Below are 72,089 nucleotides of genomic sequence, written 5' to 3' on the forward strand. Positions count from 1 at the left end.
TACAGACGGACAGAAAAGCATTTATAAGCACAAAAAGTAGAAATGCAGTAGTGCTCTTTTTCGTACTCTTACGCGCCTGTGTGAATCATCCCTGAAACGTCCAACTCCCTATTACTAAAAGTGGTAAGAGGTCAGCTTACCTGCAGGCAATTATAAATGACTTCGCTATCATCGGATGAGGTACATCTTGGGAGAAGAACAAAACAGTTCCTGACAAACAGGAAACTAATCAGATCAGAAACATGGGTGACCTAAACAGTACACGGTTCCCATTTAGAACTTTGTGACACTCACAATCAGAAATTGTGACCATGTGACATCTTTTTCCAACAAAAAGAAAGAACTCTATTCCTCAGCTAATTCCAAAAAGAGGGAAGAATTACTGTTTAAGACAGGAAATACAAAGTCGGCTGCTCTGGTCAAATGAGATTGTTCACAGGGTACGCAGTCGATCATCAGAAACTCAGGAGAATTTTATCCAAACATTAGAATCTCATTAAGAGAGATCCAGTTATTGGTCAAATTGCACCTAGAAACGCCCTACTGACCTTTAGACGGGCAAAATCTATGTGCAATGAATTAGTAGTCAATACCCCTGATCATAGGCAAAGCTTACAACTGTAGAAGTGAGTTTGTGGTATAGATGCTGCAGTGCTCAGGCCTGAAAATTTACGAAGGAAGCACAATCCATATGGCGCATGTTAGAACATTACAGCATCTAAGAACGATTGCCAATGAGGACAGGACCTACCCAGTTACCCACCAAATCCATGAGATACATGGGGGTAATGTAAATGATTTGGTCTATTTTGTTATAGACTCGATCCCAAAGAATGTCAGAGGGGGGAACAGGGAGCTCCAACTAAGGAGATTACATTCTGATTACAGAATAGACCTAAATAGTAAAATTCCGAACAGTTCAAATTCGGATGAAGATCTATTTGCTCATCTGCAGTACATTCTTTACTGTTATCCTCAGTTCTGTAACAGTAGCCATGGATAGATTGTCATATGTGGGACAATAAAATGTTGTCATGTAGAAGCACCTTTGAAATTTCTTTATTGGGTGGGCGGAATTTGCGTAATCACGTTACGCAAATCTCTGCGAAACGGTAAAAAATCTCTGCAAACATGCAGAAATTCCACGAACACGTGGAATTGCTTGTTTGCGATGCTTTTTTACTGTTCGCAATCGCTGTTTGCGTGCTCCAGGAGAAATATCTCGTGAACACGCATTTTGAGAACGCAAACAAGCAGAACATTTTGCGAAGTCGCGGAACGCAGAATTTTGGGCAATTTTGCGTTCTCCGCAGAACGCAAAATTACCCAAATTCTGCAAATTCCGCGAGCGGAACAGAATTTTCTGCACAGGCCTATTGACTTCCAAGCTGATTAAGTGTGTATAATATTGAAGGTGGTCTTTAAAAACAATGTGCTGGGCCTTAAAGAATGGAAACAGAATGTGTTCAGGAATACGAGATTTAGGTACTAAATTGTTTAATGGTGATTGAAATACATAGTGGATGCTCACTGGGGGTATACATTTAATAGAGCAAGAGGTACAGATGAATATCAAGTTGTATTACCTCTGTTGAGATAGAGAACATAACCACTTGAGATTAGTTATGTTTTTATGAAGCAACTTTAAAACCTTTTAGAAAAAGTTTTGGAAACAAAACATAAGAAATGTGATATGTATTCTCTATGCAAGTTTCAGAAATTACCCACTTGGGATTTGCACTGTTTCCAACACAATACTTTCCATTGGCTGGAATTAAAAGCACTAAACCTCCATGATCACCAGTGATTGTAATGAATTTTAGAATGAAATGTAAAATGATACGCTAAGCAAGAAGTCAAGTACATTCATAGTTTTGCACAAAAAATTGTTCTTGAAGACATCTGTGGCAGAGATGTCTAATAAAGGAAAAATGTGTACAATGAAATTTATTTTAATTTAAATGAAATTTATTTCAATTAAGTTGATAAAACTTCACATGTACATACTTTGCACGAAGCACTTTCCTTTCAGTATGAGAGCAAGAAAATCAGAAGTGTTTCTATTATGTCCATTATGTGCATGCTAACCATGACAGTATAACATTTTAGTGTAATAGCTTCTACATTATGTGAGTAAGGTGGTGTTAACTACTGAAACACGTTAGAGCCTTCTGTTTAAAAAAAATGTATTGATTACCATAAAGTATTAGCAAGTTGTTGTAAAACATTTCACTGTGTTAGTTTTCGTTTTCGTACTGCTAGCACATGCTAGTAGGACCATTGTGGTATGTGCACGCAGGCACAACCAGTGTTATATTATTGATACAAAAACAGTTTGCATGGTGCAATTGTAATAGCGGGGCATTAATTTGAGTAGGTTATCAACATAACTTCTAACAGTTTCCAATTAGCCCGCCCACCCCCTCAAACGTTCCGGCCCGCCAGGTCAGTTTGTCTGTCATGGTAACTGCTCATGCATATATCACTCTCCTATGCATTTAGTGTTGTGCGGGTTTATGTGTCTTCTTTGCGCTCTGTAATTACGCTGCCTAGTGTAGTACACCATTTCAGCTACTATGGGGTTGGGGTAACGCTGCGCAGGAAGAGGTACAGCGCTATAAAGCCCTCCAGAGTGGTATCCCATTCCATTTTTAGTTTACTTTAACCTTTGTTTTTTTCAGTGATTTTGTAGTTTATTTTCAACCTAGAGTAATATTTAATTACCATACATTAATCCAACCCCGCTGCACATGGTCTCTAGATGTATATGGCGTGGGAATGCTACAGGACCTTGTCTGCAGCCAGGCCCTGCAGCCCTACCCCTGCATGGAGCCAACTCCACACTGGCCAGGACGTTCGGTTGTGTATGGCTGGGAGTTTGCCACTGAGCCTGGCCTACAGCCAATCCCCCGCATGCAGCCAACCTCACCCTGCGCACGGTTGGCTACAAGGCCTGGCCTGTGGCCAACACCCCAACGGCAGGCAACCCCACACGGCCTTTTTTTAAAGAGGAGGGGCCACGTGACTGCCCTCTCTGAGCCTCCGTAGGCCTTGGGAACACCAACACCCAGGGCCTTATTTTTTTTAAAGGGGAGATGGCCCTCGGGACCACACCCTCAGGGCCTTGTTTTTAATAAGGGGGAAGGAGGCTGCATGGGCCCCCTCCTAGAGCTTATTAGGCCATGGGAACCTCCTTCCCCAGGGTCACTATTAAAATGAAAGGAGAGGGGGACCATGAGGCCCCATTCCCAAGCTTTGTTATGTCCTGGTGACCCCATCCCCCAGAGTCACTATAAAAATTAAAGGGGATGGGGGCCCTGACCGTGCCTTATAAAGCCCTGGGGACACCATTCCCCAGGGTCAGTTTTAAAAATAAAATTGACAAACTTGGCTGGGATCCATGGGATGGGGTCGGCGGGCTAAAAGTGGCTTGGGGATGGGGGGCTGCATGTCACCCTCCCCATTTTAACGTGCCGGCGGGCCCTGTGGAATGGGGTCCCTGGGGAAGAACAAGGCTCTGGTAGGGTGACCGTGTGCCCCCTCACCTTTACAAATGAGGCCAGGCCCGGTGGATTTTGTCCCAGGTGCCAAAAATGGCCAGAGGAGGAGAATGCTGGATGCCCCCCTCCTGCAGAAAATTGCGCAAGAGGGGGTCCTGGGCCAAAATGGCCCTGGGAAAGAATGCCACGTGCGCCCCCTCCCCAAAAATATGAATATGTCTTCCACCCATGGACCTTTCCCACCAGGGGGCGTACTTAATAAAACCAAGCGCAGGAGACTGTGATTGTTTTTTTTAAAATGTATTTTGCTGCGGGTTTACTTATTTTTTTTAATGGGCTTTGGCCCCACTACCAGGCCTAGGGAGTCATGGAATTCCTACCCTTCCCCCTTGTGCATTTTTGTTTTTCTTAGAACTTAATTCCAGAGTCCTAAGATGGCTGCCACTATTTCACGGTTGAGGTGGTGCCAATCAGATCTCAGTTTGAATTCTGTCAGGTTCCGTGGAGCCATCTCGTCCCTAGATCTACAAAGTTTATGAGCATTAATTGCTCAAAAACTTCATAACAGATTTACAATTACAATTGATAACTTTATTTCGGTCAAAGACCGTAAAAGTGCACATAAAATACACACAAGCATAAAATATTAAAACAATGAACAATCATCAAATGTTAAGAAGAAAATTAAAAAATGAGTTATCAAGGGCTGGAAAATAGACGGTGTCATATTTTCTGTAGTTAGGTTAAAAAAGTTTGTCTTTTACGCCACATACTAAATAAGTAACGGGATACGGCAAACACAATAGGGGGATGGGTATCATAGGTTCGTATCCTGCAAGCCTGATTGAAGTTCAGAAGTTTGAGGTTCTTGCAAATTGGAGTCAGCCAACAGTTTCTAATTGTGGAATAGGCAGGACAAAAAAACAGTACATGTGGTACATTTTCGATTTTAGAATCACATGCAGGGCAAGCTTCATTGTTGGATTTTATCCATTTACATGTAAATGACCTAATGGGTAAAGTGCCATGCCTTAGCTGAAGATACAACTTTCTAGCAAGCAGAGGTTCAATTACATCCAGGAATTCCTCAATTTTAGATTCCAATTTAACTAAGAGGAACTCTGTTGTTAGCCTGCCCATGGTTGCAGAGCTCTGTAGTGTTAGAAAATTCTGCCTCCGAATCTGAGCATGGAGTTCCCTTTTTGATATCCCAGGGCAATAGGTCTCGGGTATTTCCCAAAGTTCCGGAAGGTCTATCCGGGTACTAACAGCCCTTATGTGCTGCAGCCATGGGATCTTTTTACATTTAAGGGAAGTCCAAACTTTAGATAATTCTGCTCTGTAATCTGCCAGTTCTGGGACTGACCAGAACCTCTTCCAATACATAATTGGCCTTGCGCTTGTAATCTCCTCTATAGGCTCCATCCCAAGGTCTAGTCTAAGTGGGATCAATGGAGTACTTGCCGGTAGTCCAACTAGATTCCGCATGAAGCTTTGTTCCACCCTTTTGAGGTTCAATATCTGTTTATGCCCCCAAAGTTCGGCACCATAAATTGCAGCAGTTCTGGCCTGATGACAATATATTTCCAAAGCCAGAGACACCGGCTTAAAGACTGACCCCCTAAATACTTTACTTATACCCCCCGCTATCAGCGATAATTTGAGTTACGACTTGGCAATCTGCGTGTTCCACTCAAGGCTCTCTGTCATTTACACCAAAGCACAAAGAGCACTATTTCTGAACCTCACGCAAGCTTTCTACCAAATTTGGTGTAAATCCGTTCAGCAGATTAGGCTATAGCTGTGTCTAAAGTTCCGATGGGAAAATAAATAGGAAAATGCATTTTGAGAGCCACTTTTTTCCTCTGCTCCCACTTAACAGATCACTTCAAATCTTTCCATGCACAAAGTGGGCAAAAAGGAACACTTTCTTGCAAAAGTTCATGGAGATTTGTCAAACCGTGCAAAAGTTATTAGCAACACAAAAAATAAAATTTCCTATGGAAACACGATTGCATTGTATTGTATTGTATGTAATATTTATAGAGCGCAACAAACACCCCACGGGTACCCTGGCGCTAAAAAGATATGTGAAGTACAGACCAGCAGGAGCAAGAAAGATGACTAAAGATGAAATGCAGCCTGAGATGAGCATTGCTGAAGCCCAACGGGATTAGTTTCTAGGGAACAGCCAAGTTTTAATCTTTTTCCTGAACAGGGACAGAGTACTACAATGTCTGATTTCAAGCGGAAGCTCATTCCAGAGTTTTGCAACAGCAAACTAAAGGATCTTCCTCCCAATCTGGCCCTGTGAAACCTGGGCACCCTGGCCAGGTAAGCAGAAGAGGAGCGAAGACACCGGGTAGGTGTATACCAGGCCAGTTTCCCCTGCAGTGGCCTAGGACCGAATCCATGCAGCGGCCTGAATCCAATACAGAGAGATTTAAAATGTATTCTTTGCTGCACGGGGAGCCAATGTAGATCGGCTAGGCACAATGAGGCAGACGAGCCCCTTGGTCTAGACAGGGCTAGTTTCGCTGCTGAGTTCTGAACACGCTGCAGTCTCTGGATTAAATATTTGGGACATTCCAGCAATAAGGTGCTACAGTACTTAAGTCTACTCAAAATAACACCTTGAATAATCAAGGCTCTAGCCATAGCTGGAAGCAATGGAAGAATCTTCCTTAAAGCTCTCATAAGGCCGAAACAACACCCCAGCGTCTTGTTCACTTTAGTCTCCAATGACGAGTTGGTATTGAACAGGACACCCAAGTTACGCACCATCATAGATGGCTCTAGAGGAGTGGAAGTATCAAGAGGCCAGAAGTTGCAAGGAAGAGGCCGGGGAACCTTCCCAACTGCGCAGTGTAAAATTTCATTCTTACCCGAATTAAACTGAAGGGAGTTGTCACGTAGCCACTGCGCAGTATTATGCATACATGCATGAAAATCCTCGAGAGCATTAGGTTGGATTCCATCTAGAGATAAGATGATCTGAGTATCGTCAGCATAGTTTACCACCTTCACATTATGGGCCCGAATGATATTAATCAGGGGGCTCAAATAAATGTTGAATAGAATTGGGCTAATAGCTGACCCTTGTGGAACCCCACGACAAATGTTTGTGAAGGCTGACTGAAATGGAGAAAGAGCCACTGCCTGACACCTGCCAGATAAATAGGATTGAAACCAAACCATGGCAGAGCCCCCTACGCCTGCATGCTCTAGACGCGTCAGCAGAATGTCATGACTGACCGTGTCGAACGGGGCAGACAGGTCAAGCAGCACAAGTATTGCTGATTGTCCCCTGTCTGCCGTCTGACGCAGATCGTCCATCCCGGTCACCAAGGCCGATTCAGTTCCATGTGGTGGACGAAAGCAAAATTGTACATCTGCCAGGCAGCCAGAACGTTCTAGAAAGGCCGATAGAGACTTGCTGACCATGCGTTCCAGAATCTTCACTGGATATGGGAGGAGAGAGATTTATTACCTGGGCAGGTAGGGTCAAGAGTGGCCTTCTTCAAAGGTGTTGTAACTATCGCCCGTTTCCAATCCGATGGTACTACTCCACTAGAATGTGATTGATTGCAGATCTTACGGAGCCTGGGGAAGAGTTCTGAAGCAAATTCCTTCCAGATTTTGTGTGGAAGGGGGTCCATTGGGGAACCTGAGGAAACACCCATGGCGAGCCTACCAAATTCCTCTTCCGAAAGGGGCTCAAAATGATCAAGAGGACTCAGTTTATCGGCCACATCATCAATCAGTGGATCTGGGTGGGGCGCTACGCCCATACTAGAAAATGTTGGTTGCTGCCTTAGAGGTCATAAATTCTACCCCCCAGACATGTCGTTTTTTAGCCCAGTGATAATAATAGTAATCTTATCCTGAAAAAAGGTTGCTAAATTGTCACAGAGATCTTGAGAAGGCAGGATCCGATTATGTAAGCACTGAGCATTAACAAGATCCTCAACTAATTTGAAAACACATTTAGACTTGTTCGCTGAGTTCAAAATGACTCCTGCGAAATGTTCCTGTTTGGCGGCAAACATTTCTTTTTTTAGAGGGATATAGCCACTTTCCAGGCTAACTTATCCTCGTCTGCATAGTGCTTTCTCCATTTTCTTTCTGCCTGTTTACATTTTAATTTCAAGTCCTTAAGTTTGTTGTTGAACCACCTAGCGGAGTGTCTACCTCTATTTGTAAATTTTTTTAGACGGCCAGTTTGATTGACAATTGCATTAATGTGTCTGCAGAGGAGCATATAGTTCTCCTCCACTGATTTGTGTGCATCAAAATCCTCTTTAAGAGGAAACGTTAATGACTGTGTCGCTTTACCCAGAAGCCTCTTCCAATCCCTACCAAGGAAATTCCCAACATCCCTCAGGGCAGTAGCTCCACGGCTAGGGATGGTAATCAGAAATTTGATCAAATAGTGATCGGTCCAGTCTACGGGGAGAATCTGCATATGATGAATAGCCCTTTCCTCAGAGAAAACTAGATCGAGCATATGTCCCCCTATATGTGTAGGTCTAGTCACTCCCTGAAAAAGGCCCAAATGTTCGCAAGATTGAATAAGAGTATGGTAACCCGTATCTAGGGTACCATTTTGCCAGAGATTGAAATCTCCTGCAATAAACATTCTCGAGTGGGTAACAGCCATATTATTAAAAACATCTATCAGCACCTGTAATTGGGATAGATTGACTGCACAATCATAAGTATACCTACCCAGTAGCGAACGCCACTGGGTAATTAAAATTTATAAACTAATACCCTTTCAGGCTTAGAAAGCTGGATAAATTATGCAAAACGAAGCAGAGATCTCCCAGTAGTTCACAAGTTTAGGTGCAGAGCAGTTCCTGTATAGAGCTCCCTACAAAACCAGCTCACCTCAAATGCCGGTTTTTCTAACAAACTTTTTAAGCATTTAAGCATAGAATTAGCACAATACCATCCACACCTAGGTAGAAAGGGAAGGTCTTTGGGCATAGGATTTGCACAGTGCCATAACAGAGTGCCATCATTGCCGAGCTGTAAATTGACAAAAGCCTTTTACCACTCCAGGTACAGTATTCCAGCTTTGGATTGGTAAAATACCATCCAGGTCAACCTTGAATACATAAAAGCAACCCCTGACAAGTGTTTCACTATCATTAGAGCTCTTTATAGAGGTTTATCATTGTCAAGGCGCAAGCGAGCACCCAGTATAAGTCAAAACAATACCCTTTTAGGCTTTGAGTGCTGCATAAATTATGCAAAAAAAGATGCAAAGAACTCTGAGTAGTTACCAAGTTTAGGTGGAGAGCACCTCCTTTATAATGCACCCTACAACACCAGCGACACTCTGAATTTGCTCACCTCGAATGTCTTTTTTTCCAGCAAAGTCTTTAAGCATAGGACTATCACAAGGCCATCCACATCGTGCTAGAAAGGGACCAAGTCTTGCCGTATCTCAGCAAAGTCTTTGAGCATAGGATTTCTCATGTTCCTGGCAGCCAATCAGAGCCCTCAGTCCCAGGGGATTCGAACTAAAGCGGGAGCGAGATAGCCCAAGAAAAAATAAAGCCCCCTTGGCCAAGCGGAATGCTCTATTTTTAAATTGGCTCTCCCACAAGAGTCTCTCGAGAGACTCTCATGGACGCAACCGTCTAGATATACAAATATTTTTGTTCCCCAATTTTTCAAAAACTACTGAACGGATTTCCACCAAATCACAAAAAGCACATTCTGCAGACCAAGATCTATCCACATTTGGTGTAAGCAGTTTTTGTGGTTGTGCTTCTTAAAGAAGTCCATGTATGGAAATTGCATGGGGATTTTGCGTTTTGGGATCCCTCTTTCTTCCCGTCTCCACTTGATAGATCACCCTGAAACTTTGCAGGCACATATTAGGCTAAAAGAGCACTTTTTTGGATAGTTTTGTGAAGATTCATCATACAGTGCCAAAGCTACTAGGAATACAAAAGACATTTCCTATAAAAACGCTGATCTGACTATAACTACCAAGAGATCGCCACTATATATATATATATATATATATATATATATATATATATATATATATATATATATATATATATATATATATATATATATATATCCTTGCACAAAGTGTCCAAAACACAAAGCACACTCCTCGCCGGGAAAAAAATGTTGCAAAGCATGTCAAAGGTCAGCATAATATTTCCTTTAATGTTCCATTTGCCCAACGCGTTTCAGAAGGTTCCATGATGAAATATTGATTACAAAAACACCGACCTACTAAAATATCGTCACAAAAATATCGTCTACAAAAATATTGTCACCATATACTTTACCAAGGATTTACACAAATATCGATAATTTTTTATCGACTACATTAATATCGTTTACTATAATATCTACTACATAAATCTCGACAACTACATTATCGACAAACCTTTAAATAACATTACCTTCTACTATAATATCGATAACACAAATATCGAGTAACGTTGTGCTACTTTTATTATACAAAAAATATCGCCATATTCTCTATAACCTTAAATACACAAAACATACACATATATATTTTTTTAATTATTTCAATTATAAAAAAGCGTATCTAACATATATCTATGCACTACATTATTTACATATTTATATATATTTTTTAATTATACATTAGTAATATAAACTTTACCAAACAATATAATACACTCTTTTTCAATTTCTGTACATAACATGTAACACATTTTAACATTTTAAAATTTCTTAACTATTATAATAAAATACCTAGAAAACATTTTATAATATAAAATCGAACTAAATCTGTATTTCTACAGGCTCATTAACAAAATAACGGTTTTCTAATTTAAACTAAGGATTTCATCCAATGATTTTAAAATACATGTAATTGAACCAATCAAAATGCACAATTAATTAAGTCAGTACTATAAAAACAATTACAATTCTTTCTAAAACTACCATTTTTGGCCCAAACTTGGAGAAAAACGGTTACTTTGCTGAAGTGAAGAGAATACACACTTACAACAACGACTACAACACAGTTTACTACAACTCAAGTAAGTGAACTCCTATTTTATGTATCATACAAACCTCTCTAAAAGTAGATGAACTACCAGAACTAAAGAAATGCTCTCTAAATTGTGTTAAATATCACTAAAACATCCTGTCAACAACAGCCACAAGAAAACAAAAAATGACAATATGAACTGCAAATGTTTTAAATAACTAAAAATTTAGCAAACAGAAGCTTTTAAAAACGTGATATGTTATTAGCTACAAATATATCCTATTATTATAAATAACAAATATAAACTTTTTTTTCAGATTATATAAACATCATCTACATATCTACAACTCCACAAACAACATATTCTACTACATTAAATAAGTGTACCCACTATTTCTATTAATAACCAGAAAGTAGAATCAAACAAGTATAAAATTATATCATTAATGTGTACTATTATCTACCACAACTACAGAACATTAAACAGTGAAATTCTACATATAAGAACAGAAAACATCTGATTAGCAGGAAAACATCATTGTATGTATATTTAGAATCTCTCCTTTTGGCCTACACATTTAAATAAATGTTTATCACTTTTACTAAAAACACATATATATGTCTTCACAGATCTACCTTAGACATAGCAGAAGGAGCTACTTTTATTACTTCTCAAAAGGGGAAAATAATGCTGAGCTACATGGGTTATACCTACACCCAAGAAAGAGTCAAAGAGAATAAAGCCCATTGGAAATCTTCTAAATATTACTCAACTGCATGCTATGGTAGAGCAACTACTGTTGATAACAATGTTGTAAATGTACGTGAGCATAACCACCCACCCAATGTAACAGAAGTGGAAGTAAGATAAGCACTAGAGACATTGAGAGAAGCTATTACAGGCTCACAAGAAACAAGCACAACTATTTTGAAAAATGTTTTAAGCAAAGTGCCAGAACATGTTACAGGACAGTTACCTTCCATCCCCAACTTGAAAAGATTAATAGCTCAAACAAAACGAGCTTCTGATCCAACTCCAACAGCACCTGAAACTTTTCAAGACATTAGAATATATCCTGAATATACTATTACACACAAAGAAGATAAATTCTTAATGTATGATAACCAAAGTCATGATAAAAGAATTTTACTTTTTGCAACAAATAGCAATTTGCAAAAACTAAAATCATGTGAAACATGGATGATGGACGGAACTTTTAAAGTTTGTCCCAAACCTTTCTATCAACTTTACACCATCCATGGTGAATACCAGGAAACTAACATCCCTTTAATTTATACACTGCTGCCAAATAAAACAAATGCAACCTACGTAGAAATTTTAACAACTATCAAAGATTTTACAGATAATTACTATCCACAAAGAATAATTATAGACTTTGAAATAGCCATGATTCAAGCTATACTTAAAATATATCCCCACACTTCAATACAAGGGTGTTATTATCACTACAACCAAAGTATATGGAGGCATTTACAAAAATCTACTTTAAGCATTGAATATTCAGCAAACAGTAGCTTTGCTTACCAGATTAAAAAGTTAATTGCACTGGCATATGTGCCAACAACAGAAGTTGCTAATTATTACAATTTACTACTGGACAGCCCTTTCTACCGCAACAATGAGAAAAAATTAACGCCCTTCTTAGACTATTTTGAAGACACCTGGGTGGGAAGATTACATCATTCTGGTCACCGCAGACAACCTAAATTCCAAATTCCTTGGTGGAATGTGTATGCTAGTACTATAGCACAGAAAACCAAAACCAACAACGCAGTAGAAGGATGGCATAACTTTTGTTCCAACAATAACCACAAATAAAATGGAAACTGAGGGTGCATTCTTCAGATTCATGAGGACATTAAAATTGCGACATTATTATGAAAATGTTATTGAACCTACAGAGAGCACAGGTGAAGATACCAGCAGAACATTTAAACCCAAAAGTGTGTTCCAAGCACCAGTATCACATAAGATGCTCGATACTTTTGAAATAATGGTTAGGAAAGACCTACAGGAATTGGATTACAAAAAGAAACCACATAACAATTTGACTAAGCAAGAGCAAAATATAATCAATAACCTGGCAAATAATCCAACACTGACAATACAGCCAGCAGATAAGGGCGGAGCCCTGGTACTCATGGACACGGAATTTTATGACCGAAAGGTAGAGGAACATGTGGCAGACATAAATACATATTTGAAATTACCAACAGATCCAACGGGAACTTTGCAACAGATGTTGAGTGATATACTGAAATCTGCAATGGATAACGAATGGATTGACGAACAAACCACAGCATATCTAACCCAGAGGAATGCAAGACGTCCTAGCCTTTACATGATCCCAAAGATACACAAACACCCGACAAACCCCCCATTCAGACCAATAGTGTCAGGATGTGGATCAATCTTTGACCCCTTAGGTAAATATATCGATCATTACCTACAACAGTTTGTCCAACAATGGGGATCCTACATACGGGACACGACAGACTTTATCAATAAACTGAAATGGACAGAAGAGGGCTTCCAAGAAAACTGGATTATGTGCACCATTGACGTGGTGGCACTTTACACTTCCATACCACACCACGCAGGACTGGAATCCATTGAGTGGGCTCTGCTCAAAATGGAGAATATACCAACGAACCCAAAAAATTTTTTGATCCAGCTGTTAAAATTTTGTCTGCATAACAGCTATTTCACATGGAAGAATGAGTACTTTGCCCAACTGAATGGGACTTCCATGGGCTTTGCAGGGGCCCCTGCATATGCTAATACCTTTATGGCTCAATACGAAGCAACTAACCTCATGTCCCTGAGAGAGTGGTCACATGTTAAAATGTACAGTAGGTTTATTGATGATGTGTTTTTAATTTGGGATGATACACGAGACAAACTTGAGGAGCTGATAATCGCTTTGAATTCAGTTGATAACAGGATCCAATTCACTCATAAGATCAGCAACAGTGTCATTGACTACCTTGATGTTAGGATCACAAAAACGCAGCAAGGTTTTGAAACATCATTGTACACGAAACCGACAGATCGCAACAGTGCGCTTCATTACAAAAGTTTTCACCCTAAGCACCTCATCAATAACTTACCAGCATCTCAATTCATAAGGATTAAACGCATATGTTCAGAACCACAAGTATGCCAACTCAATCTGGAAAAACAAACGCAGAAGTACAAAGACAGAGGTTACCCTCCAAACATACTGGAACAACATTTGAATAAAGTACAATTAATGAACAGAGACGACCTATTGAAACCAAGGGAGAGAAAAACACAAAAGAGGATGGTATTTGTGACCAAATACACAACCCTATCTACAAAAATCAAAGCAATAATTAACAAGCGTTGGGAGTTATTATCAGTGGAACCAGACTTTCACAGGATTTTTTGAGAACTGCCAGTACATGCACATACCAGAGGACCAAACCTGAGAACAAGGTTAAAACATAAACAACCATCGATAAGTCCTACACCATACAAAGGAACAACAAGATGTTTGAACTGTACCAACTGCAACAATGTAATCACAGGCAATACGTGTACTCACCCAACCACAGGGAAATTGATACAGCTGAAACACAACAGTGACTGTAATTCCAACAATGTGGTATATGCAATCAAGTGCCCTTGTGGTAAAATGTACGTTGGTAAAACGGAACGTAAAGTGAAAGTACGCATAACGGAGCACAAAAGTAGAATCCGCAACCAGAACTTGACATCACCATTAGTACTTCACTGGAGAGATGAAAAACACACGATATCTCAGCTGAGATTTTTCATTATCGAAAAAGTACAGACAAAGGAAGGAATTGACAATCACCAGAGATTGTTGCAACGTGAACTTTTTTGGATAAAATACTTAAAAACTTTAGCACCAACAGGGCTTAATGACAAATACGACCTTTCATGCTATCTGTAGAGACACAAACAGCTTCAGAAACATGAGTTGACTCAATAAACAACAACTACCCAATCAGGATAAAATCCGTTCATTACGCTATGATCACCATATAATTGACACCTCAACACTTGAGGGAATTGGTTAAGCTTTTTGTAGCAAACCAGAACATTTGACTAAAGCATTTATGTGAGCTTTAAATGTGTCAACATGAGTTACGTAATAGCTGAAACACCGCTTAATTCACCATACTGGAGGGAACTGGTTATGCATATTGTCAGGGGATCTGATCATGAATTGATGTATGATGTATGCGTTAACTTGTGCAATGGTTTATTACTTTGACATAGGATATTCTCACGACATGTGCACATCAGTAGGTCACTCGCCAAAGGTTAGGCAGTAACAACATAGGCTCCCCTAGCGGGTAAAATATCGATAGGAGTTGTACTACTTTTTAGTTATTAGTGTATGATCCATACACTACATAATTCACCAACCCCCGACATATTTAGTACATCACCTTTTAATATTTATTTAACACTTTAACATGAAAAGCGTGCCAGTTACATAGAACCCTTCGGGATTATTTTTCATGCAATTGCATCAACCACGATTTAAATTTCATTATTGGTTGTATTACTGTAAGTTATTACCCCCTCACGTCTTCTGACTGTTGTCAGATAATGTGAATATAATTCATGGTTATGACCTCAAGAATTATCATATTTAACAACTGGTAACACAGCGCGAATAAAGCATACAACTCTGGCAGCCAGTTCGGTACTATACGTTTTTCAAACATGGCGCCCAAACATTCTACTTGAATGGATATAGTATTAAGATCTAGTCCATTCTCTATGTTTCCTAACTCCGTAACGAGACGGAGCTCGCGGAGTTTTTAATGGCGTTTTTTTCGGCACTCAGTGTAAGGAGACCGGTAGATAGAGGAACTCCAGATACGGCGGAAATCTTTGGCTATACAGGTAGGAACGGACCCGTTTTTACGGAGTGTATTCTCATTACCACTTAGATGCTCGCAATCGTGGTATTAATTGCGTTTTTTTCACCGAACAGATAAACAGTCCGGGTGAAGATAAGGTAACGGTTTTGCAAACCCTATTCGTTTAAAGCAAGTGATACACAGGACAGGAAATCCTTTAGTCCTAATTTATGTCATTTTATCCTTGCAGTGATTATAAATCATCTTTCACAGGTATGTCCTCACCAGTTACCTTAAAACTCACTTAAATACCCACATGCTGTCTAAATTTCATAACCAACATAGGTTATTCATTATTACTTGCAGAGACTGAACACTGAGTCCAGCAAGTGAGGCGATTCCATATTACCACCTGTCATGTCACACACCAGGTACAATACCATAACAAAGCCTAGCAACTTATCCCCCGTGAAGTACATTGAATTATGATTCTCATACATTTTCATATGTTTTATTTCCAGACACGCCCCTGATGAAGGCACCGCAGAGGCGCCGAAATGCATAGGGCTCTTTTGTTAAAAAATAATTTTTGTACACTGTTCATTGTATAAATATGAAGCCAAAGTATTGAATATGTAATCATGACATAATGTTTACAAAATTGATGAATTGAATCATATGTTTGTATTATGAGAAATGCAAATAATACATGAATAATAGAAACTAACCAAAAAACTCAAAAATAAGAATAAAAACAAGCACAAAGTTAAAAAGTGTGTCAAGCATATTTAAAGCGCGGAGCGCCAAGTGAACAGTGCCCGATTTGACGGGTCTAAAAACCCATCATAACCACTAGTTACCCACAGGATTGACTACCCTGATAAATCGGAGCACCAGTGGACACATTGTTAAAAGTGAGAAACAACGGAGTGCTCCTTACGCCCTCCATTTCCTTTGATAATGCCTTCCAAGCCACAATAGGTAGAACACAACCAACACTCCATAAACTAATCCAAAGCATCAAAAAAGAGCAAACCTACCAAGAACTAAGAATAGAGCAATCTCTATCAAAAATCGGCCCTAAACTAAGTAAACAAACATTAAATATGTACGAATACCTACAACAAAAAACAAGAATGTACCCAAGTATCCAAGGTCTAGAATATTTAGACCTAATTGCAAAATCTATCCTTTAACAAAAGACAGATCAAAACGCATCAAACAATAAATGAAACAGGGGTTTTTTCTTTTCAATATTTCAATTATGTCATGTAAAAATTAATGTAATGAATTATTACAAGACATAATGGAACTAACTAATAATTTTTTTACAATTAGGCAAAATCCACCCCAAATAAATGTAAATTTTAACTTACGGTTCTGCAGCTGTAGAATGTGTTGCAAGTAGATAGTTTCAACACAAACAGAACCAAAAGCAATCCACAGGAAAAAAAATATCCCCACAAAATGGAAAAAATACAACTGTGTAATCAGGGTCCAACGTAGCAATCCTCTGGATAACGGAAACATAGAAAATCCGAAAATAAATCACTATAAAAAACGCACCAAAATCCCGAAAAAGCAGGAAATTTATTTAAACATTTCCCTGTATGTTTCAAAAATCGAGAGGAAATCCATCTGCTCACCAAAACGAACACCTGTAAATAAAGTAAAAACAAAACCCACCCGCAATATATAGGAAACCCAGAAAGCCTAAAAATAACATATAAAAAACAGTAAGAGACATAAACTAAAACTTTAATACTATACATTAACATTACTTCCATATTAACTATCAAACAAAGTACGTTATCACTAACGTCCCAAAATAACACGTACTTTTCACATAAACTGTAAAATACAACACATATCAACACGTACACACGAAAACTATCTCAATTATTTCTTATAATATACTTAAAAGTAATTAAAATCAAACTTACTTTCACCAACATGAAGCAGCTCCCAACCGCGAGGTTCCGTTTTCTGAAATGACCCAAACAACGATGTAGATAGAGTAAAAAGTGAAGTACAGAAAACAAAATGGCAGCATAATAAAAACAAAAATAGGACTTAATCCCCATTATAGAAAAAAAATATGTGTTCTAAATTGCAATTTTTATCTATGATTTGTAATAATGCTTTAATATTTTTAATAAACATATGATGTATGTGAAATATACAATAATGTATTAAATATAATAATATATTAAATAATTATTGTATATTAAAAATATGTTTATGATTGTAAAAAAATATTTTTATGTATATAAAAATTAGCACTATTTTGGTTTATAATTTTGCAAATGACAATTATATGTAAAATAATTAACATATTAAATGTTAATAAAAATATTTAACATTTTATATGCTAATTCATATAATATTGCAATGTATATATAACAGAAATTTGAATTAAAAATTTTAAGAAAAAATGGCAAATTGTGTATAAAATTATGTACATCTTTCCATCTACAAATGAAAGTATTAATACATTTTTTTGTTGCACAAAACTATATTACTATTGTACCTAAAAATGTTGTTACTTGTAATCTAACTGTTAAAATGTTTAAAATATTTATATGTGTTTCTTTATAAAAAGAATAATTGGAAAAAAATATAAAAAAAATTGCGCCAAAAAATAAAATTAATTATTAATATATATTTTATTTAAATGAACAATTTGTAATACTGTAACTACAAGTAAAACATAAGTCATACAAAATGTTTAACAGTAATTAACAATAACTTAGGGCCCCATTAGGATGGCGGGCGGGCTTTGCCCGCCCGCCATCCTATTGGAAATCGGGACCCAAGGGCGGGGGTCCCGCACGCAGCATTAGGATGTGCCCACCACTGTGGCGGGCACATCCTGTATTTTTAGTATTGTGGCGGGCGGAGCTCTGTGCTCCGCCCGCCACAATACTAAAAATGCTGTGCAGCATTTACATAATCAAAGCGGCAGGCACCGCGCGGGGCCTACCGCTTTGATTATGTAAATGCAGGGGGGTACCACAGGTACCCCCGTGTGCCACCCCCCTTTGGCCTTCACTCTGGGGGCCCACAGGGGGCCCCCAGAGTGAACACCGCATGCCTTTCCATGGCGGCAATGCCGCCACGGAAAGGCATTGTAAAATGCCCATTGTAATAATGCGGGCGGTGTCTGACAGACACCGCCTGCATGTTACTCGTTTTCCATATTAGAATGGCGGGCGGTGTTTTGCTCCGCCGTGGTCCCCCCCGCCATTCTAATATGGCAGGGGGGAATACAGGGAAGGATGGAGGGCGGATTTCCCCCGCCAGGCTGGCGGTGGCTACCGCCAGCCTGGCGGGGGCAATCCGCCCGCCATCCTAATGGGGCCCTTAGTATTCTAACTCCAAATTAGTGGTGGACAGTGAACCATAATAAATTACTATTCTAACTCCAAATCTAACATAACTCAGGGAAAGTGCTGGACAGTAAACCATAATAATTTACTATTCTAACTCCTAATGTTACATAAGTCAGGGAAAGTGCTGGACAGTAAACCATAATAATTTACTATTCTAACTCCAATCCAACATAAGTCAGGGAACGTGCTGGACAGTAAACCATAATAATTTACTATTCTAACTCCTAATGTTACATAAGTCAGGGAAAGTGCTGGACAGTAAACCATAATAATTTACTATTCTAACTCCAATCCAACATAACTCAGGGAAAGTGCTGGCCAATAAACCATAATTATTTACTATTCTAACTCCAAATCTAACATAATTCAGGGAAAGTGCTGGACAGTAAACCATAATAATTTCCTATTCTAACTCCTATCCAACATAATTCAGGGAAAGTGCTGAACAGTAAACCATAATAATTTACTATTCTAACTCCAATCCAACATAAGCCAGGGAAAATGCTGGACAGTAAACCATAATAATGTACTATTCTAACTCCAATCCAACATAAGTCAGGGAAAGTGCTGGACAGTAAACCATAATAATTGACTATTCTAACTCCAATCCAACATAAGTCAGGGAAAGTGCTGGACAGTAAACCATAACAATTTACTATTCTAACTCCAATCCAACATAAGTCAGGGAAAGTGCTGGACAGTAAACCATAATAATTTACTATTCTAACTCCAATCCAACATAACTCAGTGAAAGTGCTGGCCAATAACCCATAATTATTTACTATTCTAACTCCAATCCAACATAATTCAGGGAAAGTGCTGGACAGTAAACCATAATAATGTACTATTCTAACTCCAATCCAACATAAGTCAGGGAAAGTGCTGGACAGTAAACCATAATAATTTACTATTCTAACTCCAATCCAACATAATTCAGTGAACGTGCTGGACAGTAAACTATAATAATTTACTATTCTAACTCCAATCCAACATAAGTCAGGGAAAGTGCAGGACAGTAAACCATAATAATTTACTATTCTAACTCCAATCCAACATAACTCAGGGAAAGTGCTGGCCAATAAACCATAATTTTTTACTATTCTAACTCCAAATCTAGCATAATTCAGGGAAAGTGCTGGACAGTAAACCATAATAATTTACTATTCTAACTCCAATCCAACATTAGTCTTAGAAAGTGCTGGACAGTAAACCATAATAATTTACTATTCTAACTCCAATCCAACATAAGTCGGGGAAGCGTGGCTCAGAGGTTGGAGGCGGCAGACCCGGAAGCTGAGATCGGCCCATGGCCAGGGTTCAATTCCCCGCCTCGGTGGGTCTCGGGCCCAAAAATTCCACAGACTCGATAATTCTCGCTCCGGTGCCTTCTCGACTCACGGGTTCACACTCTGCGACTCTGGGCAATAGCTTGCTTAATCTCCACAACGGCCCCTCGCGGCGGGATGCCTGGCTTTCACCTTGTGGATACCAGGCCGGGGTATCTCACAGGGGAATACCAGGGCAGGTTCCCTAAGCAAGCGCCTTGAGGCCCCTGGGTTAAAGTGCGCTATATAAATCGAAACACATTTACATTTACATAAGTCCAGGAAAGTGCTGGACAGTAAACCATAAAAAATTACTATTCTAACTCCAATCCAACATAACTCTGGGAAAGTGCTGGACAGTAAACGATAATAATTTACTATTCTAACTCCAAATCCAGCATAACTCAGAGAAAGTGCAGAACAGTACACCATAACTATTTACTATTCTAACTCCAAATTTAACATAACTCATGGAAAGTGTTGAACAGTAAACCATAAAACATAAAAAAATATTTCATAACAATTATTGTTTGTATTAATATTTTTTAAATTTGATTGAAATATAATTTAGTTTTTAATTTATTTGTAAATTTTTTAGCTTCACATTTCGTAATTATGATACATTTACACACACTTTTTTATATTACTTTTTTATATTACTACCCACTCCTATCTACTATACAGACCCTCCAGGATATCGCGATTTCGCGATTTGCCGCGAAATCGGCACTTTTTAAAAAATGCCGCGATTTTTACAAAAATGCCCGCGAAATCGGCATTTTTGTAGAAATCGCGGCATTTTTCGCTATATCCTGGGGGATCTGCTTTATGTGGCAGATACTCAGCAGCATTGAAGCGTCACAGCGGGATGGCAAACCTCACACCTCCAGCCCTTGATGACCTGTTAAGAGGTGCTTCGAAGGTGACTGAGAGGGAGGGGCTGCAGGTTCAGGAGCTGCGACATCTATTCACATGCAAACAGCCCTGAATGTGTCATGTCTCTGCTATTTAGAGGGGGGCTCACACATTCCATTTCTACCCAGGGCCCCAAACATCCGAGACTCGGCCAGATTACACCCCTGATTACACCGAGGCAGCACATGGTTCTCTTCACGGAGCGTAATTACTGTCACTAAATTGTTAGCAAACCTCGGTTCTTCAAACATGCAGTCTATAATTTAAGAAAATACAGAAATGGCACAATCGCACCCACACTGATTAACAGAGTATGGAGGACAATCAGTTCTCTTAGAGTATCTCCTGTAAGTACTGTACATCACAGTGGGGGGTGGCATTTTGGACAGAGAGCCTGTCTTCTCGTTGTCGTGTGCAGGAGGGGGCGAGGAGCCCAAGATGATACTAGAATACTGCATGCCAACCCCTGTGCCCACCCTGGTGGATCCTGTTCCCTCTCCTGTGATGGCTCCTGCCCTCCCCTCAGTGATGGCTCCTGTCCCCCCATGTGGTGGCTCCAGTCCACCCCCCGCCTGTGATGGCTCCTGTCCCCCCATGTTGTGGCTCCAGTCCACCTACACCTGTGATGGCTCTTGTCCCCCCCTGTGGTGGATCCTGTCTCCGCCTTGGGTGGCTTCTGTCCCAGTCCTGGAACGGCCCCTGCAGCGAGGGGGAAGTTCTTGATGGGCTTCTTCTCAAAAGGGCTCAGCTCAAAATTAATATGGAAAGGTCGGCGAGTAAGTAAGTGAAGGGATGGGTGAATGGCTGGATGAATTAGTGAAAGGGTGAATGGATGAATGAAAGATTGAATAAATGGATAATGAGAGAGGATGGATGGATTGATGAGAGGGGAAGGAGGGAGAGAAAATGTAAATAGCTGGATTTATGGGTGGAAGGGTAGCTGGATGATGGATGAGGGGAAAGATGGATGAGGGGAAGGATGATGGATGAGGAGATGGATGGATGGAGGGGAAGGATGGATGGATGAGGGGAAGGATGGATGGATGGATGGATGGATGGAGGGGAAGGATGGATTGATGAGGAGAAGGATGGATGGATGGGTGAGGGGGAGGATGAATGATGGATGAAGGGAAGGATGGATGAGGGGAAGGATGGATGGATGAGGGGAAGGATGGATGAGAGGGGATGGATGGATGGATGGATGGTTGATGAGGGGGTGGGTGAAAGGATGGATGATGAGGGGAAGGGTGGATGGATGGATGATGAGGGAATGGATGGATGATGAGGGGGCGGGTGAAAGGATGGATGGATGATGAGGGGAAGGATGGATGGATGAAGAGTGGGTGGGTAGATGGATGGATGATGAGGGAAAAGGATGGATGGATGGATGGATGATGAGGGAAAAGGATGGATGGGTGATGAGGGGAAGGATGGATGATCAGGGGAAGGACAGATGGATGGATGGATGGATGGATGGATGGATGATGGGTGGGTGAAAGGATGGATGGAAGGAAGGATGGCTAAGTGAAAGGGTCGATGGAGAGAGAAAGGGAGGATGGATGGATGACTAAAATAGTGGATGGGTGGAAGGATTAGTAAGTGAAAGGATGGCTGGATTGGTAAAAGGGTAAATGGCTGAATGGATGAGTGAATGGATGGATGGGATGAAGAGTGGATGGATAAGTGTACAGATGGATAGGGTGAAAGGGTGGATGGATAATGGAGATGAGTGAAAGGATGGATGAGGGGATGGATGAAGGAATGGATGAGTGAAATGATAGATGGAAGGATACATGATGGATAGGTTTGCAAACGGTTGAATATGTTTGGAAATGGCTGGGCTTACTTATATGCGCGATCTCTGATGTGTCTGTAAAACGTACCTATTGTCCTGAAGTTTTGTCCTGAATTTTGAGCTCCTGTCCTGAATTTGTGTCCTGAATTTTGACCCTTTGTCCTGAATTTTTACACTCACCGTCCTGAATTTGCACCAATGCCAGTTGGTCACCCTATTCGCTGGCTTGGAGACGGAGCGCCGTGCAGAGATGTCTGTCCCTCAAGATAAACAGACAGAACCACTCAGCCGAGAGAGCTGAGGCGCACATGGGACGGGGTATCTGCAGAGGCGCGCTGGACAAGGGATGAAGTCAGAGGGTTGAGCTCACCTATTGCAGACCATTTCCCCCTGGGAGTGAGCCATGGGAAAAATCCTAGAGGCGAGAAATTTAACACGGGCGTCAAGTGGCCCCATGTCATGGGTGTCAACTTCAACCAGTCCCCGCTTTTAAATCGGAGACGATTTGCAGGCTGACATTTTGCAACGAAACTACAAGTACCAACATGCAGTTCGCTACTGTTTAACAAGTGACCACTTGGCGGTTTTGACTGCTCTTTCTCTAGTGGTTAGGTCTGTCGAACAGGCATCCAGTGGGATATCAGGTTGTGTTCAAAATACACTGTACTATTTAACGTGCTTACTAATAAAAGGGGCGATAGGTATAGCCATCATTAGTGCAGCAGGTACAGTGGCACCAAGCTCTAAGGCTATTGCAAGACACAAACTGACCTGCAATGGTACGCCTCTTCTGGCGCAAGGCTTTGCAACGTGACGCATCTGGGAGATGCGTCACGTAGTAAATACCCCGCACAATGGTGCATCTTTTGCGCCGCCGCTGCGTCACAAAAGTGACGCAATGGCGGCGTAAAAGCAGCGCAAGGGGCTTGTGAATCTGCCCCAAAGTGTCTACATTGTAAAGAAACCAAATATACATAGCTTCATGTTGTTAAATAACTAAAAAAACGAAGATATCTGTGTTTGTTGTAGGAAAAATGGCTACATAAAATGCCGCAAAATTGCCGCTAAATTTCCATATTTGTGCCGCTAAATTTCCATTTTTGTGCCGCTAAATTTGCTAATCAATGCCGCTATATCCTGGGGGGTCTGACTATAATTACAAAATTTTTATAAAAAATAATTTTAAATGTTTTATTTTATTTTGTTAAATTAATTTCTATTTCCAATTTTTTTTTCCACAAACACACATTACTATTATTTAGTACACAATCTTAGCATGTATAAAAAACAACACAGTAATAAAATATCACACACTTTACTTCAGATAAAGGTATTAAAATTTCTTCCAAATTTCGATTTTAGATTTTCAAATTTCAATTTTAATTGTGAAATATTTTTTTAACTTTAAACACTAGAAATAAAGATTTACACACTTAATTTTACATTTAAAATATTATAAAATAATTATAAAATTTACTTTTCGAATTTCGAATTTCTAAAATTATTTTTTTACATTTTAATAATTTTTAATTTACACATTTTAATATACTACCCACCCTTATCCCCTATATAACCAACAACCCGCTACTAAAACGTTTACATTATTTAAAAACATATATATTTTTTTTTTATTGTGAAAATTTTTTTAATTTCGCAATTCTAATTCAATTAATATTTTGCGAAATTATTTATTTTTCGCTTATAATTTTTACACATTTTTAAATTACTACCCACCCTTATCCCCTATAAAACCAATAACCCGCTCCTAAAATACGTACTATTATTTATTATTTTTTTTTACTTGTTTACTATAATAATTGCATTAGATATTTATTTACTATTATTTTAACTTAAAACATACATATTTCAACTTTTATATTACACATTATATTATTGTTGCGATATTATATACAACAATATTTCTCTCTACTATATTCTATACAACGATATTTTTACTTGCCGATATTTATGTCATTCTACAAAATCGATATTTACAACAACGATATTTTCGTTGACGATATTTTATTATCTTGATATTCTTACCACGATATTTATGCTAGTCGATATTCTCCCGTCGATATTCCTGCTTTATACCGTTTCAGAAAGCTTGTTTCCTTGTTCACGGGCAGCAGCAAAGTAAACTTTCACAAGACTGTGCACTGTTTTAGATAACCTTTCAATCCTGGTCAGTTGAGCGTCATTACTTCAGGCAGTGCATGCTGGTAATCATAGTTTAAATAACATTATTCACTCGAACTGTGCTGCTCAAATGTCCTGCAATAATATTTTCCCTTGATAAGGTGGATAATAAGATGCGCCTTGTCATGCCAATAAGTGATCCCAGCGTCCTGCAGGCTCCATTCACAGAGCCACAGACCCGCCTTTGATAACATGCAGTGGTGACGAAGCCGCACTCCATAGTAGGTAAGTATAACCACTTTATTTCATGAAAACATGCAGCTTCTCACCCGTCATTAGTCTCTGGCCCAACGCGTTTCAAAGCCTCTTCGCTTCTTCGTCAGGGGCCGTGTCAGAGATCATAATTATTGCTGCTGCATCTTCCCTTGTGTGCCTTGTGAAATCATTGGCTTCCGGTGCGCCCTTTAAGTAGATGTCAATTAAAGACTGCACACTGAGACATGTAGTCCGTAGCATACTTTTTACCCTCCAGTGGGTTGAGTCTCTGACAAATAATTTGAGAGGCTTTGAAACGCGTTGGGCCAGATACTAATGAGGGGATGACAAGCTGCATGTTTTCATGAAATAAAGTGGTGATACCGACTGCGGAGTGCGGCTTCGTCTGTGGGCAAAGTTTGGTAGAAATACAATCACGGCTGTTCCAGGCCGTGGAAGCAACGCACCACCCGCACACCAGCCAAAGGGTCTGCAAGAGTGGAAAAATTCACTTCTGTATGGGTGCAGCAGGAGAACTAATTAAGCATGCAAAGTCCCATCCGGTAGCCTAATGGAGGAATGTAAATATGTCTCGAATTAATTGTCAGAGACCCAACCCACTGGAGGGTAAAAAGTATGCTACAGACTACATGTCCCAGTGTGCAGTGTTCAATGGACCTCCACTTAAAGGGTGCACCGGAAGCCAATGATTTCACAAGGAACACGAGGAAAGTGGCAGCAGCAATAATTATGATCTCTGACACGGCCCCTGACGAAGAAGCAAAGAGGCTTTGAAACGCGTTGGGCCAGAGACTAATGAGGGGATGAGAAGCTGCAGGTTTTCATGAAATAAAGTGGTTATACTTACCTACTGTGGAGTGCGGCTTCGTCTCTGGGCAAAGTTTGGTAGAAATATATATATATATATATATATATATATATATATATATATATATATATATATTGTTTGTTGTCTGGAGAGGCCCACTATCTGACTTAAATGTATTTCTAGCTAAAATACAGAAAAACAGTTCAAATCTAAAATGTACTAGTACTGTGAGCACGGAGTCTGTAAACTTTTTAGACCTTACAGTCTACATAAAAGATAACAAACTACAGACTAAATTGTACAGGAAGGAAACATCTGGAAACACTGTGCTTCATGCCAGTAGTTTCCACCCTACTAATTTGGTGAACAGTATCCCCTATGGGGAAGGTCTGAGGGTATTGAGAAATTGCAGTGACCCTAATGACAGAGATTGTGCATTAATCGACCTTCAATCACGTTTCAAACAGAGGGGGTATAGTGATAACTGTTTAAATACATCTTTCATGAAAGTCAGACAAAAAACTAGAGAAGAGGTCCTCTTCAAAAACAGGGGTAAGATGAAGAATCAAGCTGAAAATGAGTGCAGGTTAGTCACCAGTTATAATAAACTGCATGGATCGGTGAGGAAAATCTTGTCACGTCATTGGCACATTATTAAGAATGATCCAATTTTAGGTCCCTCACTAACCAACAGACCCCTTATAACATTTCGTAAGGCAAAATCATTTAAGCAAATGCTAGTGAAAACCACGTTGACAAAAGCTAAGAAAAAGAGTAAAAAGAACAATTGGTTGTCTAGGAAAGATGGCTTTCTGAAATGTAATAAGTGTAAAGCTTGTGAGCATGGGAAAAATGTGAGTACATACCAACCAGGCCTCTCCAATAGAACCAAGAAGATAAAAGGACAATATGACTGCAAGACAGATTATGCATTTTATGTTTTGAAATGTGACTGCAACCTGCAGTATGTAGGAAGCACGATTAAGCCTGTTCATCAACAGGTGTTACTACATCTGAGGGCGATAAAGAATGCAGATAGATCCTATCCGGTCGCCCAGCATTTCGAAAAATTTCATGATAGAAATGCTAGCAGTCTGTCCTATTTTGTAATTGATTCTATACCCATGAATGAAAGAGGGGGGGACAGGATTAAGAAGCTTTGCAAGCTTGAATCGTGGTACATAGTGGAATTAAATTCGAAAAACCCATACGGATTGAATATTGAAGAGGATCTATACACGCACCTATGAATTTTTGACCAAAATGAAGTAGTGACTATTTTTGTATTTCTGCTTCCAGGGTAGTGCCATTCATTTCTTTTATTTTAAAAGTTTTTGTTATATCACTTGTTAAAATTTTGCTTTTTCACTTTAATGAATGAACTGATCTGATTTGCCCACTGGGGCTAGATTTGTAAATCTATTGGACTCTGTTGGTTGATGCTAATCCGTCATGTAATTTGGGGTTTCGATTCCAGTGTGATTTAACTGAGCTTAAGCTAACATCTTGTTATATGGTCTATAGTTTGTCTGGAAGAGGTTAAGCTGCCCACTTGGGCTGAATTGTGTGCAATAATTTATGTTTACCACTCTCTTCATTTGAGTATGACGCCGCAATAATGGGCGTGATTATTTGCGTTCTACTGCGCAAATACTCTTATGACAATAATAACTCTACCATGCTTTACGTACAAATAATTGTGTGATCATGTTTGGAATTTAACTCCGTAATGAATTTAATTAATTTGACGGAAATGTGCACCACAGAAACCTGTATCAGTCTGTCGTTCAGTTCTATGATTTTATGTGTCACGTGATGTATCACATGACACGGTGTGCACCTGTTACAACGCATTTTTTACAACGCACTACTGTTACAACGCATCCATTACAACGCGGATACTGTTACAACTCATGTTTTTACAACGCATTTTTTTACAACGCAGGTACCTTTACAACGCATACCATTACAACGTAAGTATTGGTAAGTATATAGTTATTTTTTAAATGTTATATGTTTGGGGTAAAGGGGTATTTTTAGGGGTTAGGGTCAGTTTTGGGTTTTAGGGTAAAGGGGTATTTTTAGGGTTCAGGGTCAGTTTTCAGTTTTTGGGTAAAGGGGTATTTTTAGGGTTCAGGGTCAGTTTTCAGTTTTTGGGTAAAGGGGTATTTTTAGGGTTCAGGGTCAGTTTTCAGTTTTTGGGTAAAGGGGTATTTTTAGGGTTCAGGGTCAGTTTTCAGTTTTTGGGTAAAGGGGTATTTTTAGGGTTCAGGGTCAGTTTTTAGTTTTTGGGTAAAGGGGTATTTTTAGGGTTTAGGGTCAGTTTTCAGTTTTTGGGTAAAGGGGTATTTTTAGGGTTCAGGGTCAGTTTTTAGTTTTTGGGTAAAGGGGTATTTTTAGGGTTCAGGGTCAGTTTTCAGTTTTTGGGTAAAGGGGTATTTTTAGGGTTCAGGGTGAGTTTTCAGTTTTTGGGGTACAGGGTAAAAATAAATTAAATTAATTTTAAATTAAATTACTTAATAGTAAATAAATTAAATTAAATTACATTGCATTATTTTTGGGGTTGAGGGTCAGTTTTGAGTTTTTGGGGTACAGGGGTACAGGGTAAAAATAAAGTTATATATTTTTTTATTTTCAATAATTAATTTAAATTATATTTAATAAAATTACTTTAATTTATTTTTGGGGTTTAGGGTCAGTTTTCAGTTTCTGGGGTACAGGGGTACATGGTAAAAATAAAGTAATATTAATTTAAATTTAAAATAATTAACGGAAATTAAATTATTTAAAATTACATTAAATTATATTTTTAAAATTAAGTTACTATTACATTATTACTATTAACATATACTTACCAATACTTACGTTGTAATGGTCTGCGTTGTAAAGGTACCTGCATTGTAAAAAAATGCGTTGTAAATACATGCGTTGTTACAGTATCCGCGTTGTAAAAACCGCGTTGTAACGGTATGCGGAGTAAAAGTCCGCGTTGTAACATCATATATCCACATGACACTGATGCACTTTAAATGTTGTTTGTCAAATGTAAACTTTATTCGTGACCAAGCCTGCTGGGTCAGGCGAAACGCGTTGAAAGCGGCGAAGATAGAAAATAAAAAGAAGGTTTTACCACATTGTTGTCGTCTCCTCTCCAGACTTAGGGGGTCATTACGATCGCGGACGGACTTGAGTCCGTCCGCGACCCCAGAGCATGAGGGAACGTCCGCATGGGCTGCGGCGTTCCCTCTATGCAGATTAGGATGTGACCGCCTGGGTGGCGGTCACATCCTCTATTTTAACATTGCGGCGGGTGGAGCTTCAAGCTGCACCTGCAGCAATGTTAAAAAAGCATGCACAGCATTTGCGTGCACAAAGCGGCAGGCACCGCGCGGTGCCTGCTGCATTGTGCACGCAAATGCAGGGGGTACCTATGGTACCCCCCATGTGCACCCCCCACCCCCCACTACACCTAGGGGGCCCGCAACCTGCCCCCGCAGTGCAGTTACACATGCTTTTCCACGGCGGAAAAGCCGCCGCGGAAAAGCATGTTCCCAAGCACATCCTAATCTGGCTGACGGTGTCTGAGAGACACCGTCACCATTTTAGTGCTTTTCCGCCGCGGTTGTAAGCCAGCCGCGGCGGAAAAGCTGCGGACCTAAACCATGACCCACCAGCCATCCTAATGTGGCGGTGGGTCCTGGTGGGTCCGCAGAGGATTTTCCGCATCCTCCGGGCCGGCGGTGGCTTCCACCGGCCCGGAGGATGCGGAAAATCCTCCATCGTAATGACCCCCTAAGTGTTGAGGTTGAGCCCGTAATATATATACGTATGATTTATACGGCTGACCCGGCCGGGGGCGCACCGCCGCAGATGCATAGCGGTTCTGCTGCTTATTGAACCTAAAGCGGATCAGACCTATCTGGCGCAAACTTGAACGGGGAGAATACAAGAGGCACACCCGCAACTACAGAATCTATTTGCTGAATCGCAGCCCTCAGCCCACTGGGGTATCATTGTAAAGACTACCGGTCCCATAATGCATCATGGATTTGTTTACTCACCTGAGTGCAAGTGTTACAATAACAGAGGGACTAACACCAGTGTCTTTTTGTTGGCTGCCATTCAGAAGCAGAGAAGCCTTTGAAGAAGGGAGGATCCCGAAACGCGTCAGGCTCTGCTGACGCTGGTTATGCCTTTCTCTCATCCAAAGTGGAACACGCTAATCAGGGAGTGAGCCCCGCCCTTTGGGTAACTTGTGGACCTTTATTTATACGCTGACCCTGCCGGGGGCGGACCGCCGCAGATGCATAGTGGTTCTGCTGCTTATTGAACCTAAAGCGGATCAGACCTATCTGGCGCAAACTTGAACGGGGAGAATACGAGAGGCACACCCGCAACTACAGAATCTATTTGCTGAATCGCAGCCCTCAGCCCAATGGGGTATCATTGTAAAGACTACCGGTCCCATAATGCATCATGGATTTGTTTACTCACCTGAGTGCAAGTGTTACAATAAAAGAGCGACTAACACCGGTGTCTTTTTGTTGGCTGCCATTCAGAAGCAGAGAAGCCTTTGAAGAAGGGAGGATCCCGAAACGCGTCAGGCTCTGCTGACGCTGGTTATGCCTTTCTCTCATCCAAAGTGGAACACGCTGATCAGGGAGTGAGCCCCGCCCTTTGGGTAACTTGTGGACCTTGATTTATACGGCTGACCCGGCCGGGGGCGCACCGCCGCAGATGCATAGCGGTTCTGCTGCTTATTGAACCTAAAGCGGATCAGACCTATCTGGCGCAAACTTGAACGGGGAGAATACGAGAGGCACACCCGCAACTACAGAATCTATTTGCTGAAACGCAGCCCTCAGCCCACTGGGGTATCATTGTAAAGACTACCGGTCCCATAATGCATCATGGATTTGTTTACTCACCTGAGTGCAAGTGTTACAATAAAAGAGGGACTAATACCGGTGTCTTTTTGTTGGCTGCCATTCAGAAGCAGAGAAGCCTTTGAAGAAGGGAGGATCCCGAAACGCGTCAGGCTCTGCTGACGCTGGTTATGCCTTTCTCTCATCCAAAGTGGAACACGCTGATCAGGGAGTGAGCCCCGCCCTTTGGGTAACTTGTGGACCTCGATTTATACGGCTGACCCGGCCGGGGGCGCACCGCCGCAGATGCATAGCGGTTCTGCTGCTTATTGAACCTAAAGCGGATCAGACCTATCTGGCGCAAACTTGAACGGGGAGAATACGAGAGGCACACCCGCAACTACAGAATCTATTTGCTGAATCGCAGCCCTCAGCCCACTGGGGTATCATTGTAAACACTACCGGTCCCATAATGCATCATGGATTTGTTTACTCACCTGAGTGCAAGTGTTACAATAAAAGACGGACTAACACTGGTGTCTTTTTGTTGGCTGCCATTCAGAAGCAGAGAAGCCTTTGAAGAAGGGAGGATCCCGAAACGCGTCAGGCTCTGCTGACGCTGGTTATGCCTTTCTCTCATCCAAAGTGGAACACGCTGATCAGGGAGTGAGCCCCGCCCTTTGGGTAACTTGTGGACCTTGATATATATATATATATATATATATATATATATATATATATATTTCCTCTCCGATCCCATGTCACCCACAGGAAGCCAAATGAAGTCGCACTCTCACTTTTCGATTTTCAGTAGCTGTAGATTGATTTATTATTCCAATAAGAATCCAAATAAGGGTACAGGCAAACAACCTATGCGTTTACCTTGATCACGGTTGGTGTGTTCACAACAAACAGCATTTTTTGTAATTAACAAATCATTACATCATTTCCTGTTACTTTGCATTTAGTCCAACAGTGCATTATGGGACATAGAGTCTCTATATTTACAATTTTAAAATTCGTAAGGAGTATATTGTGGTTCACAAAGAGATTTTGTTCTTTACCGGTTATATATATTAGTTCCTTGTCTTTTATTTGTGCGGACTGTTAAGGTTCAAGTAAGCATCTTCTAAGGATTTTGGTCTGTTTAATGACTTTTTTTTGTGTTGCTTTGTAACTTTATTGTTCAGAACACATTGCTTCTAGAATTAATTTCATTCGGGTCTTCCCGGTCCACTGTATTCATTATGGTTCGTACCTTGGTTTCCTTGAATCTTCTTGTGAATAATATAACTTGATTCCATTCAGTTGTCCATTAATTATTTTATTCTCTTTTATACCACTTCTCATCGTGGAGCTCTTGTCAGAGCAGCAGGGGGGCTCTTGTCAGAGCAGCAGCTCACCTGGAGGAACATCACGCCATCTCGCCACCTTGACACGCAGCCTCACGCCCCTGGGTCCAGGAACGCTGTCGGTCTCGCCGCCATCACCATCTCGGCGGCTGGAGACTACAGCTCCCAGCGGGCTTTGCGTGCACTTCCGGGACTTCCGGTCCCCGCTGACAGCGCGCCCGGAGGCGCTTCAAAAGCGGGCCAGCCCCTCGACGGAGCGGGGGCTCTTGTCAGAGCAGCAGCTCACCTGGAGGAACATCACGCCATCTCGCCACCTTGACACGCAGCCTCACGCCCCTGGGTCCAGGAACGCTGTCGGTCTCGCCGCCATCACCATCTCGGCGGCTGGAGACTACAGCTCCCAGCGGGCTTTGCGTGCACTTCCGGGACTTCCGGTCCCCGCTGACAGCGCGCCCGGAGGCGCTTCAAAAGCGGGCCAGCCCCTCCGCGTCGCGGACGCGCGCGGACGCCGGGCGGAGCCCGGGCAGAGGGCGGGCCGTCTAAGGCCGTCCAAGGACGACCAGGGACGGGACGGGCCACGTCCCTTTCACCATGGGTAAGCGCAAACTAAACACATCGGCAGCAGGCGAGGCAAATGCTAAGGTGCCGAAATACACAACCAGTATCCTCACTTTTTTGACCTCCAAAGTGGACGAATTAACCACCCAGATAGCAGTTTCTGAACGTGCATTGGCGCTGGAAACTACATCTGGGAGTAGTAGCACTACAATCTCTTCTCCCATTAGGTGTGTACCACTGGAACCGAGGGTCATAATTGAAGCGTGCCGGACTAATCTGGCACAGACTCCCACAGTCCTGCCTTCCCCAGAACTGCCTATTTCTGTAAAACCTGTCGGTAATGAGGTTGGGAGTGTGGATGAAACTGTGGCCAACACTCAACCTGGGGGACAGCAGGCCTCCTTTGTTACTAAGGAGGGTCTTATGGAAATATTGGAAAAACTTTTTACTGAGAGGCTAGAATCAGCCCTAATCCAAATTGCAACAGATATTACAGAGACATTGAGGGATTGTGTTAACAATTTGTTGATTAAATGTGAACGTATTAATAATTCTTTGAGTAATCAGCCGCCTGTCTCAGTACCCATAGTACCCATAGGAATTGATCCACCAAGTAACCCAGTAATTAACATACCAACAGAAAGCCTTGTACCAGTCAAAGGTAAAGTTGTAAATGGTAGATACACACCCTTACCACAAGCTGCACCAAACCAGGTTCAACCGAATACATCTGTAGTGGCTAGGCCATCATGCCCCTTGGGAGACCAGGAGTTTAGGGTGCCCCCAGTACACCTACCTCCTGATGTAACACCCTTTGTGGCTGTCCTGGTTAACGTACCTAAATTAGGTCCGGGGGAGGTAGAACATTATGCAACGCTGCGTAAGCACACAGAAAAGTGGTGCAATACAAATTGCACGGGTGAAAGCAACATCTCAGCTAATATATTGATGTGTAGAAGGGTCAATTGGGTTGGTAAAACCAAGAAATGTGTGGCGGGTGACTGTGTCATAGTAAATTTTAAATCGTGTGATGTCACTAGCCGACTCTTCTGGGATGCGTCCCCTTTAGATCCTTTTGGTAAAGGTGTGCGTGCTATGCCACTGGGTTTTTTCTACCCTCCCACACCCAGGCCAACCGGGGCTGGGCGCGGTAGGCCCCAGCTAAACAACAATCCAGGGCACCAGGGCAACCAAAATTTCCAGCAGCAAGGAAATGAATGGGTGACTAAAAGGGCTAGGGGTAGTGGTGTCGCCACACCGGTAATGAATAAACCTTCAGACAACCTACCTCTTTCAAATAGATTCGCGGTTCTTGACAACCAGGTTGTCATGGACTGACTAGATCCTGTGTTAACTAACCATTCAGCTACTACACAGGATGCCCTTATAGACATCCCAACCCCCTGTAATTCAGCTATTAACTTTACCCCGTGTAATGTGGTTGCAAATGTGGGGGAGGCAACAACAGAGGGAGGTAATAGAAACATTAAGATTTTGAGCTGGAATATTGCTGGCTTACGTGCAAAACAAAATGACCCAATCTGGCTAGGCAAGTTGAAAGAATACGATATTGTAGCCATGCAGGAAACATGGGCCAGGGACAACTCTTTTTGGCTGGATGGTTATTCTTCCTTTTTTGTAAAAGCACAGTGTTCTGTGGCGGGAAGGGACATTGGCGGCCTGATGTTCTTAGTATCCCTCAATATAGCCGGGAGTGTGAGAGAAATTCATAGCTCCTCATACCACTTTCAACTGGTAGAAATATGTCAATTAGATAAAAATAAAACACTCCTTATAAATTGCTATAATTCTCCGCAGGGTGACCCTCAAAACTCTGTTTTAGATTGTTTAAATTTATTTGTTGAGGATTACACGTCAAAACAAACCACTTTTGTTCAAATTATTTTAATGGGTGATTTTAATGTTCACTTATGTGAATCACATTGCCAGATTAAAGATCCCGATGGGCCTGATCTTACGACCCCTCCCCATTTTGAGCATAGCCCGAAGGGTTCCTCTATGGAACATTTGTTATCAGCTAATGATCTTTATGAACCTAGTTTTGCTGACCACAATGAACGGGTGGTAACCTACAATGCAAGGGGTAGTGAATCCATCATTGACTACATCTTTATGTCCCCAGGGCTTCTTCACTATGTCCTTTTTTATAACGCCATTGAAAGTGGCTTTAGCGACCACAATCCGGTGTGTCTAACACTGGATGGATCACTTGGATTGTTGAAGGAGGTCTTGTTATCCACTTCTGTGAAACACATTAAGAGTAAAGATAGTGGGCGGCGTTTAAAATGGTGCAAAGTTTGCCCTGAAGATTTTTTGAATCTCATTGAACATGAAATGGCGATGGAATTTCAGATTTGCAGGGACCCAGCTAGGGAGGACAAAGATATTATTGCCGCTTTTGAGGCTATTTGTTTGAAGGTGGAGAAAGAATTAACCCTTAGCCCCAAAAGGGGACCCGCTCCAGTCTCCGGCTGGTTCGACCATTCTTGCTCAAAAGCCCACTCTGCACTGATAGCTGCACTAAAACATTCCCCAAGAAACAGGCAAGTGATAGCTCAACTGAGGAAAAAATACGCAGAGGCGGTTAAAATACGGAAAAAAGCTGTCAAAGAAGAAGCCTGGGATGCTTTAATGGATTCCACCACCTTAAAACACAGCTCTAAATTTTGGTCCATTGTAAATAACCCCATATTTGCTAAAACAGGCAACACAGACCTTGAGGCCAATATACCGGAGTCAGATTGGCTTAACCATTTTTCCGGTATTTATGGGAGCAATTTACTTTATGAAAGCTTCTGTTTACCGTGTAACACTGATCTGCAACCTGCGGTTGTTTTTACTGAAAATGATGTCAAGGTCGCTATAATTGGGTCCGCCAAGAACAAAGCACCAGGACCCGATGGGGTCCCATTGGACTTATATAAATCAGACCTAGAGCTATGGGTAACTGTATTAACGAATGTTTTTAATAATGTGCTTAAGGGGGGCTTTCCAAATACTTGGGCATGCTCAATTATTGTACCAATTTTTAAAAAAGGAGTAAGAAATGACCCAAAATGTTATCGCCCCATATCCCTGTTGGATTCCTCCATGAAGATTCTGGGAAAAGTCTTATTGGAGAAAATTAATAAATGGTCCACAGAGAATAACATCTTGTCCAATGCCCAGTATGGTTTCCGGTCAGGCAGAGGGACAGAGGACCAATGTCTGAACTTGAACATGATAATTGCTAAATATACGAAGGCTAAAAAAGGGACTATTTTTGTTGCATACATGGACCTGTCTACAGCGTTCGATTTAGTGAACAGAGCTAAGTTGTGGGGCATGCTGTTACAGATGGGATTGGACCCCCCTCTGGTTCACTTTTTGGCTGAACTCCATAAAGACCTTAAGGCTTCCATTAGAATGGATCAAGAGGGGCATCGTACAGCGTGGTTTAAATCAGGCAGGGGTGTGCGACAAGGTTGCATCCTTGCTCCTATGCTGTTCACATTGTACATAAATTCTCTGGAAAATACTCTTTTGGCTTCATCTGTGGACACTCCACGTGCAGGAGACACTCACATCCCAGTGCTCCTGTACGCGGATGATGCTGCTTTAATAGCTAGGACACATTTGGGCCTCCAGAGACTTCTTAATGCATTTAGTGACTTTATGTCCTCTCTTGACCTTGTAGTTAACAACGCAAAATCCCATGTTATGGTCTTTGGGGCAGCAAAGAATAACACCAAATCCTTTTACTGCAAAGGGGAAGTGATCAGCAATGTTAAAGTGTTCACTTACCTCGGAGTAATCTTTGATACCAAGGGTAGCTGGACCCCTCAGGTAGTAGCAAAGACCAAAGCTGTAAGGAGTTCTGTAAATGCAATCTTAAGTTTTGCAAGGAGATTGGGGGGGAAACCAAGTGGTGCACTTTTGGCCTTGTATAGGGCAAAATCATTGGCTATAGCGAGATACGGAGCTGGATTATGGGGTTATGTAAAAACTGAAACCATTCAAACAGAGGTTAATAAGTTTTTATGTTCTGTGCTAGGACTCCCCTTATCAACAGCCACTTTCGCTGTCCATCAGGAGCTTGGAGTTTGTTATATCACAGATATCCTCTCCATGGCTCCTATTCTATTATGGATAAGAGTTTGGATCAACAACAACTTAAGTCTTAACCACAAAATTTTGTTGGACTGTCTAAAATTGGATAAACATAAAGATATTGCTTGGCTGGCTTACATTAATAAGTGCTCGAAAGATCTTGGACGTCCGGAGATTTTCTCCTCCCCGCTTGGTTTAAAAAAAGCTGACCTAGCTTGGGTCAAAGAGAATTTTTGCAGACTCAAGTCTCTGGAGAGAGAACAACTCCAGTTATTAAAACCTACGGTCAGAGCACATTATATGACTCTTACATGTATTGCCATCCAACCGTACCTTACTTTAGTTAATATCCCATTTCATAGATGGCTCCTGGTTAAGTTTAGGTTCAACCAGATATACTTGGTACTCAGTGATAGACAGGGTTGGTGCAAACTTGAGGATGCACCAGTATGTGAATGTGATAATTTTTCCATACAAGACAACATACACCTTGTGTTGTTTTGCCCATTTTATCAAGTTCCAAGGAGAAAGTATTTGTTACCTTTACTAAAGGAGAAAGCGTTCATGCAAGCAAAACCCGCTTTTTTGTTCTTACAAATGCTTGATTCTCCCTTAGTAATGTTTAGTGTGGCAAATTATCTTGTGGCTGCAGTTCGAATTAGGAGGAGGAAAGCACAAGCCCAACAACGGGGACTGGGATGATTTAAAATATATCTGGCTCTTTTGCACATAAGTTTTTATGACCTTTTTAAAATTGAATTGTACAATTTGGAATTTTTATAAAATGTGTTTTTAACTACATTGTGTTATATGAAATTGCAAAATGTGTAATTGGAATGATTTTATATTGGAATGATTTTATATTGTTGTAGTATGCTTTTATGATTTTTAACAAAATCGAATAAAGTGGTTTTTGACTTGACTCATCGTGGAGCCAACTCCTGTTTCTTTTTCCACTTCTCTTTCCTTTTTTAAGACATCACGGTCTTCAGGGTGCTTCAAAGGTGTATGTATAATTCCTCAGATAAATTCAATCCATACGGGGACATGGTTCTGAAATTGAGGATATGTCTGGACTCTTTTTGCCTTAAAGTTTGTTCCCTTTTACCCCCACGCTCACTCTGGGGGACAGTTTCTATTCCACTGAATTTTAAACATTTCCAATCACCCTTGTGGTGAATTTCTACATGTTTTGCAATGGCATTATTTTTGTCCTTATTTACCGTCGCTCTCACGTGTTCAAGGACTCTCTTCTTGAGCTCACAAATTGTGCTCCCCACATATTTGAGTTTACATGGGCATTCTATTATGTACACAGTGTACTGACTTTTACAAGTGATAAATTGCTGTATCCGCCATACCTTACCATCTGCCATAGTTAGTTCCCTTATAGGATTGGCAATTTGGCACACTTTACAACTATGGCATTTTGTGAAGCCTTTTGTTTTCAGCCAAGTTTCTTTTCTTTGGTTGGTTCTTAAATGGCTGTGGATTAAACTATCTTTGAGATTGGTGGATCTGCGGTACGTAATGGTCGGATGGTTTCCCATTAATTTGTCAATTGTGTGGTCCATTTTTAGGATTTTCCAATTTTTTCTTAGAATCTGTGAGATCTCTTTTGCTTCTTGGGTATAGTCTAAGATTAAGCGGATAGGTTCATCCGCTTTTGGTATTTCAATTGGTCCTTTTGATGTTAGGCAATCAGTTCTGGTTTTTTCATTAGCTCTTAACCAACATTTATTTACAATTTTGCTGTTGTACTTCTTCCTTAAGAATCTGTTTTTCATTTGCACACTGTGGTGTAGCCACTCCTCTTCTTCGCTGCAAATTTGCCTGAGTCGGAGAAACTCTCCATATGGAATACTGGCAACCAAAGCTGGTTGGTGAAAACTTGTTGCTTCCAGGGTAGAGTTTGTGGCTGTTATCTTTCTGTGCAGGGTGGTTTCAATTTTATTATTCTTTACATATATCTCGGTGTCAAGGAATGTCACCTTTTCACTACTGATATTGTAAGTGAATTTCAGGTTCTCCACACTTGAGTTTAGTACTGCAAAGTATTCCTGAAATTCCGTCACACTGCCATCCCAGATAATCAGTAAATCGTCGATGAACCGTGTCCATTTTATTATTTTTTTCACTGGTTCACTGTGGGTTGGATTCCATGCCACTTCACTCTCCCAACAGGCCATTACAAGACACGCGTAGCTGGGGCTAAAAGAATACCCCATTGCCGCTCCATTGCATTGGCGGAAGAATTCATTTCCAAATATGAAGCAGTTTTGCATAAGACATAGTGTGATCATTTCCAATAACATGCCATTATGCCTGCTATAATGCAAGTTTCTTTCTTTTAGGAAGTGTAAGATTGCTCTCTCTCCCAGACTCTTGTCTATGTTCGTGTACAGTTCAATTACATCCATTGTAACTAGCTTGAAATTTGCCTGCCATGTGATCTCCTGCATGATTCTAAGTGCATCACTGGTATCCTTTATATATGAGTTTAACTGTGTAACATAAGGAAGTAAGAAGAAATCAATGTAATATCTAATGGTTCAAGTATAGAATTATTTGCTGACAGAATTGGACGTCCTGGAGGTGTTTTGGAGTTTTTATGAAGTTTTGGTAGGAAGTAAATAGTTGCAAGGACCGGATGGTCTACTGTCAGGTATTTGTCTTCCTCAATATCTATCAGATTCTTTTGTGTCCATTCCTTGATTTTTTTTGTCAATTTCCCTTTTGATATTCATTGTTGAGTCTCTCTGTAATTTTTGGTAAAAGTTGTTGTCTTCCAATTGTCTGTGTGCTTCCATGATGTAAGCATTGCGGTCCCAGATGACAATATTACCGCCCTTGTCAGCGATTTTTATGACAATTTCTTTTTCATTCATTAGACTGGTAAGTGCGTCTCGCTCACTATTTGTCAAGTTGTCTTTGTATTTGACTCCCCGAAGATTGTATAAGTCTTGCACTACGGCCTCTTGAAAGACATCAATTTTATTCCCGGGAGGGAATTGGGGGTAGAATTTAGATTGTGGGTGTTTATTGCTAAGTCCTGCTCCTATTTGGGAGCATGCAGCGTCTAAAGATATTTCCTTTTCTTCCTCTGCATTTAGATTTAATAACAACAGATAATCATCAGATTCCTTTGCCAGTAAGGAAGAAGTTGGTTCCTTTATAGATGATTTTAATTCGGGTTTGTCTTTGTTCTCCATGAAGAATTTTTTCAATTTAATTTTGCGCACATATAGGTAGAGGTCAATTCTGGTTTGGGCTAGGTCCATTCTCTTTTTAGGACAATAATTTATGCCTTTTCTGAGGAGTGATGTTTCTGCCTCAGATATCTCTCGCTTTGATAAATTGACAATTTGTAGTTCATCTATTTCCGGGCTTTTCTCTGTTTCATGCTCCTTGTTTGAGCCCCCTCTCTCTCTGGGGAACCATCTTCGTCTCTTTCCTCTCCTTGTTGGTTTTGTTGGCGCCACTTTCTTCCTCTGCCTCTTCCTCACTGTTGAAACTGTGACGTTCTGCTTTGTTCCCACTGGCGCTGTTGCAGAACTAGTCGCATATCCTCTAAAAAATTCAGCCTTATGTTTTCAGCTGTGTTTTCTTGTTCATGATATTTATATATACAAAGTTTGGAACAAGATGACTCTATCATAATAAAGCCATCTGACAAGGGCGGCTACGTCGTTATACAAACTTGTAACAACTACTGCAAGGAGGCTCTCCAACAATTACAATACAAGACCAACTATGCCCTCACCACAGAGGATGAATACAAAACCAGTATCCAGGAATATGCAGATCTAATTAACAAGTGGCATGAAAGAGGAACTCTATCCAGGGAAGAACTACTATTTTTACAGAATAGACAGCCAAAAATACCAACATGTTACCACCTACCTAAAGTACACAAAGATGCTGCTAGACCACCAGGGAGACCGATTGTCAATAGAAGAGTTAACTGAGAACATGTCAAAATGAATTGACTACTTTCTTGCACCTCTGGTTGCACAGCTAAGCTCCTATACAAAAGACACCAGGGACTTTCTCAAACAGATACAAGACATAGGTTGGGAAAATGATTTTATAACAATAACACTTGATATCTGCAAACTGTGTACAAGCATAAGATACCAAGATGGCCTAGCAGCAGTGAAGACCATTCTGGGGCACCGTCCAGCCACATATTTAGAACACAGCGAAATGTTACTTTAATTTATTTCATTTTGCTTAAATAATAATATTTCATCTTCCAAGGCCAACGGTACCGAGATATAAAGGGGACGGCGATGGGCACCTGCTTTGCCCCCAGCTACGCGAACTTGTTCGTAGGCTGGTGAGAGAAGCATGTGGCCTGGGACGATGATAAGGGTAAATGGGTGGATCAGGTGGTCTGTTGGCGGAGATATATCAACGACCTCTTCGTTATTTGGTAGGGGTCCGAGGCATCAGCAGAAGAGTATATCTCTGTCCTCAATCTAAACTACTTAAATTTAAAATTCACCCACGAAATGAGCAACTGTGAGGTGAACTTCCTGGACCTCAAAGTCTTTACAGAATCTGGAATCATTCAAACAGCCCTATTTAGAAAGACCACAGCTGGCAACTCTGTCCTACATGGATGTAGTAGCCACCCAGCAAGCCTAGCAAGTAGCATCCCCTATGGGGAATTGCTACGAATAAAAAGGAACAGCTCAAGGAAGGAAGATTATGATCAGGCAGCTAGCAATAGCATTAGACGGTTTAAAACAAGAGGCTACTCACAAAAAAAATTGCAATTGGCAAAGAAGAAAGTAGAATCATTTGACAGACAGACACTACTGAGGGACACACATACTAACACATCAGAGGACAAGATAGGAAGTCTGAGACTAATTACCAACTACTCATCATCAGCCAGTAAAATAAGAGCTATACTGTGCAGAAATTGGAGAATCCTAAAATCAGATAATGTTATAGGAAAAGAGCTCTCAGACCATCCTAAAATCACTTTTAGAAAATCTAGGTCCTTAAAGGACCATTTGGTACAGAGCCATCTTACTAACTCACCTCTGACGTCAGGACTGCAGGGCCTACATGGCTCATTCCCATGTGGGAAATGCAAAGCATGCAGTACCAGCAAAAGAATCCTGACCTACCAAGTCCCCGACAAAAGATCATGTACCAAGATTACTAAATTCATGACCTGTACTACAACACATGTAATGTACTGTCTGGAATGCCCATGTGGATATCGCTACATAGGGAGCACAGTGAACGCAGTTAAGATGTGCATATTGGAACATCTAAGATCAATAGCAAATAGGGATGACAACTACCCCATAGCCTGCCATTTCGCTGGCCACCATAGCAGCAATAGAACTCTCCTGCAGTTTTCCAATGATATCAGGGGAGGAGATAGGTAGAAGAGGTTACGGCGTTTGGAGTCCAGATATATTATCGAACTCCAAACAAATGCGCCCAAGGGCTTGAATGCTGGGGAAGAGCTAATAACTCATCTGTAGTATGTATATTTGTATATAATTCTGAGCAGCTTTACTTATGTCTGGGTTAATGAATGGGAGGACTTGGAATTTAACACGTTTATGATTTAGACAACATATTAGTTAGGAGTAACATACTGTAAATTATGTAAATAGATACGAATATCAATATAAGAATGCAATTAATTGGACACAGAAGGTATTGACTAAGAGAAGGTTTTCTCACTGTGTAAACCAATGCCAGCCCATCCAGGGCTTAATAACCACAAATTACATTTGTTCCTCTGTAAATATTTTGAGCTCAATGTAAAAATTGGAATCATGTAGATTGCAAAGTTAATTCGTGATTGGATTATCCAAAATTACAGCTTTAGTGAAGTATGCATTGTATTGCTTACTCGAATAGCGTAAATAGACTGCTACGAGGTTCTTTGCACATTCCAATATGGTGACTGAAAAAGGAATTGTATAGGTCCTTCCTTTATTTTGATGACTATTATTTGTCAAAATCAACTTCCTCCTCATTGACGCCAGCCAACACTGACGAAAGCTAAGACTGAAACGCTTCTGTTGTTTTGAATTTATTTGCACAAATAAATCCTAACCGTGATTAAACTGACACGAGTGCTGGGCCTTCTGTTTTTGGCAGCGGAGCATTATATATATATATATATATATATATATATATATATATATATATATATATATATATATATATATATATATATATATATATATATATATATATATATATATATATATATATATATATATGTATATATATATATATATATATATGAGAATCCACAATCCTGCAGCACAACGAACACCAGCGCGAAACCAGGTACAGACCACAACGAAGGAGAAAATTCTCAAATAAGTGCTTTTAATCCAAAATGGACAGCAGCATGACATATATGTATATGTATATACATATACATATATATATATATATATATATATATGAGCACAGATAAAATGAAAAATAAAAATACCAGCGGCTGCTGAGTGAATGAAGAGTCCGTCTCTCTCGTCTTTGTTGGCGCGTGCAAGCGGCGCTGAGAGTGGAAACTGTATATATATATATATATATATATATAAAATCAGTTTCCTAATCACTCCCGCCGTCCCAGTGCTAGGACGGTTTCAACAGAGCACAAACTCCACTTTCCTTGCTAGTAATGTTTATTTTACCCTTTCCTTCATGCCATAATGTTTTGGTCACCGAGTGAACTTGTTCACATAGGGAAACGCTAAACAATCATGTTTTTTTTAAACACAACATGTGATTACATCGTGTGACGTGGTGGAGCATAGTGGTACAAAGGGGGTGGTGATGGACGGACCATCTGAACCAATCAAACACTCACACCCAGTCAACAGATCTGGGTTTAATCCATCACCGTTCTTTAGCCCACTCTGCCACCCCAGTTCAGACATGGCCATATGCAAATCAGTCTGACCCTGTGCCTCATGGGAACAGTCCAGCCCGAACTGCCAAGCCATGCCTTCCCTGGACCGGAAACAAGCTTCCGAGGACCGGTTTCTGGCATTTCAGCCGTCTTCAGCCTAGCTTGCTTGAATCCAGTGGCAAAGTGAGCAAGGGGCTCACGTCTGAGCATACCCTGCCAACCTATGGCGAACAAAGTGGTACAAAAAGGAGTGGTGATTGACGGAGTATAGGCATAGTAAACAGACTGCTCACTAACAATATGTCAGTTTCATTACCTACGTAGCGTACTCATGTTAAAAGAAGAGACATTCATAATTATTTGAAAATTCCTATTTACACGAGTAAAAGCACAAAAAATATATACATTTTTAAAATAAATAAATATATACATGTGCAAAGTGAAAAAAGCTGTCCTTATATTGTTTGATTGTAAGCTTAATAAAAAGATTCACAGTCTCAACTTTTGTATGGCCTCATCATAATTCAGTGTTCTCTAACGGCTTAAATACATTTATGATACTGTAGATGAGTACATTATCTCATATCCCTAGATATCACATTGTTTAGAGAATCATGTAACATTGGAAGAGTCTCTCCTCTACTAGCTTTCAAAACATACTGGATATGTCCAATATTGCCTTGTTATCTCCAAAAGTGCAAAGTGTGCTCTCATATCTATTGACTAACTAAAAGTGCATAAGTGCTTTGAAAAAAAGTGCTAAGTGCTTCACTGTGCAAATATACAATTCTGTCATGATGTCTATCTTGTTATTTTTATGTTTATATCTAACCTCCAGGAGAGATATATGTATTTATCTTAAGTGGTAGTATTCGTACTTCAAAGTATCCACAAGTGTCATGTAAGTATACTGTGCATCCTTGTGGCCATCAAATTTGGATTGGTTAGCTTGAAACATTATCTTTAAACATGATACTGTAACTAATTGGAATGGGAACATAAAGGGATTGCATATCAAACATTATTCCCGTTGACATCGTATATATATATTGCCTACTGCCGGTCGCCAGTATGTAGTTATAGTTAGGACCTCGATTCTATTCAAAAAGCATTTTTTCTTTTGTTAATATCTTTGACGAATCTTCGTGAAATTTTCAAAACTAATGACCTGCTCCGGTCAGCTCCTGTTTTGAAAGTTTCGGGGTGATTCGTCAAGCAGGGGCTGAGAAAAAAGGGTCCCAAAACACATTTTCCTCATGTTAATTTCCGTAGGAATTTTAGACACAGCTACAGCCCGAACTGCTGAACGGAATTACACAAAATTTGACAAAAAGGTAGCTCTTGGTTCAGAAAGCGACCGTTTTTTTAAATGGTGTAACTCTGTTCAGTAGTTCCTGAGAAATAAAAAAAAGAAAAATTTCGACATCTGAGCTCCGAGGAGGAGTTGCGACTCCTCCTGAGCATGAGCTGACTTCTGATTGGCTGCCAACACTCCAAACCAGGAAGTGTTGCCAGTCATCTTGTGACTTGGTATCCGAGTCACAAGAAAACAGTGAAAAAAACATTAAAAAACAAGAACAGGGGGCAGGGTAGAATCACCCTGACCCCCTAGGCCTGCTGAAAGAATTAATATTTTTTAAACCGCAGAATTTGTGCTGGGTACGCAAATTCTGCTGAGAAAATTTTTAAAAATGAAGCGCGGGCTCCCGCGCTTCGTTATTGTTAAGCCCCCGGGTGGGCTAGGTCCCAGGGGCAATCCCAAATTATATAGCGGGGGCCCGCAGACCGGGGACTGCCACCTCCATGGGGCTTCATTGAGAATTACGGGGGCATGCAGCCCCCCCACAGCCACGGGGACCACCACCTCCCCGAGGCTCTCATTTTTAAAAATTAAAATGTGTGTGGGGGACTCGAGCCCTCTCACAGCCCCGGTGACCGTGGCCTCCCCTAGGCTCTATTTCAAAAAAGAAATGTGTGTGGGGGGCTCGAGCCCCCCCACACACCCCGGGGGCACCACCTTCCCAGGGCTTTAGAAATGAAGGGAGGGGGGACCGCACAGCCCCCCTCCTGGAGCCCTCGATGGCCCTGGGGACCACCAGGGCTGGCTTCTGCAATGTGATATTGCCATTTGCTATGGCAGGGCGGGAGCACGGCTCCCGCCCTGCTATAGCAAACTCTGCTTACTTGATTGAAGCGAGAGCAGGTAACCCTCAATGAAGCAAAGCAGGATTGCTTTTGGACAAAGGGGGCTGCATGTCAGGGGCTCCCCCCACAGTCCTCAACGGAGAGGCCAAGCCGCGGGGGATGGGGTCCCTGGGGCCAGAAATGGCCCGGGAGGGAGGCCACACTCCCCTCTAACTAAAAAATAACTTTCAAAAAGCAAAGGCTGGACCCAGGGGATGTGGTCCCCAGGGCCATATTTGGCTGAGGATGGGGGCAACTCAGCCCCCCTCCAAATAATAAAAAAAAAATATTTAAAAAAGTCTGACCATGCCCCAGGGAATGGGGTCAGGAGGGGGGGCACACGGCCCCCTTCCCGAATTTTTACCAAAACCTTTTTATAAAAAGGGGTCAGGCCCTGGGGGATGGGGTCCATAGGGCCCCAAAAATCTAAAAGGAGGGGGGCCACACAGCCCCACCACTCTGCAAACACGCCCCCCCCGGCAACGTTGTTAGTTGTGGAATTAATTCCCCTTGAATACTGAGGGTCCCTGTGGGCCAACTAACCCATCAGGTACCTCCGGTATGCACCACAGAGCTGCCTTGCAGAGAGGTGGTCTGAGGCCACATCCCTTTTCACACCACCCTGCAAACGTGCCTCTTTTTCATTGCTGGTGGGGCTATGAGGTCCTCTTGTGTCCTGTGGACCCTAGGACACAAGTGGACCATCCCCAGTGCAGCAGTGCGCCAAGAGGCGCGTTTTCAGAGTTTTGTAAAATGGAGGCATGGCCTTGGACCACCTCTCTGCAATCCAGCTGTGTGGCGCTTACTGGAGGTACCTGGTGGGCCAGTTGGCCCCCACGGACCCTCAGTATTCAAGGGGACTTAATCCCCTAACTTAGAACTTGCCAGGGGGCACGTTTGCAGAGTGGTGGAGAAAGGGGGCGTGGCTTTTGTCCACCTCTCAGCAACCCCACGGTGTGGTGCTTAGTGGAGGTAAGAGGTGAGCTAGTTGGCTCCTAAAGGACCCCCAGCAACGAAGGGGACATTAATCCCCATCCAAGAGCAAGCCAGGGAGCATGTTTGTAGAGTGGTGGGCAAAGGGGGTGTGGCCTGCTACCAGTACGTACCAATGCTACTGTGTGGGACTTACTGAAGGTAGTAGGAGGGGTAGTTGGCCCCAAGGATGTCATTGGGGGCCAACTACCCCTCTTGTTACCTCCAGTAAGTCCCACACAGTGGAATTGCTAAGACGTCTTCGGAGGCCATGCCCCCCTTTCTCCACCACTCTGCAAACGCTCCTCCTGGCAGTCTACAGGATGGGGATGACGTCCAATTTACTCCAGAGGGAGTGTGGGAGCCAAGAAGCCCGCCTGGTACCTCCTGTAAGTCCTACACAGCGGAATTCCTAAGCGCTGGTCAGAGGCCCAGCACCCTTTCTCCACCACTCTGCAAACGTGACTACTACTTAAAGAAGCATCTTTCTGCACCTCTGACTTAGAGGTAGTTTTAATTCCCCTGCCCTATTATATACTAGGATCTTACAGAGGAGGTCATGCTAATCACAGGAGTACCCCAACCCATAGTATACCCTGGTGTATGTAGGTGTTTTCACTGTATTCTAAATGTCTTTGAGAATAGCACTGGCTCTGGGCCTGGTTAGTCAGAGTCAGTTACCACCAGTACCAGTTAGCAAAACGTTATGGGAACAGGATGACTTTGCAACACGGCTTCTTTCTGCACCTCTGTTGGTTCTTTCTGCATATCTCTTGCTTCTTTCTGCGCCTTTCTTCCTCTTTCTGCACATGTCCTACCTCTGTAGGCATAGTTAAAAATCAGCATTTAAAAAACCTTTGAAATTCACTGAAAAAAACATAGGTTTCAGGGACATTATAGTTACAAATTAGCATTTAAAAAACCTTTGAAATTCTTACTCATTGCTCTCCCACGCTTCAGAAACTCCTTGGGCACTGGGAGGGAGATGTAGGTCCACTGGAGGAGGAAGACTGGACCGAGGTCCTGGCTGCTCCACGAGGGGCAGCCATAGCCATATGACTCCACCCCATTCAGTACAAATACTTACACAGGGTTTATTTTACACAAGCGCACCTGTGGAAGACAAGACTGATAGACTCTCCTATGTGTCTTAGATGTAGTCGAGAGGAGGGCACATTTATCCACACAGTCTGGCACTGTCCTTCCCTAGACTGTTTCTGGAGGGTAGTCTTTACCTGCCTCTCTGAGGCTCATGGGTGGGAACTCCCCAGCACATCGCGGTTGGCCCTGCTTCATGTTATGGAAGGAGGCAATATTTACAAGCGGCATCTGATGCAATTGGGCTTCACTCTAGCGAAAAGGGACATTGACAGGGCTTGGAAGGCCCAGAGAGCCCCTTCGGTGGCCGCATGGAAGAATGGCTTGGACTTTTATATGGGGCTGGAACAACTCATTTTCATTGCTAGGGGGTGCCCGCACAAACACTACAAGATCTGTAAATGATGGGCAGATTATTGGGCCTGTTGTTAGATCCACCACCAGCAACAGAGGCTCACCCGTTGGGTTGATGTACGTGCACATCTTCGGAGTGCAGAGGTGCTGTGTGGGGGGCCCGAGGGGGGGGGTACATCAGCTATATTTATAAGCTTTGATCAGGAATGTGAAGTCTCAGTGCGATCGGGGGGAGGGTCGGGGGCGGGAGTTGGGGTAAATTGTTATGTTGTTATTCATGCTTTATTACACTTACGTGAAAACTGTCAAAGCCGTGATTCTTGTATGGTCTGATTGTGCAGTCATCTCTGGAGAGCAGGGCCCTGCAATATATGTGAACCTTGACAAATAAAATGTGTTTAAAAAAAAAAAACCTTTGAAAAACTACAGGTTTCAGGGACGTTATAGTTAGAAATCAGCATTTAAAAAAACCTTTGAAATTCAATGAAAAAAACACAGGTTTCAGGGAGGTTATAGTTAGTTGGACATTTCACTTGTGCAAATCCAGTGAAATTGGGCAGTTATAGTTAGTTCAGCTAACTATAACTTGCGCCCCCGCAATGCACTGCTGATGACGTCACATATTACATAATTCATGACATGGTCAGTGACAACACTGATGGCATCCTGACATCTCTAGATCTGCTCTCCTCAAATGTCTGCTTTTCTATCAAAGTCTTTAAGCATAGGATTAGTACAGTGCTATTCACGCCGCATATATATATCCACACACACACTCTTTATTAAGGACCTGCATTGTTGCATTGTCCTAGCATGAGGCAAGTCATACCAAGGCAATGTAAGTCCTTAAATGGGAATTACAAAGCAACACACAAGGCTATTTGCACTGCCTTGCGTGGCTTTGTACAGAAATGCAATGCAACACAATGGCTTGTGCTGTATTACATTACATTTTGTTGTGGCACAAATTCCATGAGTGGAGCATGAGCATTCCCATGCATCCACCCATGGATTCTAACACAATCCCACATTTACTAAAGGTTGCAACCTACGTTTGCATCAAAACGGAGTGCTTACCACCAAAAGGCATAAGAGGAGAAATATGTTTATTTCTCCTCGTGACTTCCTCTTCCTATGTGTGATGCATTTTGCATCACACATAGAAAAAGTGAACTGCCTCTTAGGATTGTTTTTGTGCAGGGAGGTGCCCCTTCTTCCACAAAACAAATCCTGCCTGTAACACAGGGACCCTTGCAAAATGGCGCTAGCAAATGCACTTGCTTTACTTGCTGTTCTGCATTGCATAAATGTTTTGTAAATATAACCCAAATTCTTTAAAAAATAAAAATAAAGACAATGGTGGTGGAGTGTCACCTTAATGTGACCAAGGGTTGAACTCCAGATTTTGCTTGTAGCAAAAGTGGCTACTCTAACATAGACAGATGCCATGCAGTGCTTATTTGTAAAACATGTAAGTGCCAGGGCTCAACGTGTTCAGGGGAGGGAACTGCAACCTGCACCATACACTGACTCTGCCAGCAGGCCATATTTTGCAGTAGGGTTGAGTAAATTATGCAGCATGAAAAAGCAAATTATGTGGCATAATGCGTCACATTTTGTAACAGTATTACTTCCTATTTTCATAATTTTTACACTTGCTACCACTGTCTGGGCATTGGTTGCACCTCATTAACATCTAAATATTACGTTAGGCAACAGAAAGGTGACCAGAAAACATTTGCAAAGGGCCTTCCACTGCGTGGCAACACGTCAGTACGTTTTCAGTAACATTTGAACCAGAAACAATTTGTTTTAATCTGCAGATTGTGCAGCAGATGATAGATTGTGCGGCAAATGCGACAAATATAATTATGCAAAAAATGCTGTGGCCGCATGATCACAAAATTCAAGTTCCTCTAATTATACTGCCACTGACGAAGATAGGAGCGGTCATGGAAGACAGTCCTTGGTGACTGGTAGGATCGAGGAGATCTGCCAGAGGGCATTAATGGAACACTGCATGAGAGTCACCAGTAAGATGGTGATGGGCATAAAACACACAGCAGTGAATTTATAAGGCATAGGGAGGCTGCCAGCATTGCGTAGTGGCATAAGATAAAGCAGCCAATGGCCAAGTAAATGGCGTGGCTTTTGAGCCCCAGCAGGCCAACATCGTGAGCAAGATGAGACTTTATACCAACTGTACAGTTAATCATCTCTCACAAAAAGATACGATTTTTTTCAGTTTTCTAGGACATCACCAATCTCAATGTATGTGCTGTTCTAGTACAACATTAACTCGCTGGTCATATGGACTTCATGGTTTGTATTTACAGTGATATAAATCAATGCTTCCAATTCAGTGAATGGAGTAGAGAGGATGAGGATACAAGATAGGGAGTGACATAAACTCTCTAGGAGAATTTGGGCAGTACAGCTGAGGCGAGTGGAACTGTCAACCAGGATGGAATTTGGTGGAGAGAGTTTTCAGTAGAATAGTGTACAGTGAAGTGGTGTAGAGTATAATGGGGTAGTGTGGAGTGTTGTACAGTGCAGTGCGGTACAGTGGAGTGGCGTGTAGTGGAGCGGCATGCGGTGCATTAGCGTAGAGTGTTGTAGAGTGGAGTGACATACAGTAGAATAGCGTACCATGTAGTGGCGAAGAGTGTAGTGTAGTGTGGTAGAGTGTAATAGTGTACAGTGAAGTGGTGTAGAGTGTAATGGGGTAGAGTGGCGTGTTGTACAGTGCAGTGCGGTACAGTGGAGTGATGTTTGGAGGAATGGCGTAGAGTGGATTAGCTTAGAATGTTGTAGAGTGGAGTGAAGTACAGTCTAATACATGGGTACTCACAAACTTTCTCACAGGGGCCACATTTACAGTGTGGTTTGCGGCCGAGGGCCGCACCAGTGGGGGCGGGGTCAGTGAGAGAGGGGGCGGGCTAGAGCAAAAAAAAACTGTGACCATGAGGTTGAACACACGCCCCTGCAGCAAACGTCTTCGTCCACTGACTCACCAGATCCAGCATACACACATATCTCTCTCTCTCTCTCTCTCCCTCTCTCTCTTCCTCTCCCTCCCTCCCTATCTTTCTCTCCCTCTTCCCTCTCTCCCTCTCCCTCCCTCTGTCTCCCTCCCTCTGTCTCCCTCCCTCCCGCCCTCCCTGTCTCCCTCCCTCTCTCTGTCTCCCTCCCTCTCTCTGTCTTCCTCCCTCCCTCTCTCTCCCTTCTTCCCTGTCTCCCTCCCTCACTGTCTCCCTCCCTGCCTGTCTCCCTCCCTGCCTGTCTCCCTCCCTGCCTGTCTCCCTCCCTGTCTCCCTCCCTGCCTGTCTCCCTCCCTCTCTGTCTCCCTCCCTCTCTCTGTCTCCCTCCCTCTGTCTCCCTCCCTCTCTGTCTCCCTCCCTCTCTCCCTCCCTCTCTCTGTCTCCCTCCCACTCTCTGTCTCCCTCCCTCTCTGTCTCCCTCCCTCTCTAACTCCCTCCCCCTCTCTGTCTCCCCCCTCTCTGTCTCCCTCCCTCTCTCTGTCTCCCTCCCTCTCTCTCCCTCCCTCCCTCTCTCTGTCTCCCTCCCTCTCTGTCCCCTCCCTCCCTGTCTCCCTCCCTGTTTCCCTCCCTCCCCGTCTCCCTCCCTCTATACCTCCCTCTCTGTCTCCTTTCCTCTCTGTCTCCTTCCCTCTCTGTCTCCCTCCTTCCCTTTCTGTCTCCCTCCCTGTCTCCCTCCCTCCATGTCTCCCTGTCTCCCTCCCTCCATGTCTCCCTGTCTCCCTCCCTCCCTCTATGTCTCCCTCCCTTTCTCTGTCTCCCTCCCTTTCTCTGTCTCCCTCCCTCTCTCTGTCTCCCTCCCTCCCTCTCTCTCCTTCCCTGTCTCCCTCCCTCCCTCTCTCCCTCCCCCGTCTCCCTCCCTCCATACCTCCCTCCCTGTCTCCCTCCCTCTATACCTCCCTCCCTCCCCTTTTGTCTCCCTCCCTTTCTGTGTCTCCCTCCCTCTCTCTTTCTCCCTCCCTCTCTCTCTTTCTCTTCCTCCCTCCCTTGGTCTCCATCCCTCCCTTGGTCTCCCTCCCTCCCTCTGTCGCCCTCCCTCTTCCTTTGTCTCCCTCCTTCACACCCTCTGTCTCCCTCCTTCACACCCTCAGCCTTGCTCCTTCTCACCCTCTGTCTCCCTCCTTCTCACCCTCTGTCTCCATCCCTCCCTCTGTCTTCATCCCTGTCTCCATCCCTCCCTCTTCCTCCCTCTGTCTCCCTCCCCCTTCCCCTCTCTCTTTCTTTCTCTCTCTGTCTCCATCCCTCTGCATCCCTCCGTCTCTCTCTCTCTGTCTGCCTCCCTCCCTCTGTCTCCCTCCCTCCTGCTCTCTGTCTTCCTCCCTCTCTGTCTCCCTCCCTTCCTCCTTTTCCTTCCCTCCCTCCCTCCCTCTCTGTCTCCCTCTCTCTCGCTGTCTCCCTCCCTCTCTCTCGCTGTCTCCCTCCCTCTCTCTTTCTGTCTCCCTCCATCTCTTTCGGTCTCCCTCCCTCTCTCCCTCCTGCTGTCTCCCTACCTCTCTCTCCATCCCTACTTCTGCCTTCCTCCCTCCCCCTTCTCTCCCTCTCTCCCTCCCCTGACTCGCCCTCCCCCTCCCTCCCTCACTCTCCCCTGACTCTCCCTCTCTCACTCCCCTGACTCTCTCCCTTCCCTGACTCTCTCCCTCCCTCTCCCTCCTTTGCCCTCCCCTGACTCTCTCCCTCCCTCTCCCTCCTTTGCCCTCCCCTGTCTCTCTCCCTCTCTCACCCTCCCCTCACTCTCCATACCTCCCTCGCCCTGGCTCTCCCTCCCTCGCCTTGGCTCTCCCTCCAGCATCGCTCTCCCTCCCTCTGTCTCTCCCTCCCTCGCCCTCCCCTGACTCTCCCTCCCTGTCTCTCCCTCGCCCTCCCCTGACTCTCTTCCTACCTCGCCCTCCCCTGATTCTCCCTCTCTCCCCCTCCCTCACCCTCCCCTGACTCTCTTCCTACCTCGCCCTCCCCTGATTCTCCCTCTCTCCCCCTCCCTCAACCTCCCCTGACTCTCTTCCTACCTCGCCCTCCCCTGATTCTCCCTCTCTCCCCCTCCCTCACACTCCCCTGACTCTCTTCCTACCTCGCCCTCCCCTGATTCTCCCTCTCTCCCCCTCCCTCACCCTCCCCTGACTCTCCCTCTCTCTCCCTCCATCGCCCTCCCCTGACTCTCCCTCTCTCCCTCTATCGCCCTCCCCTGACTCTCCTTTTCTCTCTCCCTCCATCGCCCTCCCCTGACTATCCCTCTCTCTCCCTCCATCGCCCTCCCCTGACTCTCCCTCTCTCCCTCCATCGCCCTCCCCTGACTATCCCTCTCTCTCCCCCTCCCTCTCTCTCCCTCCCCTGACTTTCCCTCCCGGGAGCCCGCCAAGCCCCAGCAATGCCTTTTAGCAACTCTGCAAGTCGCGCTCTGACAGCAATGTTAAGGCTGGTCAGCAGCACACGCACACTCCGGCCACCCACTTTCCCTGTGCCTGTGTCCGGCACCGTGATAAGAAAAAGAGTGTTCAGAGTTGTAGTTGGCAGTTTGGCTCCTGTTGGGAAGCAAGTTATTTAAGTAATTCTTTCAAGTGCAGATGTACTTGGCACAACGTTTAACATTTGCTGGTTAAAGACGACATACACTGAAGTTCTTAGCACCCTGCCACCCCCTTGTCAGCCCGGGATGAGACAGCTTGCCTGGCGTGCCCACAGCCGCGCCGGAGCATTTCACACGTCTTTAAAGACCATTAACTTTTTAATGAGTCTTTGTTCTGTTTCACCTCTTCTGAGGCCCCTGCAGCTCCACTCTATGGCTGTAATCTCTCAGCCCCCAGAGAGCAGAGCCTCTCCAGGCTGCTGCAGCCGGTGGTGTTTACTGACACTCGAGAATTATTATTTTTTTTAAACTGGCACATGTCTGGAAGGTCCGCGGGCCGCCAAGGAAGGCTTGGCGGGCCGCCACCGGCCCGCGGGCCGTACTATGAGTACCCCTGGTCTAATAGATTAGAGTGGAGTGTTGAGGAGTGGAAGGGTGTAGAGTGTAGTGTGGTAGAGTGTAATAGTGTACAGTGTAGTAGCCTAGAGTGCAGTGGCAAAGACTGGAGTGGCATACAGTGGATTGAGGTACAGTATAGTGGCATACAGTAGAATGACAATTCTCCAATTTGTATGCAGAGAGAATCTTGATTTCATTAAAGACAAATGGAGGCTAACATTATGTAAATACTTTTATTTGCTGCCCAAACATGCAGCCCTTTAAATAATGTAAATACATCACAAAAATAGAACATTAGCAATATAATAAGGAGACAGTGTACACTTCAATCTTTCTCTTGGGTTGCAATGACACAGGCGCACAACGTGGCCTAAACATTATTATCTGAGAAAAAAAACAAAAAACACTGTGTAGTGAAAGAAATGGGGACAGACTAAAACTGAATAGATAATGACAACAATGCACAATACATTAAAATTCTGAGAAATATAATATCACTATATTAAAGATAAACAGTATCGAACCCAAACCTCTCAGGGAGAGGAGGGTGGGATAATGTTAGTCTTAGTTTGTCTTTAATGAAATCAAGATGCACTCTGCATAACAATTGGAGAATCGTCATTTCATCACAAGACTGGAGGCTACCATTATGCATGTTTAAAGCCATTCAAATAGAACTTTGAAAAGGTACCTGCATTAGAACAATCTGCGGCTTTAAGTATTTCGGGCAGGGAACCGCCGACTCAAAATACTTTGCTAGCCATTGCTCCCCTAAAATAATGAGCTCCAAATACAGAGAGATCCACACCAACTTCATGCATAATCAGGCGGGGTGCACAGACAAAATATCGAGATTTAAATTTCGATATACAATTATATCAAAGTTTAAATATCGAAGGGACATAATATCGAAGGTAATTAATATCGACACTCTTAATATCAATATTAGTAATATCGAAGTTTTAAATATCGATGTCAGTAATATCGATGTAAATAATTTCGATGTTACTAATATCGATTTTTTTATAATTTTTGTGTATATTATATTGTATTTATTATGTTTTTTAATTTTTTTCATGTAATTTAATTAAATTTTGTATTTTAGTACTGTAGCGGGTTGTGGGTTTATAGGGGAATAGGGTGGGAAATAATTTAGTTATGTTAAATTAATTATTAATTAGTAGGAATAATTAATGAATATTAATTAATTTGTAATTATTTTTAATTACTTTGAATTAATTGATTAATTGATAAATATGTTCTGTAGCGGGCTATGGGTTTATAGGGGAATAGGGTGGGAAGTAATTTAATTATGTAAAATTAATTATTAATTAGTAGTTATTATTAATTAATTGTAAATAATTGGTAATTAAATTGAATTAATTGGTAATTCATTTTAATTAATTGATTAATTGATAAATATGTTCTGTAGCGGGTTGTGGGTTTATAGGGGAATAGGGTGGGAAGTAATTTAATTATGTTGAATTAATTATTAATTAGTAGGAAAATATAAATTAATGTTAATTAATTGGTAAATAATTTTAATTAATTGGTAATTAATTTTAATTAAATCATTAATTGATAAATGTGTTCTGTTGCGGGTTGTGGGTTTATAGGGGAATATGGTGGGAAGTAATTTAAATGTAATTAAGTAATAATGTTTTTAAATTAATTGATTTGTTAATTATATAATTGTTAATTAATTATTAATTGGTAATTAAATATTATAAAATTGTATTTTTTAATAATTTTTTTGGGTTATCTAATCGTGTTTTCAATAATTATGTATAGGTATTGTAAATGGTTTATATTTATTTAATAGATCATATTTTTATTATTTTAAAAAAGCATTTATTTATAAGTATATCATTTTAACCTATACGCTATCCAACACTTTCCCTACTGTTGCGATCTCTGGAGTTGGAATAGTAATTGTTACCCTTACGCTATCCAACACTTTCCCTACTGTTGCACTCTCTGGCGTTGGAATAGTAATTTTTACCCCTACGCTATCCAACACTTTCCCTACTGTTGCACTCTCTGGTGTTGGAATAGTAATTGTTACCCCTACGCTATCCAACACTTTCCCTACTGTTGCACTCTCTGGAGTTGGAATAGTAATTTTTACCCCTACGCTATCCAACACTTTCCCTACTGTTGCACTCTCTGGAGTGGGAATAGTAATTGTTACCCCTACGCTATCCAACACTTTCCCTACTGTTGCACTCTCTGGAGTGGGAATAGTAATTTTTACCCCTACGCTATCCAACACTTTCCCTACTGTTGCACTCTCTGGAGTGGGAATAGTAATTGTTACCCCTACGCTATCCAACACTTTCCCTACTGTTGCACTCTCTGGAGTGGGAATAGTAATTTTTACCCCTACGCTATCCAACACTTTCCCTACTGTTGCACTCTCTGGAGTGGGAATAGTAATTGTTACCCCTACGCTATCCAACACTTTCCCTACTGTTGCACTCTCTGGAGTGGAAATAGTAATTTTTACCCCTACGCTATCCAACACTTTCCCTACTGTTGCACTCTCTGGAGTGGGAATAGTAATTGTTACCCCTACGCTATCCAACACTTTCCCTACTGTTGCACTCTTTGGAGTGGAAATAGTAATTGTTACCCCTTCGCTATCCAACACTTTCCCTACTGTTGCACTCTCTGGAGTGGGAATAGTAATTGTTACCCCTACTCTATCCAACACTTTCCCTACTGTTGCACTCTCTGGAGTGGGAATAGTAATTTTTACTCATACGCTATCTAAAATGTATTTTGTTTTAATTAGTTTTATGTTGTTAGTAATTGTTATTTATATTATTATTTTATGTATATACATTTATTTGTAATTTAATATATTTTTATTTATTTATAAGTTATTAAAATAATTAATTTAGAGTTATTGTTAATGAAAAATATAATATGTATTGTATCTTTATTGTTATTAATTTGTATTACATTATGTATTAATTTTAAATATAATATATTTTAAAATATATTTATTACATTTATAAGTATTATTTTGTTAATATTACATTTTTATTTTAATAAAATAAAACAATATTTTACAAAAAACAATATTTTTGACATTCTATATATTTTTTTCGATATTTTTGTACTTACCTTGTTAGGTATAGGATCCCGATATTTTTGCCATCAATATTTTTGTTGCGATAATTTTGTATGTCGATATTTTTGTATTCGAGATTTTGTCATAGATTCATCAGGCGTACCCATCTGGCCAAGGTGGCTGAAGAGACAGGTCTAAAAGGACTAACATAAGACAAAAGAAGTTGATCAGTGCCAAAGGGTCTAAAATTAGGAATTTTGCTTTCATAGCACTTCATACAATTTACAACACACAGTTTTTCACACTTGTGAAAAAAGGGGTAGAAGACCAATTCAGACATTGTTTTAGTTCTACTCCAGATATCAAAGTTAACACCTTTGGAGGAGTAGAACCTAGTAGAAAGATTCAAAGCTTTAATGTCTGAGACTCTTCTAAAAGAAATCAGACACATCAGAGTCATCAGTTTCTTGGAGATACTTTTAAGGGAGAGTAAATTGTTGACAGGCCAGAAAAGGAAGAGATTAAAGATAAGGTTAACATCCCAAAGGGATTCGTAACAAGCCTTGGGGGGGTCTCCTTAATCTAATACCCTTCATAACTCTTTTGATTAAGGGGTTGCTACCAATAGCAAGGTTATTAATCAAGCATGGCCGGAAGAAATTGCTGATCTGTAGCAATTGATAGTTCTATAAGAAAGACCTGACTCAAAGAGATAGGCAAGATAGTTGGCTTCTTGTTGTAGCGAGGCCTGTATGGGATCCAGATCCCTTTCCAGGCACCAACAAGACGACTTTCTCCAAACACCCGTGTACCTCTTCCTGGTTCCTGGTGCCCATGAATCTTCCAAAAGGCTCTTAGCCTCTCCTGAAAGCTCAGAATATCTGCCTGGACTCCTGAGATCCTCCAGAGAAGAAGGTTCATCTTCCCTTCTAGAACCAAAGGATGTTCTTCTCTGTCCAGACCCTGGAGAAGATCTAAAGATGATGGGATTAACCGTGGAAGGTCCACCGCCAACTCGATTACCCCGGGGAACCAAACCTGGGATTTCCAGAAGGGTGTTACAAGGATGATGGAACAGGACTCGAGTCTCACTTTCCACAACAATCTCTGAATCATTACGAAAGGGGGGAATTGCGTAACCCTTGATCCCCTCCCAAGATTGGAGAAAAGCATCTACCCCTGAAGCACCCGGGTCTGGTTTCCAGCTGAAGTAACTCTGAACTTGGTGAGTTAGTCTGCTGGCGAACAGGTCTATTTGAACTTGACCCCATGAGTCCTGAATCAGGGAACAACCTGGCTAGATTTTTCAGACAGATTATTTCTTTTGAAAGGAAAAACAAGACATATTTCTTTATCTTGGTAACATTTTTCTGTGGAAGCATTAGGTTGGAAACAATAGAATTTACCTTGAAACCGAGGAATTCTATCTCATGAGTAGGGACCATGATAGATTTGTCTATATTTTGGATGAAGCCAAGGTTCTGAAGGAGGTCTACGGTCATATGTAAATGTTCCTGGATTACCAAGTTGTCTTGAGACATAATGAGGATATTGTCTAGGTAAATTATTAGATGAACCCCCCCCTTTTTCTGAGATAAGAGGCCACTGGTCCCAGGGCCTTGGTGAAACACCAAGGTGCTGAGGAGAGCCCGAAGGGGAGACATTGGAACTGATAAAGGATCCCTTTCCAAGTAAAACAAGGGTACTTTCGACAGTCCTCCTCCATGGGTATCGTAAAATAGGCATCCTTGAGGTCCAGTTTTATCACCCACTCCTTGGCTTGCAAATTGTCCCTCAAAAGATGGATACCCTCCATCGTGAAGTGTCTGTACATTAGGAAGTTGTTCAAATATTTTAGATTTATGACCGGACGCCAGCCTTCGTCCTTCTTTTTGAAATAATAGAACCTTAGGCCAGCACTCTCATAAGTAAACTGAAAAGACCATTAGGTCCTCGGATAGCAACAAGATAATCTATGCAATTGTACCAGACATTACAACTTATTCAAAGTACAAAAGTATCTCTTCTCTTAATGTCGATGCACAAAAAAAGGGTTCATGGAAGGTAGTAATTCCACTGTTGTTTTATTAATTTATTTTGTTTTCCACAACAATCAGCCTACACGTATTTCGTCTTATCCAAAAGACTTTTTCAAGGCAGTTCAACCAAATTGAAACTCAACTTGCACTGTCCCATATACACAGCTCAACAAGGTATTCAGAAAGAAGCGAAGTCCTCAACTCCACGGTTCATTTATTTGAAGTTACTTTAAAAAAAAGAATAGTTCTGTCAGTTTTTCATGCTGCAAAAAATGTTCAAACAATGGTCAATACGCCTCATGTGCTGCAAGCAAATCCTCCAACTTAGAATCTTAATGTAAATAAAATTCATCCCGTTGCTACGTTCATTTGTAAGTTTTCCTTTCTTTCTCCAACGCGTCACAATCACCATATGTCTTGTTTGTTGTTCAACACACTAGTTCTGATGCGACTCCATTCGAACCCAAGCGTGATAACCAAGGTAAGTTTGGTATGAAGTCCTTAGTACATCTCCATTCTACAAACGAAATCAAACGAACGTGGCGCAGTGACCTAGCTTCCGCTCCATACAAGCTTGTATTTACATAAATAATAGTGTACAGTTGAGTAGCATAGAGGGGAATAGTATAGAGTGCAGTGGCATAGAGTGGAGTGGGATTGAGCAGAGTAGCTTAGAGTGGAGTAGGGTAAAGTAGAGTAGCATTATGGTAGTGGCATACACAGGAGTGGTCTACAGTGGAATACCATGTATTAGAGTGGCATACAGTGGAATGGCATGCAGGGAGTGGCATAGAAAGGAATAGCATGGAGTGGAGAGCCATACAGTGGAGTTGCGTACAGTAGAATCATGTGGAGTGGACTAGCGACAGTGTAGAAATGTAGAGTGCAGTGGCGTACAGTGGAATGTGTTAGAGTGGACTGGCGTAAAATGGCGTATAGTGGAGTGTCGTGCACTGGAGTGTTCTAGAGTTGACTGGCATAGAGTATAGTGAGGTACAGTGTATTTGAGTTCAGTGGAATAGCACAGGCTGGAGTGGCATAGAGTGGAGTGCAGAGCACTGGAGTGGCATACAGTGGAATAGTGTACACTGGGGTGTGGCAAAGTGGAGTGGCATAGAGTGGAGCGTCGTAGAGTGGATTAGCGTACATTGGAGTGGCATTCAGTAGAGTACAGTTTAGTGGCGTTGAGTGGATTGAGGTACAATGTAGTTGCATACATTGGAATAACAGAGTGGATTTAGCATATATTAGAATTGCGTGCAGTGTGGTGGCGTACAATGGAGCATTGTAGAGTTGAATATCGTATAGTGGAATGTTGTAGAGTGGAGCGGGGTAGAGTGCAGTGGAATAGACTATAGTGGCGTACAGTGTAATGGCGTACTGTGGAGTATCGTAGAGTGAAGAGGTGTAGTGTGTAGTGTGTTGTGGCATACACAGGAATAGTGTAGAGTGTAGTGGCGTAGAGTAGAGTAGCTGCAGTGTAGTATTGTAGAGTGGAGTAACCTTGGGCGTAAAGTGTAGAGACATAGAGTGGAGTGGCGTACAGCGGAATAGGGTAGAGTGTAGTAGGGTAGAGGGGATTGGCATATATTGTAGTGGCGTACAGTGGAGTGTAGAATGCAGTGAGGTTCAATGTAATAGCATGCAGTGGATTGGAATTGAGTGATGTACAGTACAGTGTCGTAGATTAGAGTGGCGTGGATTGACATAGAATCAGTGGCATAGAGTGCAGCGGCGTGGAGTGGGGATAAAGTAGAGCGGCATTTAGTGGAGTGGGTTACAGTGGAATAGCATATATTCGAGCGGCTTAGAGTGGAATGGCATATAGTGGAATAGCCTAGAGCCGAGTGTCGTACAGTGGAGTTGAGTGCAGTGGAAAAGTGTTGAATGTATTGGTGTATAATGTAGCGTACAGTGGAGTGACATAGACTGGAATCTTGTACAGGTGAGCAGCATACAGTGGAATAGCATACAGTAGAGCAGTGTACAGAGGAGGGGCACCCACTGGAGTATGTTAAAGTGGAGTACAGTAGATTAGTATAGAATACAGTAGCGTACAGTGGAATGGTTTAAAGTGAAGTGTTGTACAGTTGAGTGACATATAGTGGAGTGAGGTACAGTGCAGTAGCATACCGTGAAATTATGTACAATGGAGTGACACACACTAGAGTGGCATACAGTGAAATAGTGTACACCTGGTTGAGAGTGGGGTAGAGTGAAGGTGAGTAGAGTGGAGGGGCGTACTGGCATGGAGTGAGGTACAATGTAATGCTGTACAGTGGAATAGCGAAGACTGGAACAGCGGAGAGTGGAGTGGCATACAGTGTAGAGGCATAGAGTGGAGAGTTGTAGAGTGGAGCACGGTTAGGGTGACCAACTGTCATGGGTGCAAATTCAGGACGGTGAGTGTAAAAATTCAGGACAAAGGGTCAAAATTCAGGACAAAAATTCAGGACAGGGGGTGAAAATTCAGAAAAAATCTTCGGGACAAAAGGTAGGTTTTACAGACACATCAAAGGAGGTCGCGCAATAGTATATAAGTAATCCCATTTATATCCAAGCATATTCATCCATTTGCAAAACTATCCATTGTGTATCCTTCCAGCCATCATTTCCCTCATCCATCCCTCCATCCACACTTTCACTCATCCCTCCATCCACCTTTTCACCCTATCCATCCGTACACTAATTCATCCACTCTTCCATCCATCCATTTACCCTTTCACCCATCCAGCTATCCTTTCACTTACTCATCCATCCAGTCATTCATCCTTCCACCCATTCACCTTTTCAGTCATCCACCCATCCTCCCTTTCTCTCTCCATTGACCCTTTCACTTAGCCATCCTCCCTTCCATCCATCCACCCATCCTTCTACTCATCCACTCATGAATCCATCCATTGACCCTATCACTCATCCATCCTTTCTCTCATCCATCCACCCATTCACTCACCGATCATCCACCCTTTCACTCATCCATCCATCCTTTCGCCCATTATCCATCTATTCACCTTTTGAAAAATCCATTCACCAATCCATCCATCCATCCTTTCACTTACTCACTCGCCAACCTTTTCATATTAATTATGAGCTGAGCCTTCGTCTGCAGAGTTCCAGACAGAAGAGACCCATCAAAAATGTCACCCTTGATGTAGTTCCTAAAGCAAGGGGTGGGGTGGCGGAGGGTTCACTATGCCCCTGCACATAGGCAATCTGAAAAAGTAAAAGGCATGAGTCAAGCATGATGCACAGTGCCATGCTGTGAGGTGACTGTGATATGGTGTTATTTCCAGGGCTTTAAGCAGGATGAAAAAAAGGGGGGGTTTCCCTCAAAAGGGGGTGTTCGATGTAATTAAGGGCGGGGCTTAAAACACCTAAGCTAAAAATCTGGGTTTAGCTTTAGAATAGTGTGCCACTAGACTGGTATTTTGCCTCTTCTGTCATTGTATCCAGATAAATAACAAGTAACGTTACACCTACAACAAGCCAGAAGTATTGGCTTTGTCAGTGGTTGTTAGATGCATAAAATAAAAATGCAGCAACCATGGCTTTGTTAATATAATATTGAAACTGCACTTTTCTAAAATGATGAGACTGAAAGAACTCTAGCCCGGACCCCTTCTTCTCACCTTGTTTCACCAGCTTTGAATGAACTGGATTCTGGAGCAGCATTTGTGTGTTTGCACATTCCTTTCATCTAACAAAATGCGCTGCCCTAGACCGAGGCAGGAGGAGACCCACCGCATGCAGTGACACTCCAGACGGGCGCATTGTCATTCTGTATGTGGCAATCATCAGCCCATACAGAATGATAATGGGCAGATGGGGCTGCTCTTGTGCTCCGGGAGGTGTGCTCAGCGGCCCCGCTAAGCCATGGCCAAAATTACGGACAAAAGGCGTCCGTAAAAAGGATCCTCACGGACAACGGACGTGAGGTCCAATTTACGGACTGTCCGTGAAATTTACGGACGGTTGGTCACCCTAAGCACGGTACAGTGTAGTGGGGTAGACTGTAGTGGTATACAGTGGAGTAGTGAAGAGTGCAATAACATTGACTGTTACTGATGTACAGTGCACTAACATAGAGTGGGGTGGAATAGTGTATAGTAGAGTAGCGTAAAATAGAGTGTCCCATTAGGGGAAGTAAGCGCAATACAAATACTGCAATACAATACAATATCACTTCAAATGCCTTCATTTCCTACTTTATAGCGATTTAGACCGAATACCAACCATTAGTTTAAACTCAGTCCTGGGACCAAAGAGGTTAAAATAATCAGTACAATTATGGCCGTATTTCCGCTTTCATCAGGTGCTAATGTTACTCTTTGGATCTTACACAATGATGGAAAGAGCCAGAGGGACTTCTTGTGTTTCTTTTGTCCGTTTCACTTCCTGTAAATCTAGGTTTATCTCTTGCAATAATGTTAATTACCCACAATTAACTATCCAGTTTCTTAAAGCACACAACTTCTTTGTGCAGCTTGTAAGTCACGCTGTCTGTGGTTATTAATGCTCACATTGCTTGGTGCCCGCTGCCTGGAGGGAAATTTTCTTGCCCATCTCTGACGCGAGGAACACGATCCGGTTACTTAGAGACACAAATACGTGCCTACCCGAGACAGTGGTATCATTTCTGGGTTTTTTTGTCCATTTTTCTATTTTTGTTTGTTGAAACCAGTGAATGAATGGCGCCATTATTAAACAGCTTGCACGGATCAACGCCACGGGCGCCTGCCCTTCTGCTGTTGCAACTCTAATCCTGCCTGCCTGGCGCGTGCATGGTGAGCGGGACGGGGCGCGTGTGCAGAAATGTGCGCATGCGGGGAACAAGGGGCGCAGATGACGCAGACAAGGAGATTCGAATGCGCGTGACCAGCTAGTAATGCACCCACATCAGGCGCGCAACACTCCCCCCCCCCCCCCCCCCCCCCCCCCCCCCCCCCCGCGTCGTGTGTGGCAGCCCGGGATGAGACTACTTCCCGGGCACACACACAGCCACACCCGAGCACTTCACAGGTCTTTGAAAGACCATTTGCATGTAATGAGTCTTTGTTGTTGTTTTACCCCTTCTAGGAGCCCCTACAGCTCCACTCTGCCTATTGCTTAACGACTCGGCCCCCCCGAAATTTTTTCTTACCCCCACCCTCCCCGAAATTTGGCTCTAGTTGCGCCTCTGACTCTTATTGACTGAATGACTCATGAGTAGCTCTACAGAAGTACCTTTTTACGTCATCTTACCTTTTAAGCCAACCCCAAAATACCCAACTACCTATTAGTTAACGTACAAACAGGGCTGCGCACTCCATCAGCACAAATCATAAATTAATATTCCCTTTTTAGATGTTTTGCGGCAAATTCACAAAGTCATGTGGGAGGACATAGCAGAGTACTTCAGAAGTAATACTTTAGGTTCTCCAAATTGCTTTTGTGAATAGGACTGCTGTGCCTGGACAGACAGACAAGACCCGTTATTCCTACATTTGGTACCAAGCCGCAGGATTGACTAGTGGCATTAGTGAAAGTAAATAATTGCATAGCAGAGACTGAGCATGGACGCTTTACCTTCGGAGGTCATCACAGTTTGTGGTACTAAGTGAGAACGTGGAGTGACAGTGTTGATCCATGCCCCACTAGCAGAGGGCATGGGGTGGTGCAGCTCCTGCTGGTATAACTAAAGTTTGCTATGGGTCCTCTGCATAGTCAAGTGTAATGCAGTGTAACCACTTGCGCAGCACCTTCTGCCTAAACAGTGGATAAGGGATGCTTCCTCTTTTTTTCAGCAGGGCAATGCAAAGGGCATTATTTACTACGGTGTTGTGTCATTTTACTTTTCATTATAAAAGCCAATGGGTGTAGTGTAAAATTGTGCACTGGCACACGAGCATCCGCGCAGACCATAGTAAATATAGGCCTAGTTCTTGTCTGACAACGACACATAAACCTGTACCAGCTCTCCTCCATTCAGGGGTCACATTTTTTCAGTGTGGGTTGCAATCTCAACACAGAAAGGAGATCCAGCTAAAAGGGAATGATCACACACAGATGTTCTGGACATTGTCTTGCACCACTCAGGGGGGAGCACTGATACAATCTCCAGTCGGAGAGGCTCTGCAGCATATGTATAAGGTGTTGATATTGGATGGTAAGAGCAGGTTGTTATTTCTCTTCATGGGTTTTTTATCATTGGGATCCATCAGGTATCCATTGTGGATCTCCAAAGGATCCTTACATTTGGGCCTACCAGTCAACCAGAGGAAACAAGAACAGATTTATGGGAGAGGAAAGATAGGCCTCTAGGTGGACTGACTTTGAGATATACACTTATTCATCTAGGCTCCGCCCTGACAGCAAATTTAAAATAGCTTTATTCGACAGATAAGTCATAAAAGCACACTATACATACAAGCATACAGGTTAAAAGCATAAATAATCCAGACCTAAAAACATTTTAAGAAGATATTAAACATTCAATAATTGTCAAATAAAGAGAATCAATGACAATACATTAATAATTCCTTAAAAACAAATTCAATAGGAGACACAACATAGGCCATTCACATTTCATAACTCCAGTTCATTACTTAAAGTTCGGGGTGACATTAATCATCAACATTACGAGGGGCCTGGGAAGATGCCCTAGATCGAATACACCAGGCCCAACCCAAAACTTGGCCATAGCTACTGACATTAATAACGTTGCGTCGGTTGAGAGAACTCTCAACGCCCCCTCATGCCTTCTAAAACCTAACAGCTTACAAATAGGAATAATCCACTTTGCATGAGGTTTCTTGTATAGAGGGCAGAAAAACAAAAGGTGACTGATCTTCTCTCGCCTATCTTGACACCCTGGGCATACAGTCTCGGCAAGCTCTGCCCATTTACTAGTAAATTCCCTAAGAGGAAGGGTGCCAACCCTCAGCTGAAAATACAGCTTCCTATCAAATGGTTTCTCAATGGCATCCCAGTACTGCTCTAGGGCCGGCGTTGACTTAAATTCTAGAAACCGGCCAGTCAGATGCTTTACTCAGCCACTGGAACATACAGAAACCCGTATCATTTCCCAATACAACTCCTTCAGGATCTTCTTTGAGGGGAAAATAGCATTAAGGGGGTCATTCCATAATTCACTCAGACCCAGGTTCTCTAACAGCAATCTGATCTCTCGAAGCCACTTCACCTTATGGAAGCGATAACTATCCATTACATCTTTAAGACCCATGGCATAGTGAGATAATTCGGCCATACTCCACAATCGCCGCCAATATAAAAGTGGGTGTAGTTTCACCAGGTCCGATACTGCTTTCCTCCCCAGATCAAGCAGTAGCGGGCACATAGGTGTACATTTAGGGACGCTTGTGACCTTACGTAAAAATGAGTTTTCAGCTGCAATTAAAGTAGAGACATTCGTGAACCCCCATAGCTCAGCTCCATACAGACAGGAGCTTAAAACCTTCATGCTATAGATCTCTAACAAGGGACTAATAGGTTTGGAGAGGGATGTCTTAAATTCGGCTGCCAGGATCCCAGCCTGTTGTTTGTGCTTTAACGTGGCCACGTCAGTTTGATTTGACCACTTCATATCAGCCTATAGCGTGACCCCCAGATACGTAAAAGCATCCACTTTTTCAAGAGGCGCTTTATCCATGTATATCTTTCCCCAAAATGATTTATGTTCATTAAAAGACATGAACTTTGTCTTTGCCATGTTGATTATTAGCCCCCGATTTGAACAGAATTCCTCGAACCTGCTCAAGGCTTTCTGCAGACCACTGGGTGTTTTTGCTATAATTAAGGTGTCGTCCGCAAACATGAGGATGGGTATATGTACACCGGCCAGCAGCGGGGCGTCGGAGGGTGCCTCAGAGAGGAAATCGGCCACACAGTTTACGAAGAGCGAGAACAGGGTCGGTGCGAGCACACAACCCTGTCGCACTCCCCTGTTCACGGCAAATGACTCAGTAACCTCCCCCCTGGCCCCACATCGAACCCGTGCATGGTTACCCTCATGTAGGCGGATGATCAGAGATAGCAATTATGGGGACAGCCCCATCTCCCTTAAAACACACCACAGCCTGCATCGCGGCACCAAGTCGAAGGCTGCCTTCAAATCCACGAATACCACGTATAATGCCCCCATCCCCAAAATGACGGTCTTCTAATAAATATTAATAAAATGGAAGACCTGGTCAATAGTACTAGTGAATGGTCTGAAGCCTGCCTGCAGTGGGGTAAGGATATTCTCATCGTCCATCCATGACTGAAGTTTTTGTAAGATCAGTCTCCCCATAATCTTTTGGATGGAGTCTATAAGGCTAATTGGCCTATAGTTTGCTGCTATAGCTTTGTCACCCTTCTTGAAAACTGGAATTATCTCCGCCCCCTTCCAGGATGCCGGAATTGGAGCACCACAGGTGATTGCGTTTGCTAGATGTCTAATATACAAACGCCAGGAAGACTTGTAACTTGTAAAGACATCTGCAGGGATTCTATCGGCTCCTGGAGCACGATCTGGTGTGATGGTATCTAGTGCCCTATCCACATCCGCTAGTGTAAATATCCCACTAGTATAAAATGAATGACCATACGGGAGGGTGTTCTGCTCGTCAACCAAAGAAGCATACTGGGGTTTAAAATACTCGAACCACAGATGATTGGCAACATGATTTTGCGGAGGATCCGGGCACCCACCCCTATCCCACTTAAACACATCCCAGAATAGTTTGGGATTCCGGGACTCGCACGCTTCCTTGAGGTCCTGCCACCTAGCTTGGTCCCAAAGTTTTTTGGCTTCCATAACTGCTTTTCTGTAAGAGGCCCGTGCCAACCTTACTCCCTCAGGATCTCCTGCACCTAAAGCTACTCCTAGCGACCTCCGTGTGGGTCGACAGTTTGCGTTAAACCACCCTTCGGCTTTCCTATTCATACTATTCTTAGGATTAATAGTTTTACAAAAAAAAGACTTTAGAGGGTCAAAGAGCGTGGCATAGGTCGCCGTTATAAGGGGCAACGGAGCCTGGCTTCCCTCGCTACTACTCCATACTTCCAGTACCCTATCTACCTCGTTATTCATAGCTAGCACTGTTTCCGGGGGGAAACATCCTTTACAACGCAACTTTTACCACGCAGTGCCTTTGCGACGCAACTATTACAACGCAAACCATTACAACGCATTGCGCTGGGTGGCGCTCTAGGATAGGGAATAGATTTAATTTACTATCCAACACCTTCCCTAGTGTCCACGGGGACTGGAGTTGGAATAGTAAATTAAACTATTCACTATCCAGCACCCCAAAGCACTATGCGTTGTAAAGGTTTGCGTTGTAATACTTACGTTGTAAAAGCATGCCTGGTAAAAGCATGCGTTGTAATGTCATACATCCGTTTCCGGTGTTGTGCAACATTACTCCATTTAAGCTGGCGAGTGTTATTAGACAGTGCCAGGTCGTTAGCCCCTGCCTCTGTCTTGTTAGATGGAGCTTCTCCGAACAACCCCACCATTGTAGCTGTAAGTGGGTCATGATCGCTTTCGGGGCGTCTGACTACCACCATGAAGGGAATTTGTTCAAACTATATTTTGTTTAGTTGAAGTTATTTCTGAAAAGGATCAATCACTTATCCTTGGAATGAATCAATCAACAATTTTCGAGCAATGCAACAACATATAACATGTAAACATATAAACAAGGACACAAGGTGTATACGAAAAATATATCTTTATCAAATAGCTCAGTCAAAAGAAATCAGCTACATATACAGATCAATAAGTAAATAAAATTAGGGCTGTAGGTACACATATAAGTAAATTACAAAGTGACACAACAGAACCTAAAAAGACACCTATCCCAAATCACATTGAGCCAAACAAAAGAAAGGGATAAGGTGTATAGTCGACGTTTCGGTTTCTCTGACGTTAGTTTGCTGAAACCATCCTCAGGACTGTTATTAATTTATGGTCTGTAAAGAGATTGTTATCTGTAAATCAAAAAATAATTCACAGTTACAATATGAAACTAAATATTAACGTAACACCCTGGTGAGAAAGACATTTAAGACAATTTACTACAGAAAAGACACACTATGTACCAAAAAGACATTTTACACATACATAAGATATTTACATGAAATCACTGTCAGTTTTGAAGTGCAGTCATTTGAACAGACATTTCATTGTCACATATGAATTAATCTAAGAAAGACAAAATTGTTTACAATCTTTTCTATTGGACACATATCAAATTGTAATGAAGATCTTATCTATCAAGTCAACGCAAATATACAATTTCTTCGAATTTAGCAAACAAGCTTCTGTATGTTGTTTCATATCAGACGGTTATCATGTGAATCTGATGTATTATTACAGATAGCCAGAGTCCTGCTAATTGGACCATTATAACGTCCATGATTGTGGTCCTTAATTAACTAAATGACATAAACATTTAAATCATAGTTCAAACCTCAAACAAAACGGCCTATTGCCTTAACATGTTTTTCGACACGGATGTTCTATGAGACCATGTAGGGCAAGGGAAATGAGTACCTGTTTGAAAGGAGTGACTGCATCCCGTAGATAACTGTTCGTCAAGATAATTTATCGATTCTGATGGAAAATAAGGGTTCAAATTCAAGGTCTGTGTTTAAAGGTCAACATAGAATAAAGATATTTGGGTGAACACATACCTATTCGTTATTGAATGGGAAACTGCACTTGATAATTCAGGCTGTCGATGGGATGTTCCTCATGGATATTCAAATATATATGATGGAAGCAGAAAAATCTGCAAAATGTAATAATCAATATTACTGAATTTCATCTATGTCTTAGTCTACTAGCTATATGCTGTATGAGGATAGGTCTTACCCCGTATGTATGAAATTGAGTCTCGTAATTTCAAGATATCAAACTTGAGCAAATATGGACAGAAGTCGATGATATATAGAGCAGTTATTAATCCTGCATCACCTATCCCAGGTAGAAAAGAGAAAGATATGTATATAAACAACTCGAGTTTCTCATGAACCGGCGCCACAGCGTTAATTAATACAAAGTGTCTGTCCAACCAGTATCTATCCGAAATTATAAGTGCCGCCTAGTACACTCTCATGTGGGGTTGCCATAAGCCGGTTGTCTTTATCAGAACACCGCTTTAGAAGTTAGAAGTAACCAATAGAGAGTCGTTCTAGACGCATTACTAATATGTAAAGATGTATCCACAAACAATTTAAATGTCTGCGAGAGAACGTTATGCGCTTTTTAAGGTGACAGAGGCTGCAGGGAACGTTACGCAAAATACGCCAAAGTAGTCTGGGAATCTACCAACAAATTGAAAGTCTACGAGGGAACGTTATGCGCTTATTAAAATGATGGAGGCTGCAGGGAACGTTACGCAAAAATACGCCAAAGTAATCTGAGTATTCAAAAGTATCTTTGTTAGGCACAACGCTATCGAAACGATAGTGCATTGAAAGTTGGTTGCGCCTAGTGATAGAGCCTCGGGATGACACGGAGAGGCTGAGTCCTGAGCTGAACAATGCATGGCCACAATTCATGCAATTCTTACCTAGTATTCGGGCGAGGCAGAGTCAAAGCACGTCTCGTCTGTACGGACCAACAAGTGGTAGCTAACCGCTCACTTGTATTTAAGGCTGAATTGTTTGGAAATAAAGATAGGACTATACTTGGCAGCCATCTTGGACTAGTCAAGGGACAGGGAAGTTTATGGGTTTATTCACAGAACATCCGTTTTTTTGCAAGGTGTTTCAAATGAAATAGGAAGGTAACAACGATTTATTACATAAGCCATATATAACATTGACATTTCCTATTTATTGAAAAAGTGTATTAAGCAAACATAAGTTCATTAAAACAGTTGTTATTTCATAATAATCGAACTCCTTGCAATCACAAGATTGTTCTTTTAAATGGATGGATAAACACTATTCAGGTCAGGCATGCCAGTGCATGCCACTCTGTTGCTGAGTTCAAGCCACATTTAACAGTGTCAGTAAGGCATATAAGTTTGCCTTCTCGTATAGTTAGTATTTTATCACTGTTATTTTGCCTTTTATTGGGTTTTATTACTTCCAACACCCACCATATCATTTCAGTTTCCTTATGGCCCAATCGTAAAAAATGTTCCACTAAGGGAGCTGTTTCCTTTTTACAGCGAATGCGCGACTGATGTTGTAAAATGCGCTTTTTTATAGGTTGGATTGTCTTACCTATATAGTGTAGAAGGCAAGGGCATTGAATGCAATAAACCACATTGGTGGTATTACAATTCGAAAAGCTTTTGTTCGTGAACTTAATGTTGTTAATTGTACAGGCTTTAACTGTTCTGGTGGTTGCACACGCAGTGCAGTTATTGCATTTAAAGTGGCCGACCAGTGGGCTTAGTTGCCTCATGTTATTTACAATGTTCGCTGTTGGAGGATTTTCATACGCATGAATCAATCTATCTTGTAGATTCGTGCCTCTCTTGAAAGCAAATAGAGGCTTCTGCTTTAGTTCAGGGAAAGAGTGGAGTAAATTCCAATGTTTCGATATGATTTTTTTAA

The sequence above is a fragment of the Lissotriton vulgaris genome, chromosome 5, assembly GCF_964263255.1.
Source record: "Lissotriton vulgaris chromosome 5, aLisVul1.2, whole genome shotgun sequence".
Taxonomy (NCBI): domain Eukaryota; kingdom Metazoa; phylum Chordata; class Amphibia; order Caudata; family Salamandridae; genus Lissotriton; species Lissotriton vulgaris.